Source organism: Nicotiana sylvestris, chromosome 2 (genome assembly GCF_000393655.2).
Source record: "Nicotiana sylvestris chromosome 2, ASM39365v2, whole genome shotgun sequence".
Lineage (NCBI taxonomy): Eukaryota > Viridiplantae > Streptophyta > Magnoliopsida > Solanales > Solanaceae > Nicotiana > Nicotiana sylvestris.
Genome location: NC_091058.1, coordinates 9,323,225 through 9,395,313, shown reverse-complemented (window position 1 = coordinate 9,395,313; position 72,089 = coordinate 9,323,225). Strand labels below are relative to the sequence as shown.

General features: G+C 37.4%; 4 protein-coding genes and 1 pseudogene across 7 annotated transcripts; 3 read left to right on the top strand and 2 right to left on the bottom strand.

Annotated features, from left to right (window-relative positions):
* Positions 1-10,713: 10,713 nt before the first annotated feature.
* On the bottom strand, positions 10,714-14,859 carry LOC104218567 (KH domain-containing protein At4g18375-like; annotated as a pseudogene).
* A 3,173-nt stretch (positions 14,860-18,032) lies between these two features.
* On the top strand, positions 18,033-19,709 carry LOC104213233 (kinesin-like protein KIN-5B; the record flags this gene model as incomplete). The annotated part of the gene is given in 6 exon segments (XM_070162979.1): positions 18,033-18,155; positions 18,243-18,580; positions 18,655-18,793; positions 19,064-19,132; positions 19,499-19,555; positions 19,647-19,709. Coding segments are annotated over 6 exon segments (789 nt in total), but the record flags the coding sequence as incomplete, so codon positions are not given.
* A 7,193-nt stretch (positions 19,710-26,902) lies between these two features.
* LOC138882330 (uncharacterized) lies at positions 26,903-27,430 on the bottom strand. Its single transcript, XM_070162974.1, has one exon. It carries the CDS (start codon positions 27,428-27,430, stop codon positions 26,903-26,905), a length of 528 nt encoding a protein of 175 aa, XP_070019075.1.
* Positions 27,431-38,523: 11,093 nt separating this feature from the next.
* On the top strand, positions 38,524-44,400 carry LOC104213232 (polypyrimidine tract-binding protein homolog 1). 4 transcript variants are annotated; one of them, XM_070167667.1, is made up of 10 exons: positions 38,524-38,800; positions 39,378-39,587; positions 40,296-40,358; positions 40,453-40,526; positions 40,622-40,717; positions 42,402-42,459; positions 42,531-42,635; positions 42,760-42,841; positions 43,451-43,516; positions 43,746-43,923. In XM_070167667.1, exons 1-10 carry the CDS (start codon positions 38,618-38,620, stop codon positions 43,757-43,759), a joined length of 951 nt encoding a protein of 316 aa, XP_070023768.1. In that variant the 5' UTR covers positions 38,524-38,617; the 3' UTR covers positions 43,760-43,923. The 4 variants fall into 4 exon arrangements, with proteins under 4 accessions (XP_070023768.1, XP_070023769.1, XP_009760987.1 ...); XM_070167668.1 differs by having other exon boundaries at positions 38,525-38,800; positions 43,749-44,400; XM_009762685.2 differs by having other exon boundaries at positions 38,525-38,800; positions 43,451-43,563; positions 43,749-44,400.
* Positions 44,401-61,859: 17,459 nt separating this feature from the next.
* Positions 61,860-64,252, top strand: LOC104213231 (expansin-A10-like). The gene is made up of 4 exons (XM_009762683.2): positions 61,860-62,166; positions 62,276-62,410; positions 62,514-62,802; positions 63,519-64,252. The coding sequence occupies exons 2-4, from the start codon at positions 62,284-62,286 to the stop codon at positions 63,823-63,825; spliced, it is 723 nt and encodes a 240-aa protein (XP_009760985.1). The 5' UTR covers positions 61,860-62,166; positions 62,276-62,283; the 3' UTR covers positions 63,826-64,252.
* Positions 64,253-72,089: the final 7,837 nt, after the last annotated feature.

Here is a 72,089-nt window from a genome sequence, read left to right as displayed (position 1 = left end):
CCACTTCCAAGAGGGGGTAAGCAACCTCCACTTCCAACCAAGAGGTTGTGAGTTCGAGTCTACCCAAGAGCAAGGTGGGAAGTTCTTGGAGGGAAGGACGTCGAGGGTCTATTTGGAAACAGCCTCTCTACCCCAGGGTAGGGGTAAGGTCTGCGTACACACTACCCTCCCCAGACCCCACTAAGTGGGATTATACTGGGTTGTTGTTGTTGTTGTTGTTGATCCCTTGTTCCTTACGCTTATAGGGAGAAGTTCACTAGTAACCACTTTTTACCTTTGCTATTTAAAAATATCCACAACTTACTATGTATTTAAAGTTTAGCTAATTCACCCAAATATCAGGACTAAGCATTTTCAATTTTAGTATCCTGAATTTTGTAACTGCTAATTTAAAATTTAGGACATAATATTTGAATTTCTAGATACAATTTTCAAACTTTAGGACGCAATGTCCCGAAATTTGAACTTTGAGGTTTAAACTTCAGTACGTCGTGTCCTGAAGTTTGAGCGAATGAACTACTCCTTAAATACATTATAAACTGTGGATATATTTCAAATCTCATGCTTAAAAGTGGGCTATCTAGTGTCATTTTCACTATGCTTATATCCCGGAAATTATCTTGCGCTTATATCTGTAATATTGAAAACTCTAAAAGCAATTTGTCAAATAGTCAACCAACTCTTGTGACTTGTTCTTTCTAAGCTTTTTTGCTATCAGTGTAATGGAGTCGGTTTGTGCCTAATTGTTTGTTGCATGTCTATTGATAATTTTGTTCGAGCACCGTGCCAGTCTGTTGGGCTGAAATTTCATAATCGCCTACTACTTTAATCAAAAAAAAAAGAAAATGTTGTGGCTGCTGTTTATTGCATACCAATGACCTCAATAAATTTAAAGATGAAGTCAAAAAGACAAATTTTGGGAACTAAAAAGGAAATGGTGTTTAAGTTTAGCAAACTAAAGGTATATGTTTTTTACAAAAACCTTTTACACTGTCAATATATTTTTAAGTTTGTATAGCAGGTAATATGACACATTTTATTAGTAATAATCTCACTATAATATGGACTAGTACCTATAGTTATGTTTTAGGTGACTAAATAATGTAATTTTCTTTTACACTTTCAATATATATAGGTTAAACTCCTTGGAGTAGCTGATTTGATAGTCTAGTAAAAAAGGTAGATTATTTATTTTAGAATTTTTCATAAAGCACTATCTTTTTGTGGTAATTAGCTATCTATAGATACCATTTGCTATATTACGGATTGTAGATATATTTTTTGTTATTATAAGATGTATTAAATGTATTTAAGCTATTGTATTGATGAATACAGTAGCAAAAATAGGCGTGAATCAGGGAAGTCCAGCTAATCAGTTGTTGTATTCGAGTATATTCGACTGTATTCATGGTGTGAAACATGGGATTACAGCTGGACAGATTATTGTATTCGACTGTATTCACGGCGTGAAACAGGGGATTACGCTGTTTTTAAACGGAAAGTGAATCAATTAACATAATAGACTCCTAATATAACACAACAAACTCAATTATAACACACAAATTTTGTATTTTCAGTTATAAAAAAAGATTCTCAACTGAAAAATACCCCAAAAACATAGCAATCTTTTAGAGAAATTATATAATACATCTGAATACATAAATTATATTAATTAAAAAACATATGAATACATTCATGGCATATAGCGAGATAGTGAATACAATGAAATACATAAATATAGCGGGATATATTGAAATACAATGAAAAAAAATAGTGAATACAATGAAATACATGGAATACAACGAGATACATTGAATTACAATAAAAAAAAGACAATGAATACAATGAAATACATGAAAATACTGCGTGATATATTGAAAATACATTGAAATATATTAACAGAAAATCAAGTTGCTCAGCCCCAAACTCCATCGTCTTTGTTCAAGAACAAACCCTAATTTCCAACGAATCCGTCGTGGAGCAAAAACCCTGAATCTCATTGTTCCCACGCATCCTGTACATAGTAGTTAGCCGCTGCAAGAACATAGTCATCATATCTGTCAAATCTAATCAAAATATGTCTTCTTGCAAGCCATCCATTAAGGAATTGTCGTTGAGTTCCAAACTGCAATGGACCTTGGCCCAAACCTAATAGCCCCTGGGGTGGAGCGGTGCTGCCAGTAGCCTTTTGTACACAACCAAAGGTATATGAAGGCACGACGTCAGTGGAGAGTGTCAAAGTGTCTTGTGAGAGACTTGCTTCTATGTTGGAGCCGCGATAGGTTAGGTTGAAGCCGCAACTGCTGCCACCACATGTGGGGTTAGGTACCTGAAAAACAATTTTAGTAAACTAATGGTAGGTGATGTGGGTGAGAGAAATTTTGAGATTGAGCATCGTGTTTTCAGGGAATGGGGGGAGAGAATAGCATGTATCAAAGTAGAGAGAGAAAGAAAATAGTGTAACTGAATAGTGCATTTAGTGGCTTAGGGGTCGGAGGTAACTAAAATTAGATATTTTGTTATAAACATTAAAAGATAACTATAGAGTATAATTTTTTAAAATTGTATTTATTTAAATAAATAATGTGTTAACCTTTACTACAGGAGGTAAAAATTCCTATTTATTTTAACTAGTTAAATTCCGGTGCTAACATTAAAATTTCTGTATGTAAAACGTAGACCCGGAAGGAAATAAGAAAAAAATAGGAAAACTGTCAGCTATGTCCATTATAAGTAGCTCGTTACAAAAATTGATCAATTCATAAAATATTACTAATATTAGCCAATTACATATTTATAGCAAAAAAGTCAAATTTTTTGCTTTCCTTTGAGTGAGTGTTATTACTATAAATTGGGTATATCTTAAGGAGCTTGAAGCTCAGTTTTGGGATGGTTTGGTGAAGTTTTGAGGTGGTTTGTATTGAAAATTCGATGTAAAAACTGAACATGAAAAAAAATGATATGTGTATCTCATTATGTATCATTTGTGTATCACATATGTATCATATTTGTATCAATTGTGTATCACATGTATATCCATGTATACCTGTGTGTGAGATACATGCGTAATACATGTGTCGCAGAAGAATTTTTTGAACTCAATTTTACATGTGTCGCAGAAGAATTTTTTGAACTCGATTTAATTACGAATTTTGATACAAAACCAATCCAAATCACCTCCAATCTTCCTCAAATTTTGTATATTAACTTATTTATATGTTTTCAATAAACTTTAACTATATCCATTGAAAAATTTCCTTTTTCGCTTAGATTTTTGGAATATATTTTTTTTTGTATTTTATCACCTTATTTGCTACCTCATTCATGAAATTTCATTTCCTTCTTGCATCTAATGTTGCCAATCACTCCTAAAAATATGGAAGGTGATTTTTGCATGTGATTCTTTGAGAGAAAGAACTTTATTTATTTGATTTTTTAATTTCTATATGTGTTTGACTAGTTCTAGTAAATCTATGACTAATGGGTAGAGATTGATAAGTTAAGGTGGGATAACAACACAGACAGCACATCAATAATAAACTAAAGCCGGGTGAGAAAAAAAAAACATTAAACAAGAGCGGACTCATCTCTCCAAGGTAGAGTTGACTTTGGCCTTTGAGAGAACTGGGTGGTTGTTTACTTATTGCTGCTATTAGCTGTCTCCTTTTATTCAACGAGAAATTGCAAAGAAATAGAGATTGGGATCAGAAATTCAACGATCGTTTCAGAAGCAGAAATTTCAAAAGAAGCAGAGAGAGTTAGATCAAGAAAAATGAATCAGAACATGAGCGCGTTCTTGATCGGAATGGTGGGCGCTGCCTTTACGTTGGGCGCTTATTCTCAACCATGGATGACTCCAACACAAAGCATCACTACGGGCCTTATAACTCTTATGTTTGGTCTCCTCGTCCGTGAAGGTTTCATCTCCCTTTAGAATTTCACCATTTCCCCTTATTATTATTATTTACAAATATCTCTTATCTTTATATTTTCATGTATGGTTACGACCATCATCTGTTACTGAGACTCTGAGGTCTTTCTTTCCAGTTCTGAGTTTGTATTTCCTTTTTTATAATACTAAAATCACTTTACACCATACTATATATGTTTGAATGATTACTATGTGTTGCTTGACGATTGGGATAGTTACTTGTACTTTGAGCCCTTTTTACAATAGATCAATAAAAGACAACATAGGAGATCGGTATATAATACTATATACTTCGGATAAGGGCTATTATTTTTACCTTCCGTTATACTATTCGTATAAAAATACCTCTATTGTTACCTAAATGGTTTAAATATATTCCTTATCAGTTAAGTGTATTCATATTCAAGGTGGATTCTCAATCCTATGTGACATTAATATTTTGATAAAATGGACAACACATAACATGCTACCTCATATTTCCCAACCCATTTTACCCCTCCCCTCTTCTTCCACTTGCAATTCACGATACTAAAGAAGCACGACGTTTTCTTTGCATATAGATCTTTCTAACTTTAACTGGCATAAACCTTTAGTACTAAGTTCAGGATAGTTCACTAAGTCCAACACTTTATCAAACATTCGGTAGTAGGAAGTTATATTGCGCTTGGGAGTGTTGGGAGTCGATGTAGAGTTTAATACACCAGCAGTGAAAGAAACAGAATTAGAAGGAAACTGAGTTCCAGCAGATACCTGCCTCTGCGTCTCATCAGACAAAAGAATACTGTAGACTATACCATCAGAAGGAAGAGGCTTCATCATTAAAATGTTACTCCTGGTCTGAACATAAGTTTTATTTAGACCCATAAGAAATTGATAAGCTCTTTGTTCCTCATCCTCAGCTGATTTGGCCCCACATGTACAAACCCTTGCCTTACCAGCAGAGATGGAGGCAATATCATCCCACAGCTATTTTATTATTGAAATAAGATGCTATATCAAGAGATCTTTGAGAGATTTAGGCCAGTTCCTTTTTCAACTCAAACCTTGGCACCATCGGCCTTACCGTATCTCTCTTCTAATTCATTCCATATGTCCTTAGCAAATTCAAAATACTCTACACTTCAAGCAATATCTTTAGACAAGGAATTAGCCAAAATATTATAAGATCATTGCACCTCTGGCATTGTCTGCGGTTGCCACAAAGCATAACACAAAGCAGAAAATGAAAATTGTTATTTGTTACAACCGGGTCCCTTTCTATATATACATGGCCCAATATCAGATAAGATTAAAGAGAAACTAGTGGACCTAAGCTAATATACATATATAAACAAGAAATGGGTTGCATCTGTTTGTTTCAGCCATATATTTCAGCCCATCTCTAGACTCCCAAACATATAGGCTGAAACAGATGCGACCCATTTATTGTTTATTTATGTATATTAGCTTAGGTCCACTAGTTTCTCTTTAATCTTACCTGATATTGGGCCATGTATATATAGAAAGGAACCCGGTTGTAACAAATAGTAACAATTTTCATTTTCTGCTTTGTTATATCAGAAATATCTCGAACTTTCTCTCTGTCTTTGCCTAACCCTAAATTCTTCCCCGTCCAATCTATGAGAATGATGGTTATTAACAGGGCGAAATGGGGTTCTTTATGAAGGACTAGTGTTCAATTGATAAGATCTACAGTTGAAGAATAAATTCATAATTTCAAACCACATTAAAACTTAAGCAATTGAAGAATATATAGTTTTTAAATTAATGCTCTACGCTTTTTACATGTCAACCAAAATGTATAAACAATTCCTGTGGCTGCAAAAGTGTTGATACTACATTAACATAATAATAGAATAAAGAACAGTGAAGTCATAGTAGATCATAGAAAAGCTAGCTAGAGTATTTAGCCCATAAAAAAGAGGCTAACTATAATATTTTTACATGCCATTCTTGGTAGAAGGTAGAACAACTATGCCACAACTAAAATAATTGGATTATTAAATTTTTTAAAGGAAGAAAAAGAATTTGATCAAGAAGTTGGAAACAGCAGGCCAGTGGGCGTCCTTAAAATCTGACCATCTTTGAACATTATATTGTTAAGCTTCTGTTGGCACCATTTTCAGATAAGAGGACGTGGAAGGGGGGAAGTGCTAGTGGTAGAAGAAGGGGAGGGGAGGGGGTAAATTGGGTAAGGCAAGGTGAGATGGCATTGCCACATGGTGTTCACCTCGTCAAAATATCAGTGCAACATGGAATTGGGTGTCCACCTTGGATAGATATAATAGATGAAGGGTATATTTGAGCTATCTAAGTAACTGTAGGGATATATTTGTGGTGATAGTATAAAGAAGCGTAAAAGTGATCCTTTAAGAAACCTTTGTGAAGTTATTTTCTACTACTCAAATTGTAACTAGTCATACGAGATTATTTACTCATTTATTCCGAATGACTGGTTTCGAGTCTGTGGGGAACAACATTGTGGAATTGAAAAAAAAAAAGGGCCAACATTTCAAAAAGCCTATTGGTACTTTTCCAACTAAACCCCAATTTGTAACCTGTGAAACACGTGGTGCCAAAAGAAATTAATAGCGTCATGGTTGTAGTCTACTAATGGGGTTCATTGCCAGGATGGTGGTGCCCGTATTAAAGGGTTAAAAATAAAAAGGCATGTAATATGGTTTATACTCTGATTGCAATTTCCCAAATCCAACACAAGGCGCGGTCATTTTAGTTGAAGAAAGTAATTGAAACCAAAAGAGGAAGTTGTAGCAAGTGATATGTGAGACACTTGAGAAAACTACTTGCAACCCTATGTTTCTTCTTCTCTTAACTTCCCCTCCCTCCCACCCCCAAAATATTTTCTTGCTTGTTGGCAGGCCAGAAGATGTTATAAAATTCTTGGAATCGCAATTTAAAAAAATGGAATCAAAACGAAACTACATTTCTTAATGGAAATCAACAATAATGAACTGTTTAGATAACAATATAATTGAGCACTGTTGACTAATTCTGGAAACCATCTTTTTTACAAATATACTAGTGGTTTAATTTTTTTGTTGAAACTTCGTAGGAGTACTTTTGTACAAATAATTGATCGCGCATCACATTTCTTAATCACCAAATTAACCTTTCATGGTCCATGACTACCTATTTCCAGATACCAGGCACACATGCTTTATTGTTAAAGCACAATAAGATTGCTAACGGATGCTTCAATTCATCTAAATAGTGTTCAAGACTTCCTCTTTTTTCTTCCACTAGTTACTGTAATATGTTACCATGATTGGGTTCATCCAACTGGGGAACGTGATGTCGGATGTTGATTACGGCCTCCATGATTTTACATGGTGACAAATCTGGTATCAGAGCAAGTTCATCACAACCATAGGGTCGTGATAACATCCGACATCATGTTTTCCCGTCGGATGAACCCTTAGACGTTCAACATTTGGTCTATGATAGAAAACATAAACCTTCACGAATCTACAGATAAATCCTGTTGAAATCCATGAGAGAGTCTTGCTACCCTGCATATTAAGTTAAAAGAACATGCACCATATGTCCGGTAATAATACGCTAGAAAACCTAATGCTAACTTATTTGCTTTAAATATAAACGTGCATCCATGAACGTCATAAATCAAAATGTGAGGAACGGGGTATTCAACTAGTGATTTCATAGATTCTTGGTGTTGTCCACAATCTGATTCACAATCCACGACAATAGTTCTATCATCAAAAATCTGGCATGAGAAAATGAGGCAGAAACGTAGCCAAAAATGACTTGCCAATCAAAATGATAATCTCCACTCTTCAGTTGAGAACTACAAAGTACTCGATCGAGCAGAATTGATCGATCTTGCCGGCAAGTCATCCTTGGCTGCATTTCGTAACCTTATTACCTCATGTAAGACTTAAAGATGAATGAAATAAAAAAAAATTGACTATCAAATCATTGAACTTTTGGGAAAATGAAGTTTCCCGAAGGAGAAATCTAACATTCCCTGTAGCAAAGAGAAAGAGAGCTTTCCTATTTCATCTAAGAAAAAGAAGTTAGGAGAAGCCCATTGGATGGAATAGAAAGAAAACTAACTTTGACAGTGCATGAAACGAATGAGGGTTGAAGCAAAGAGGGCAGCTTCTAGGAGTTGTTGATAAATAATGGATTCTTGTGTGGGAAAGGAAATCTACCTATAACATTAATGACTCTTTTAGATTCTTTACATAAAGATAGCTATGGATCAGTCAATTTCTATGTAATGTCCATTGGAGAAAAGGGGAAAAAGCAAGATAGTTTGGAGGGGTGGTTCTTAGGGTTTGGATGTGACTACCCACTGTCCCCATCACACCAGAACTTAAGAAAAAGACACAATCAATCCAAAAGCTCCTCCCCAAAATATGGTGTACGAACACTAAGGTTTAAGTTGTTATCAGAGGCAATAAACGAACTGCGCAAATCAGGCGCTTTAGTTTTACTTTCGTGACCTTTCTGTGTTGAGTTAGGTAGACGAATTTACTGCTCCATATTCTACCAAGCTGGCTTGTCGACATATGAATTAGCGAGTCCGGAACCAAAATGTGGTTTTTTTTTACTCAAAATACGCAAATAAGTGTTAAAAAAAAAGTTACCAAACTATATATAACGCCACAAAAAGTGGCGCTATACAGTAACGGTAACTGCATCGTTACTGTATAGCGCCACTTTTTGTGACGTTATATATAGTAAAACTGACACAGCCCACTATTAATGGTAACCTTTTTTTTAACACTTATTTGCGTATTTTGAGTAAAAAAAAACCACATTTTGGTTCCAGACTCATGAATTAGCCAACCCCTCCTTTACGGAATTTCGTTGATTCAGCTTTTGCAGTCTTTGGTCTGTTTGACACTTTGACCTAGCATCACATCTAGTCGTTTGTAAATTTTAGGTTTGCTTATGATGCACCATAAAAATTTAATACTGCATAAAATTATTCCTAACTAAAACAGAAGGGTAAACAGTAGCGGAGGTCCTTTAGGTCCTCATGTATAGACATAGGTGGATTTGAAGGTTATGGGTTCAAAATGCTAATCATTTTAAGTTACTGGGTTCTAAATTAACAATTAGTACATATTTAATGAATTTCATAAGATAAATACAGTGTTTGGACCAAAACTAATGGGTTCGGCTGAACCCGTAGCTGATGGGTCAGCTCCGCCCCTATGTGTAGATATTCAATTTTCTAGGATTTTATACTTCGAAAGTACCGTTGTGAGTCTAGTGAATATATGCGTTTCATAAAACAGAATTTAAAAAAAAAAAAAAAAAAACTGCATTTCATTAATGGCACCATGAATACAACATTATCACCAGCAAGTTTTGTCATATAGAAAAGTTAGAATCCTTGGTAACAGGTTAATTTGAAATCCAATTCGGATAGACAAGCATAGGGAGCTAATTATGCCATGCCATAATCAAACTAAAGGCGACATTTTTTTCAGATTTATAACCCTTAAGATGATGCACACATTTGTCAAAAACAGACATATTTAACTCCCAATGAACAAGTTAATTTATAAAGACAAAGCTACCACACTGAATGTCCATGTTTATTTCCCAGATAACGCACCATGCAATTGTTTGGTCACCAAGGGCCACAAAAAAACCTTGTTAGTAGTTCTATGAACCACCAAATGATGGCAATCATAAATTAGAGAATATAATCAATAGCAATTGAAAATAGTTTCTCAGAAAAAGTACCATAAGAGGTGAGCTGAGCTTAACATAATTTCAGCTCTTCACCAAGCAAGCCAGCTGCCTATACAATTTTAAATTCCCACCGGCTCCAAATTCCTGAGAGAAAATTGCTTACGGTAATCATACTATACACAGTTCATAGTATACTTGGCCATAAAAAGCATTTTCTTGCTTGGGTTCCCTAGCTGAGGCCATCTCCTACTTGGCATCAACTTGGTACAAGTACTTGCAGGAGAGCAATATCTAGCCTTCAGCTTCTACTTGTACACCATGATTGTGTTTGTGAAAAATAATTCTCTCAAAGCTTATAACCATCGGTGTTCTTCACATGATTCTTTAAATGGGGCATTATTTCCCAAAAGGGTTGCAATAGCAAAGGCATCAGAAGAAAAAACCACCAACCAGATTTGAGAATAGTAGGCAAGACAAAAGGAAATAAGCGCAAGCTGAAATTTAGATCCGAAAAGGCACACTCTTGAACTAAACAAGACCAGGTAATTGGAATGGTAATATTCACCTCTGAAATAAGTCAACCCTAAGAAAAAAGGGGGAAACGAAACCACATGCTTTTTGAAATTGAAAAAGGAAACATTCTTGTGAACTAAATGCATAGAAAGCGAAATACCTGTTATGTTCATAATATGAGCAAGGTCTGTTAACCTGATGATTGAAGCAAATTATATCTTAGCTAGCACACAAACTAAATCATAACCAAAAGAACATGTTGTAAGCATACCAAAAACTTACCGCCAAATTTACTGCTTACTGTAACTTATTCCTCCACGGGACAGGTCCACAGCGACTGGCAACACAAATCAGATAAGATAAATTATTTTTACTGGTATATAATACAGTATTCAATTACATTCAAAATCTATGTCGACAGAGAACTGCAGGCACACCTTTAGCTCAACCTGCATGCTCATGTATCCACGACATCCTCTTCAAAACAATCATCTAAATTTGGAAGATGCTTTTCCAATAAATTGATCATGGAACAAAATATGATTGAATATGATCACATCTTGAGCAAACATCCAGGCTTTGCAAAGCAAACAAGAAAAGATGAAATAAAATTCAAAATAAATGATACTGCACAATGGCTTATGTTCCAACATTGGGTCATAAACTATATTATCCACTAGAAAAAACTAAACAGAGCAGTATGGGGGATAACAGATCTAGCATCTGCTCCATCAAATAAGCAAATCACACTATAACTCATCCAAAAAAAAAATTAAACTAAAAATAAGACATCAGGACATGGCTGAGATTTTAGTGTTAATGCATCTGTAATACAATCACACAAAGGGAAGAAGGATAAAAGCATGCTGGCTATGCAGTTTTTTGGGACCGAAAGATTTTAAGCTTGGAAGTATATGGTGTCAGGACATGGCAAATTTCGATAGTAGGTAAAATCTTCAGATATGGTCCTCCCAAGAAAAAGCATCAAGGTAGGCCATAGTTCAGAAATCCTCATTCATCTGGTCTTCTGGTTTAGGCAGGAGGCTTCATTAGGCTGGCTTCAGGCTTCATATATCTCAGCTGTTTTGTTGCGAGGGAAAGGAAGAAAAGAATAGCATTAGTTTCAAATTCAAGGAGAGAGACTAGGTTATATCATACCAGAATCTCATAACTTTAGTATAGCTGAGCTATCTATGATATTTTGGCGCAATCAAATGAAAGAAGCAGTGCAAATATGCAATGCAAAGAGGGGATCCAGGAGCTACCTCCAGGTCCGGCTACACACTCTAGTAACCATAACTTTTTCTCCATGAAGCAGGGTCCTGTCCCGATGACCTGGCAGCAGTAGCTTAACATGTGAATAATAAGAACAAGAAATTGTAACTCTCGTTTTCCAAATTCGAAGCAATTATAGTTAGATAAGCTATAAAAAAGTCATGTGCAGCAGATGGAGAGAGATTGGTCAGAATCACAAGTGCTAATTGATGTCTAAAGGTCAGACATAAACATGCAAGATACAAACATGTGATCAATTAGCAGCTAAATAGGAATTAACAGTAAACAAAAATTTACCCGAATAGCTCATGCTGGTTTTCCTTTCAAGAGTTTTCCTTTTTAACTTTATTTTATATAATGTTGGACTGAAGCAAGCTTAAGTGGAGCGATATGGACTTTGAGGATTCCTATAGCCAACCCCAACTTGCTTGGGATTGAGGCATAGCTGTTGTTGTAGTATATTTAGCAGACAACATAACAACCAAATTCAGGACAAGGTGGAAAGCCCAGAAATCCTTACCTAGAACCACCAGAACGCCCAAGGGAATATCCTTCATAAGCTCCATATCCTATGCTGCTACTGCTGCTACTCTGCAGCTGGAATTAGAAATTAACAACAAACGATGCACAAAAATTCGAGAAAATATACATAGCAAGGGAAGTTAAGGAATCCCGCAAAAATTTCATAAATTATGTTCCTCTAAGCAATGAAACCATATGTTACCTGGACAGCACTGTAACTTCCATAACCATCAGCACGTGGAAGATCACCCATACCACCATAGCCAGCTGAGTAAGAATGTCCACGTTCATGTCTTCTCGTGTCTCTACTTTCATGTTTCAAGGTATCTGAATCTGTTGTCAATGGGAGGTAGGGAAGAACTGGCACAAAGGCAGATAGGGCACCCTCTCTCTCAAAAAGGTTTGCCCTCAAACGTGAAGTTACTTGCATGAGTGCATCCTTCACAACATCAAGATCTCCTGAGATCTGATAAATGTTTCAAGCATATAGATGAGGACAGATGAGCAAATAACAAGCATAATCACAAGTAAACCAGAGAACATAACAAAATACTTCTGCTAAATAAGAAAAAACAAGAAGGATAAGAATGCTAAGCATAAGGAAATGCTAATAAGACCTAACACGAGAAATAAAGACTAGCTTAAGAGAGTTTTACATCGGCAACCCCATCTTTTCATACTGTGCAACTGATCTTTCCTTTTCCTTTTCCTTTCTCCTTGCTGGGGGAGGTTGCTTTCATGAACAGAGGAGTTCAGCAGGAGAATACGAAAACAAAATAATTACTAAAGAATAATTGAATGATGCAAACAGTGGGACAAAGGTTATATTCACCGGACCCTTCCTAATTCTTTTTTAAAGACATCTTAATTCTATTAATTGACCTAAAGAAAAGATATATATGGCTCCTCAATATGTCTACATCCAAAATTAAAGACCCCTCATTCCTATGTCATACTCGTACTCCAAATGCTGAGTACAGAGAGAGACCACCAACTTCTTTTTATTTCAAAAAAAGAGTGGCAGATACTTTTGGTGTATATAAGCTTTTCAATTCTTATCAATATGCTTACCTGCACCATCTCATCATCTTCAGCTGCAACCTTGGGGAGATTTTCCTTGGAGAGTATACGAATATTAGCTTTCGTAATTTTCCGCAACTCATGATTATGGCTCCTCCCTTCCCAATAAGACAGCCTACTCGAGATGTTGGGACCAGCAATCTTGTGGCGAATGATATAAGACCAGAATCTTTTTCAACTTTCTCACTGCACCTTGGCTGCAAGCGCAATGCTGCTTCAACAGTTGGAGAAAATGTGTCCTTGAAAAACTAGAAAAATAAAGAAGGGAAGCACGAAAATAAATCTTCACAGGTGGACAAACATACTAAAATTCTGCACTCCCATCTAAAACATCAATAGAAATAGAAATTACCTCTTTCGTGGAGATTGAAATCACACAAGCATCACCTTCAGCAGCAGAACTATCAACTTTGATTGCTGCACCAGATTCTTGTCTAATTTGATTGATTATGACACCCCCTTTACCATTAACACCTCCAATATTTGCAGTAGGACACACCAAACGGAGAGAAAATTCCTTTGTAGATGACTCATCCATTGGAGCTGAGTAAAAAGACCTTGACCAGTCCCCAGTCTCCCCTTTGTAGCCCCCATAAGACCCCATCAATGGGTCCATTCCTACTATTGGAGCACCAGCAGTAGGACCTATAAGTGAACTCGAAGAGTAGACATTTTGTGCAGCTGAAGCAAGTAAGTGTTGAGAACGGGATGGATTCTTATGAAGACGAGTTGCTATATCATAAAGAGCCTTCTTCACTATAGTTGCTTCACCAGATATCTGAAACCCAATGAACCAACAAGTAATGAGGTCAGCCAGGAAAATGAATTTTCAGGTCCCCAATACTAATGCAAATAAGATTGTCATTGAAATCCTAGCATGAACACATGGCAATTACTGGTGAAGTGGTCAAATTTTTTATCAATAATGAAGCTTGCCACGAGAAAAAAGTTTCAAGAAGCAGAGTACAATTCGCCTACTCCTTCACATGACAAATCAGAAAAGGGACCGCCAAAAGAACACTAAAAGAAATAGGTTGAGATGAGAAAGCCTTCAATTTCATTCAGTTACCAATTAAAAAGAAAAAAATTGCAACTTCGTAAATGAACAATCAGCACTAGATCAAATTTAATTAGCAAGACAATTATTTGAAACATCCCAATGAAATAATGTAAAGAAGTACTTAACAGGGAGAACAACAGTGCTGTAAAGTCAAATAGGATATGATCCTCCATTACCTGCACAAGTTCATCCGAGCTCAGTGCACATGCAGGCAAATGGTTATCTTTCAATATACGAATTTGAGCACCAGTTTCACTATGAATGTTCTGTACTATCTGACCCCCTTTCCCAAGAATACATCCAATCTGATCTGAAGGTACTAGAAGCCTAACAGTAACCTGGGGAGTATCCTCAGAGTCCTTGTCAACTGTGTCGCTAACAATTTTCTCATGGACCATCAAAAGTGCATCCTGGGCAGGACAAACACGATCTTCAGAGCCATCAAAGTCGTTTGTTTCCTCACTTGAGCTGTAGATGGTGACAATACGTTCCTCACAGTCAGGCACTGTCTCACCAATCCTGATTTTAGACTTAGTGTCAACCCTTAATTGCTTAACAATCTCACCTCCCTTGCCGATAATACTGCCGATCTTCTTCCCAGGGCATAAGTACCAATACACTGTGTCGTCAGGACCAACAGAGAAAGGATCCTTATCGGAGCCAGTATTTCTCCTTTTGTTTCTCCCATTGTCAGCTTAATTAGACTGAGAATGAGAGCGCTTCACATAGCTATTACGTTGACCAGCCATCATAAAATCTTGACTAGGTTATGTTTATCAGTCACAGACTGCAACAGAGTCAAGAAATTACGATTAGAAAATCATTTTATCCCTATAAAATTAGAGTTTAAGTTCTATGCATTCATGGTGTTAAAAATGTTTATTACAGAATCAGGTCACTTAACAGGTAACTTCAGGTAATTCTATTTAATAGAATAATTGTTAAGCTAGAATAAATGGTAAGTAATTAGTAACCTGCTATAACAGATAGTACATAAAAAATAGCAAACTGTTTGTGTTTATAACTTTAATCCAAAAAATTATAGTAAACATTTAAATCTCAGAACAATTCAAAAGATCTATTGCCAATCCTTCCATCTAATTAAAAGAAACAATTAAGATTGCCTGAGACGGAATCTGAAGACATAACTCACTTACAATCACATCAGATATCACTCACATGCTCAGCATGTAGCTTTGCAACAATAACAAGTTCGAGCTATCTATTCTAGATTAGCAGGATTTCCTGTTAGAATCCTGATGGTAAATAAATCACTACAATTGCATGAAAAAACGAAACATGCATGCACGGACGACAAATCGTCCCTGAACATACACGCAACAGACCTGAAATTGAAATTTAGGTCCACGAAAATACTAGCGATTCCATATGATACATTGTCGATTGAAGGCACTACAAACTTATCGCATAAGAATGCAAATTCATAATTCGATCCACTAAAATATCTTAACAAAGCGAGTAAAATAATACTTGATCCGCGGAGAAGCAAGGATCTAAGATTCACTGTGAATGCTACAGATGTGTTTCGCAATGAATCTGAAGGCACGTAGTGGCCTACCAGTTGAATAATTCAAATACAAGTTCTAAGAATATGCTAAATTCAAATCATGGATGCTGCAGATTGAATTACCTGGAATAATGCTAAGGTATCTGCTAAAGTTGATTCCGATCCGGCAAATACAGCAAAGATTACGCAGCACTGGTTGATTAATAATAGCCTAGGGTTTTGACCGACCACGTCGTGCAGGGGTGAGCGCGCTCCTCTTCCGATCCCACCAGTGTCAAGTCGCGGTTAATTTTCCCTCGGAAACTAAATTAATACGCGTATGCAGGATTTCAAAAGGATGGCTGCACCGTTAAATTTTTATAGATATTGGTATGATATAGGAACAACAAGTATAAAGAAAAAATCAAAGAAAAATTTTAAACATTCAAATAATCAATAATATTTCAACCCAACTTAAGTACTTCACAAATCAAAGAAAAAAGATAAAGAAACAAAAGAAGCAGTAAAATTGATAAAGAAATTGGAAAAATATGTGACCTTAGTTTGCAAAAAAATTGGTATTTTGCTGTTGTAAAAGACTTGGGGCTAGAGAGTGTTTTCTAGAGAGTTGCTTTTGATTTAGGGATTTTGAAAAGTGACTAAAGGAAGGAGTTGTGCACTATTATTAGGTAATAAAAAGAGGAAAAGAAAAACAAAATCGTATCTGCCAAAGGAGCAGAAAACTTTACATGGTGGGTTAGGAGCATGGGATGTACCCAATTTATTAATTATTAAAAAGTAAAAGACTTGGGGCTAGAGTAGGGGTGGGCAAAAAATCCGAAAAATCGAATTCCGAACCGAACCAAATTAATTTGGTATTTCGGTTTCGGTTTTTTCGGTTTTTCGGTCTAATTCGGTAATGAATTTTAGGTATTTCGGTTCGATTTTCGGTTTTATAATTTTACAAATTTGGTAAACCGAAATACCGAAAATATCTAAGCGACTAAGCCCAATTACCTATTTTATAGGCCCATGCGGCCAGGTCATGCCCCATCCCCGCGTCCCACTCCCACCCAGGCCCAGCTCCCCCAACTCCCAACCCAAGCCCAATCTCAATCAATACCCAAGTACCCAACCCAAGACCCAAGTCGAGAATCAAATTAGGCATTTCATTAGGGCTTGCTTACTGCTTCAGAGTCTTCACTCTTTAGTGCTTAGCCATTTCATCGAGAAGAAGGAGACGAGAATCGACTGCGAGTCTAGGATATCACTTATCAGTCTGCGATTCTAGACGAGAATCGACTGCTTAGGATATCAGTCTACGTCTCTACGAGTTACGACTTACGAGTTACGATCAGTCGACATTCGAGCTCGAGTCTCATCTCATCTTCACCGGTTAACTTCACTACTTTTGTAAGTTTTGTAAGTCTCGTCTCATTCTCATGATCTCATCCCAGTACTCGACTACTCTCTGAGGTTTTATTTGAGTTTTTACATTTTTAAGTTTTGAACTTTTTGAGTTCAGAGTTCGCATAAATTTTTTAATTTCTGATTTTCTGCATCAAACTAATTTAGGGTTATAGGAGGCGATTTCCAGCTCGATTTGATTCCTCACTCCTCAATTTCAGAGGTTTGTTGTTTCGCTTTCTTTTGGTTGTACTGCTGATTGAATGAACTGTTGTTCCGAGCTTTTCCCTTTAGTAGGAAAATATCATCTGTATTCTGTATCACGTTCATGGCTTGATGCTGTTTAATTCATTTGCCTGTATAATAATAGTTGTGAGTACACGACTATGTGTTAGGCTTACCATATGATTACTTTGTTTATGTCTGATTTTTAGATCTTTACCATATGAGCAGAGCAACTAACAATAGCAGAATGCTCTCTTTGGTTGAACATTTTATTCTTTTAGTCGCCCCGGTTGAAATTTGCCTAACAACAGACACTTGAACTCTATTCTTTTGGTTGAAATCATATTTCAGGACATGATTTATATGCTGTAAACCTGCCTTTTTTTATTATCGTTATGTGCTTATAAAATTGAATATGGAAAAACACACCTCAATATGGACATCAATGGCTTAGGATTGGATGCATTGTTGCTGATTGATGTTCTTACACATTGGCTTCAAGAAAAACAAATGCTACAAATTTCATTTGACAAATTTTAGTGTTGTTGTTTCAGGACGTTGAATGATGATGAGCAAAGGATAAATGTTCCAAAGGCCATAACATGTAATGAAAGTAAAAGAGAAGTTTCTGTTTTACAAAATGTAGCTAACAAGCAAGTAGACAAAGTATTCACTTTTGACAAGGTATAATTCTTTGTTTTATAGTAGCATTTTGTTCATTAAATGGATGGATGGCATGTTAAGAATGTTAGCATTAGGAGCTGTCTTAAAGATATGCTATTTACCAGGTTTTTGGCCCAAAAGAACAACAGAGATCGGTATATGATCAAGCCATTTCGCCCATTGTTAAGGAAGTTCTTGACGGATTTAATTGCACTGTATTTGCATATGGGCAAACTGGTACAGGTAAAACATACACAATGGAAGGAGGAATGAGGAATAAGGTATTAACTGGTTCACACTATACACCATATCATCTTTCACATTGATCTACTCTTGTCCATAAGATTTGTTCTTTCCTTATGTTATAGGCTGGTGAATTACCAGCTGAAGCAGGTATTATTCCAAGGGCAGTTCGCTAAATTTTTGATACGCTTGAAGGTTAAAATGCATATTATAGCACGAAAGTGACTTTTTGGGAACTATACAACGAAGAAATCACTGACTTGCTAGCTTCAGAAGAGCCTTCAAAGTCTTTAGAAGAGAGACAAAAGAAGCATGTATCTCTCATGGAGGATGGAAAAGGTTGTGTTGTAGTGAGGGGTCTTGAGGAAGAAGCTGTGTACAGTGCAAACGACATTTATAACCTCCTGGAGCGAGAAGCAGCCAGGAGGCGCACAGCAGACACTCTATTGAACAAATGCAGCAGGTAGGACATGTTAGCTTTAATCGATTTAAAAAGTAAATGTTAAGCGACAAGTTAATGATACTCTTCTTCTGCAGTCGTTCTCACTCTGTTTTTAGCATAACTATTCATGTCAAAGAAATGACTGTTGGAGATGAGGAGCTCATTAAGTGTGGCAAGCTCAATCTTGTTGATTTAGTAGGATCAGAAAATATTTCTCGATCAGGTGCACGAGAGGTATGATATTAGCATCACAGATTTGTGCTTTAAAGCAAAATTAGAAAGCTTTTACATTTCTCTTATACTCGGTTATTCAAATAAATGTTAACTAAATGACAAATTAGCACTGGAAAAAAACAAAAAAGAATATGATAACAACTATGCTTTAATCCCAAACAAGCTGAGGTCGGTTATATGCATCTTCTGGAATGGTGGTAACAAGTCTTGTATGGATTAACCCTGATAAAGCGAATCCAACTTACAGCAACTATATCTGTTTGAATTCAGGCTCGTGCAAGAGAAGCGGGAGAAATCAATAAGAGTTTGCTTACTTTTGGTCGTGTTATAACAGCTTTGGTTGAACACTCTATTCACATAGCTTAGATTCAAGTGCAATCATGCCCCGTGCTACTGCTTAACGCCCCGTGAGGCCGTGCTACTGCTCAAGACTGTTTATTGAGGGATGCTCTCTATGTTTTTTGTTGCACTATGTTTAACTGTTTAAGTGTTAAGACCGTGCAGACTTGCAGTTGGCCAGTTGCAGTGTTGCACTGTGTTTAAGTGTTAATACTTAAGGGTTAAGACTGTTTTTGTTGGACTGTGTTTAACTTGTTTAACTGTGTTTAAGTTGTTGGACTTGTTGGACTGTGTTAAGTGATTAACTGTGTTTAAGACTTTAAGTTGTTTAATATAGTTGTGTAATCAGTAATGTGCATTGTGCAGTTGGCCTGCTTTTGCCAACTACAGTATACGCCAGATTCATTGCAAATTTGCCAGTTTGTATGACATACAATATTGACATTGAGTTCAGTATACTGGCGTGCAAGGTTGCCTTTGCAAGTTGCAACTGCAAATGTTATTCTTGTTTCAGGCTTTCAGCCATGTGCACATTGTGGTTGTGCAGTTGTGCACTGTTAGTGCTAATATGTTATAGTGTTATATATCGAAAAACATATTCTTTTAGAGTGAAAATTTCAATTGTCCATGTGCACTGTTAGCACTTAGCATTGATTGTTCATTGATTGTTAAACTGAAACCGTACCGAACCAAAATAAGAAATACCGAACCGTACCGAAATAATTTGGTACGGTATTTGGTATACACAATCGATAAATCGAATACCGAAATACCGAACCGAAATGCTTAAATACCGAACCGAAATACCGAACGCCCGCCCCTAGGCTAGAGAGTGTTTTCTGGAGAGTTGCTTTTGATTTAGGGATTTTGAAAAGTGACTAAAGAAGAAGTTGTGCACTACTATTAGGTAATAAAAAGAGGAAAAGAAAAAAATCGTCTCTGCTAAAGGAGCAGAAAACTTTACATGGTGGGTTAGGAGCATGGGATGTACCCAATTTATTAATTATTAAAAAGTGAAATAATGGATAATTTTAAAAGAGGAAACGTGGGGAATCAAACTACTAACCTAGTAAATGGAAGGTGCACTCCTCTACCAGTACACTACAATGCTCACTTGAGGGTGGGTTCACCCATACAAATTTAAGTATTTTATGTTGAAATTTACTGTTGCTATACACAGTTTAGGGAGAGGAGGATGGGTTCACGTGACCCGCCCCCTCCCAAGTAAATCCACCCATGGTAGTAGTAACAAACGACCGTTTCAGAGGAAGCGGTTGAACTTTAGAGTAAATTTTACTTAAGCCCTTGAGCTTTTCGGTTTGCAAAGTAATACCCAATTCAATTTTTAAATTTGATGATACGCGCCTTTGATCTCAAACTACGGTAGGCTGATGACGTTGAGATGGATGAGTGGGTGTACTAGGAGAGATAAGATTGTGGCCTCGGTAAATGACAAGATGGGGGAGTCGAGGCTGAGATGGTTCGTGTATGTTAAGAGGAACAACATTAATACTTGTATGAGTCACAATCTGCCAGATAATATTCGAAATAAGATTACTCTAAAGGAAGAATCTCGAATCATCACTAGTCGAGGTGAGCCAGAAAGCAGAAATACTCGTAGCCGAAGAGTCGATGAGAGACGTGGTCGAGATGTCGATAATGGTCGGGGTCGAACATCGCTGATGAAGTTGTAACGACTAGTTTTCGAAATAGGATATTAAAGGGAATATTCTAATGAATATTCTCTGCATTACTATTAAGGTTTATCATAAATATGTCTCATATAAATAGAAAGAGGGGCCAATGTTGTGAGGCACGTGAGATTATTTGTAAGAACAAACTTTTGGCTAAATATTCTCTCTTACTAAGAAACAAGCATGACCTTTTCATCAAGATTCTTGTTCGAATTATTCTTTACTTTTCATCATATCCGAGAATAATTCGAACAATCAAGGATTTGTTTATCACTCATCATTGTCAGGAGGAACAACCACCTAGTTCCTCCTTTATTGAGTGAATTTCTCATTTTATTTACTCAAATGTCATTTATTGCTATTCATTGTTATTAAATGCTCTATTATTGCTCACGCTATTTGGAACAATTATTGCATACCAATGTTATATCTCTACCAGATTTGTCTAACGTTGGTCACACTTTCGGAACTCGCATCCAGAAATATTATTGTTAACTAGATTTAACTCCTTATCACATAAATTCAATTATTTGAACCAATGATTATACTTTTTGGTCAAACAATGCTCATGTTAGGAGGTTGGCCATGACGGGTTTGAGAAGAGGTCGAGGTAAATGATTAGGTAGGACATGGCGCTGCTTCAGATTACTGAGGGTATGACCCTTGATAGGAGGGCGTGAAGGTAGAGAACTAGGGTATAAGGAAGGTTTATCTCTTTCTTACCAGTAGTATAAGTAACACTCATGTACCTTAATATTCTTATCACGTTATTTAGTTCATTTCAATTATCGTATTTCCCTTTTAGTACTACTTATTCTTTTCTTTCTTTTTTTCTTCCTTATTCCTTTTCTTTCTTCTTCTTCTTCTCGCCTTTTCCGAGCCGAGAGTCTGTTGGAAACAACATCTCTACCTTCACTAGGTAGGTGTAAGATATACATACACGCTATCCTCTCTAGATCCCACTTGTAAATAAATTGTCATTGCATAATTTGTAAAATGTAAAAAATGACCGTCGATTAACGTGTACTTTCCATACTACATAATTTAAGCAATAGTATCTTATAGAAATTAAAATTCATACGTTTTTTCTTTAAAATTTTCAAAATATGATTTTATTGACTATTTAGATGCGGAGTTTAAATTTTAATAATATTTGATCTATTTTGTTACTATTGCTATTACTAAAAAATGACTTCAAATAGTGTGCCTAACTTCTTAATATGCAGTATGTTTAAAACAAAAATAAGCTTTAAAAAGAACGAGTAACTTATTATTTTTAATTTCGGAATCAACTTCCAAAAGATACATGTGATTGTTTGATTTATAATGCAAATTTTGTTCAAATGTTAAGTTCAACTGATATGAATATTTAACAAATAACTATAATTGTTTTTTTTTTCCATCCGCTAGGCAAGCGCCTAGGGCTAGTTTTTTTATTAATAACAGAAAAGAAAAATACAACAATTAGGAAATTGTCATTGTCTTCCTTCAATGAAAGGAAATAGACTTTGCACTCTAATGTAACGTACTATCAAAATTGAGCATAATACTCAAATTGATATCACATTATGCGTACTAAAACTTTGTAATTGTAAAAACAGCCCAAATGAGTCCAAGTCGACGTTCTATCTCCAGTCCAAAGCGTCCCAGTGTGAAATTTGATTTGCGTAAATAGCCCCTTTTCAGCAACTTCACGTAGACTCCACCAATTTGGTAGCTCGGCACTGTAGCATACGGTTACTGTAGCATACGGTAACTGTAGCATACAGTACTGTAGCCATCCGGTACTGTAGCACGTGATCATGTGATGTCCCCTTGAGATTCCCACACTATTGAGGGGTCCAAGGTCCTTGGCATTTGCACCCAAAGTAATGCACATGCCTACAATGATTCTCATGCATTGTCCCTTTCTTTAATGATCCATGTTTCCAAAATATTCTATCATGTGCACTTCATGTGTGCCTTATTTTTTCTAGTTTGTCTGTTTAAGATTGTATATCCTCTTTCCATTTGTTGAAGCATGTTGTCAATTTGAAAAAGCATATGTCCAGCTTTTCATGCAAAGCTCCACATGCAATGTTTGAAAGCATTCGGTCAATAATATCCCAAAGATTCCATTTGTACCTTTTTTCTTGGCATGTAGCCAGGCGTGAATAGCCTATGCACTTGCCAGTAATAAAAAAATCCCAAAGTAACAGCTGCACTCTTCTGCCAATAAAAAATCGTTTGAATGTGGAATCCCAACGCCTTTTCTTTTTGATGTATGCAGCAAGAGTGGTCCAATTTTTTGGGCCAATTTTTGGTTTTGTCGAAGATTACGCCCAGTGGTGTTATCCCAATGCGTATGCCTTCATATTCTATCAAGCTGTTGGACGTATGCTTACAAAAAAGCTCGAATTTTGCTTCTAACGATGACTCCTCGATCCCATGCATTTGTATTAAATTAAAACTCCAGGCGTGCCTGCCTTTGTCGTTCCTTTTGTCTTGATGGAAAACAAGACATTCCCAAGTCATGGCCCATATATACGTTTTAATTCTTGGCTTTTTGAAAGCATAGGATAATATACTCGTAGTGGCACCTGCACGAGAGAAAAGATAGTTAGAAATACCAACCATTATATCCTCCTCCCTTAGGATTTGAATATATTGGTCGATTAAGTTGACATGCCTCCTGCTCTTCCTTTTCTCTTTGCTTCTTATCTCCTGTCCACCTTCACCCTTAGACTTGGACATTGCAGCTTATCTTCATTAACTAACCTCCTTCCCTGTGCATCTAGATGCCAGAATTGTTGGCATTCTATTTCTCCATGATCTAAAGTATAATTAGCAAGTGATCTGCCAGCTTGTTGCCCTCCATATGAATATAAGTAACTGTGTAATTGCCCCCATTCATTAGTTGCATCATTTCCTCTACCTGCTCAGATATGATCCATGGTGGTTTCCAGATCCCATCCGTTATCTTTTTTAATAACATTGAGTCAGTTTGAAGCCATACATGAGAGTATTATTGAAATCTGCAGAACCTTAGTGCTTCTACTATGGCCTTCGCTTCAGCTACTGTGTTTGTTGTCTCTTAAATCTCCTTCCCTACTGACTTGACTATGTCACCATTTTAATTTTTTATACAAAAACCTATTGAGCTCCTGCCTGGATTTCCCCTCGATGCACCATCTGTGTTAACTTTTAGCCATCCTGCACTTGGAAATTCCCACATGACTTTGGTAACCTTAAGTTTAGGAGTGAAATTTTCCATCATAGCTAATAGATCTTGCCATTTGTGAGGTACCATGTCCATCCCAGGGTTTCTCACTTTCATCAATGCCTGCAGATTTGATGAAACTTGATAAATCACCCTGCTAGTTGTCACAGCATCACCATACTTCATACTATTTCTTCTTTTCTAGAGTTCCCAGACTACACATGAGGGGAGTGCTTGCATTACTGGGTTGAGCCTTAAGCACACATTTGCAGTCCAACATTTTGTGATTGCTTGGTGCAATGTTAATCCCTCCACAGTTATTCCCGCCCTCGATAGAAAATACTTCCAAGTTGTCTTTGTAGTTTCTGATCTAAAAAACAAGTGCTGAAGAGATTCATCATCTGGCTGTACACAACACCAACATTTTGATGGCATGCAGTAGCCTAACCTTTTCATGAAATCATCTAAAGGTAACTTTGCTTTCCATACTTTCCATATGAAAAAAGCTATTTTAAAAGGCAGACCCTTTACCCAAATCATCCTATAAGCTGTTCTTGGTTCGTCTCTTCTTCTCGTATAATCCCATGCTAACTTAACACTGAAATATCCTCTTGTTTCCAGCATCCAACAAGGCATGTCAAGAACCTGCTGAGGTGAAGATGGTTTGATTTTCTCCAGAATGTGTACTGCTAAGTCTTCAGGAAGCAGTTCAAATAGCCTGTCCACATCCCACTCACCATCTAAGGTAACATCATATACATTATGTACAGTTTTATCAATGCCAAATTCCTGAGGAACTAAAAAATATAGTACCCCAAGACCTGTCCAGTTTTCAAACCAAAATAGTGAGGATCCCCTTTTTGTTTGCCAAAAGATTTGATGTTCAATCAGATCTCTGCATTCCAACATTTTTCTCCAAATGTGAGACCCCTTTTTCCATGGAACAATTACAAAATTCAATTTCTTACAGTATTTTTGACATACAAAAAAGCTCTATAGGCTTGGTTTTGTTATGAAATTCCACCACAACTTGCTGAATAATGCCTTTGCTACATCATGTAGTGACCTGAAACCTATTCCTCCTTCCTCAACTGGCATGCATAGTGTATTCCATGAAGCCCAATGCCTACTAGTTCCTCCTACAGAGCTGCTCCAGAAAAATTGAGCAAACAATTTGTGCAGCCTATTTATCACATAATTTGGAGGGTTTACAGCTGATAATAGATGCATAGGCATGCTTTGCAGTACATGGGTTATGAGAACTGCCCTGCCCCTACTGATAATAACTTACCCTGCCATGATTGCAGTTTGTCCATTACCTTAGTAATTAGGGGCTGATAGTATTCCAGCTTTCTCCTTGCATAAAATATAGGACAACCTAGATATATAATAGGAAAATCATTCCTATGAATGCCTGTGATCCTTTCCACCTTGCTGACTACTTCCATGTCTGTTAAATAATGCAGGTACACAGCTGATTTGGTCTTGTTAACAAGCTGCCCAGATGCAACTTCATATGCATTCAGCACTTGCATAATCAGCATTAGAGATGTTTCATCTGAGGATGAGAAAATAATCATGTCATATGCATACGCCAAATGATTGATCTTTGGACTCCACTTTGGCATCCCAAATCCACAAAAATATAGGTTAGTATGTAGTGCATTTAGACCCCTAGATAATGCTTCTGCTGCCAAGATAAACAAAGTTGGAGATACAGGATCACCTTGTTTTACTCCCCTTGAGGACTTAAAGAACCCATGAGCTTGACCATTGATTAGAATAGAATACCAATTGTTTGAAACTAATCCAAAGACAATCCCTATCAACCTTTCTGTGAATCCCATCTTTCTCAGTACCTTGGTTAGGAATAGCCAAGATAATCTATCATAAGCTTTGGTCATATCTAGCTTCAGGATGACATTAGGTCCAGCCTTAGTTCTAAGCCTAATGTTAGTCACTATCTCCTGAGTTAGAAGGATGTTTTCTACTATATTCCTGCCCTTGACAAAACCTGATTGTTCCTCCGATATCAGACTTGGGAGAAATTTCACTAGCCTTTCATGTACCACCCTCGATATAACCTTATTTGAAAAATTACTGAGGCTTATTGGTCTTAAATCAGAAAAATTGGTAACTTCTTTTTTCTTTGGTAGCAGAACTAGGTTGGTGTGTGTTACACACTTGGGTAGCTCATGACCATTGAAAAAAGCCCTCACCATGTCGTACAGGTCATCCCCTATTATGTCCCAACAAGAATGATAGAATTTACCTGTCATACCATCTGGCCCCCAGCACTATCACCATTAAGTCCAAGTACTGCCACTTTAACCTCCTCTTTTGTTGGCTGCTTAATCAATTCTACATTTTGCTCAGTGTTAATCAGATTAGGAACATGCTCTATGATATCAAATGATGAAGGAGTAGCTGCTTCTGTGAACTGTTTCTCGTAGAATTTGATAGCCTCTTCTGCAATTTCTTGTTCTTCTTCAATCCAGGTTCCTCCACTATTTTGAATTCTGTTAAGCTGAAGTCTCTTCCTCCTACCTCTCACTTGTGCTTGGAAGAACTTAGTGTTCCTATCCCCTTTATTGAACCAAGTCATGCATGCCTTTTGTTGCCAATATTTCTCCTCTAGTGCAAGACATTTGATCAATTTTACCTGAACCTTTTGTAGCATTTCCTTGTTCATCCCTATAGGATTTGCTTCAAATTCTGCTTCATGAACCATCACTACCTCCTCCATGCTTGCTATCTTTTGGAAAATATCTCCAAATGTAGCCTTACTCCACAATGAAAGGGCCTTCTTTAATTTTTTTAACTTGTGATTAAAAAGAATATAAGGATTTGCACTGAAATCAGCTATCCAATTCTCTTTCACCACATCTTTAAAGTCGCATGTTCCACCCAAAAATTCAAGAACTTAAAAGGCTTTTTTATTGGTGGAGTCTCAATATCACACTTCAGATACATTGGACTATGATCAGAACCAGTCTTTGACAAATGTTGTACCTTTATTCCTGGAAATGTTTGTTGGAACTCAACATTGGCCAAGCATATGTCTAGCCTTTTGAATATACAGTCTTCCTCTGCTTTCCCATTCCACCATGTAAATATGTTGCCTTTAAATCCAAGGTCGAAGAGATTGCAAGTGTTGACGCAGTGTAGAAAATCATCAATTTCATTCAGTGACACTAGTAACCCACCAAACTTCTCTTCTTCGTCCCATATTATATTGAAATCACTTCCTACAAGCCATGGTGCATCCATATCCCTTGCCATTGCATATAATGAATCCCATAATTCTATCCTCTCAATTGTATCACATTTAGCATATATCAATGTTAGGATAAACTCCACATGCGATTCAGTATGAAACAATCGTAGTGTTAATTGTTGCACCATATTGCACCATATTCAGTATGAAACAATCATAGTGTTAATTGATTTTTGTTACGTAGTCTTAAAGTTTTTTTTATTTTTATTTTAGGCCATAGTTTGTGTGAGCAGAAGTGAGTGTACAATATGGCTCTCCTCCCTCTCTCTCTTTTTTAGCCAATATCATCAACCCTATTTTTCACTAGATCAAAAATACTTGGAAACATACTATGTTCACATGGTTTCAAGTATTTAATTAATAAATTGGTTGTTTGCCAAGCTTTGTTTTAGCAAGTCTCTTGTCCATCGTTGTTCATGGATCCCCCTCTGATCAAACCACCACTCCCAGCGGAACCCCCAGATAAGCATAGCCAAATGGAGGTAGAATTACCTCATCACTCCTATAAGGAAATGCTTTTGGACAAACCAGCGAGCAACCAAACTGATTACTATGAGATCGACCATCAACCAAATCCAGATCTTGACAAAGGGAAGCACATTGAGGTTTCAATTCCCCTTTCACAAGATGACAAAAAATGCCTTTACCTTCCATGGCGTTACTCTGTAATCATCAAAGTTTTCAAGAGAAAGATGACTCACCATCTCAAATGATATAAACTAAACGAGCTATGGAAACCATTCGAACAATTAATCTTTATTGACCTAGGGTGGGACTTCTACATAGTTAAATTTAGTTTAGAAGAAAGTATGGTTAAGGCTCTCCACCTTGGCCCCTGGTTCATCTCTGGAAATTTTCTATTTGTACGAAAATGGGAACCAAAATTTGTCCCTCAAAAAGCCACTCTTACTTCAACTGCCATATGGATCTGGCTCCCTCAATTACCAACAGAATTCTATGATCAGGACATCCTAGAGAAAATTGGTAGGAAACTGGGCAAACTTCTCAAGATAGACCAATGTACATCCTTTACTCTAAGGGGAAGATATGCTCGTATTTGTATTCAAGTACCACTGGAAACCCCACTAGAAACATCGGTAATAATAGGGGACCATAAGCAGGTTGTGATCTACGAAGGAGAGGGGACTCTATGCACCATTTGCGGTAGAATCAGGCACACTGCATAAATTTACAATTACAGGGCACCCACACCCACAGCAACCCATGAACCACAGAAAGCTCATCAAAGGAAAGCAGTCATATCAGAGGAAAGCGAGTGGAAAATTGTTACCTTCCCAAGAAGACGCAAGCAAATATTAGCAAAAATAACAAACAAAAATGATAATAGAATAAACAAACTACAACATGTTCCACAAACGGACGAGATACAGGTAAATCTCTCCAAACTCAAACTCAGCGTTACAATTCAAAAAAGTCAACCCCGCCCAGAATACCCAAAAAGGCCCAATGACCCAATGTATAATGCAAGACCCACTAACCCACAAGGTCTGACCCAACAAGGTCAAAGAATAGGCACACGGGCCCAGCCCAGTACAAGTGCCAAAAGAAAAGCGGGGCCAACTACTGATGACCCTACCGACCTCAATCATGAACCCATCATTCAAGGGTCTTCTAGCCCAACTCCCAAGACCACACTTCTCAAGAGTGGCGAAATACCCAATGGGGCCGATCCCTTTTCCCCAAACGGGTACTTTAACAAGGGCACAACTATTAGCCCAATTCCCCACCCAAACATACTCACCTACACTTCCCCTACCAGCACTCCTGAAACGACCTCTAATGGAGAAATATCAACAGTCATCAACAACAATCAAGTGCCCTATCTGGTACCCCCTATTTCCAGATGAAAAGACTACAACCGTCACCTCCATTAGATCCATAATTAATGACCATCCCACCCCTAGTTCCGATATCCAGTAACCCTTTCACTGACCAAGATTTGACACCAAAAGGGGTTCTGATGGAACGGAAGTCCCTTAAGTTCACCCCACTTGTTACCTAAAGTAGTAAGGCAAAGAAACATAAAAATGGCAAACGAAATGCAACCAACCATCATCACCTCCCGGCAACCACCACCGGACCACCAACCGGCCTCCTGGTTGGAGGTTGCTTTACAAGGCTAGGGACTCTCCTACAATTTCACCTTGGGCAATCAGAAGGTCACCCTAGTAGTGCAAAACCTAGCCCACCTGGCCAGAGTCACGGTGGAAGCACTAAGCTAAGCACTTGCAGTCTTTGGACCTCTCCTATGGCAATCGATGGTCAACAATGACAACAACTCCCCATTAACGGACCCTCAAGCTCTCAACAACTACATTCTACAGAGCTTCCAAACCCTACCTTTCTTCCCAGATCTGATGAAAGAGGATCCATCAGCGAGCCGGTCTTCGTTATGATCGACCAGCCAACTCAAAACAAACTGTCATCTTCTGCTCCAAAAGGGAAGACCAATTCCCCACCTCTCCAGAACATCAAAAAAGGAATCTCCAAAGCGCTGGAGATCCTCAAGAAGAAGAATGCCTCGGAGGAAGAGGAAATACCTTATGTTATACCATGAACGGACTCACTACTTCTGGACTCAGTGAGAGCGATAGAGTTCAGCACATAAACCAGCGAGATTATAGTTATACTATGCCCCAGAACAATGACCAAGTGTGGAATGAGCCTAGTCTCAACCCAAACACATGGTCCGATGAAACCCCTTCTCAACCTAACTCTAGTGCTGAGTCTCAAGAGGAAGTCCCCCCCACCTCAAATGACGGGTCTGCAAAGACCAAAGAGCCCTCAAGAGGGACCTCACCCACCACCCCAACTCCAATGATGAACTACATCATGTGGAATGTTGGGGGTAGAAATAATGACGAGTTCAAGCGGCATTGTTTAGAAATTATGAAAATGCACAAGCCTGCCATGCTTGTCCTGCTTGAAATGAAGATGGAAGACCACCAGAATCTGGCTCAACAACTTCAGTTCGATATGATCATTTAGTCTCCGACAGTAGGGCTATCTGGAGGTATAGTGTTTATGTGGAAAGAGGAGTTTGTGGCAGTTGAAAAAGTGGCAACTACCCCTCAAGGCATCCATGCAATGGTTCAGGTAAGTCCCAACCACCCTCCATGGCTCTTCTCTGCTATTTATGCTAGTAATTTCTTAGCAAATAGGAAATTCCTATGGGAGAACTTAATCACAATATAAAAAACCTAAAAACCAACTGGTTTATAGGAGGATACTTCAATGAAGTCTTAAAGGCCCGGGACAAATTTGGGGGCAATCACATAAACCTGAGCTGCAACAACCTATTTTGGAAACTTAAGTCTAGGAATAACTGGCTAAATGAGGGTGATGCCAGCACCAGATTCTTTCACATATTCACCCTCAATAGAAGAAGGAGGAACAGAATCCTCTCTCTTAAAGAGGAGAATGGAAACTAGCTTCATGACCAGAATGACATTCATACAACAATTGTGGGCTTCTTCACTGATCTATACACAACATCCCGCACTAAAGCCCCTTGGGCTTTCACAAGCCACTTCATCATGTCACCTATTCTATCTGAAAGCCAAAGAGCTTTTATGGACAAACCTGTTCATGTGAGTGAGATTAAAAGGGCAGTCTTCTCCCATAAACCCTTCAAATCTCCTGGCCCTGATTGCCTCCACCCCTTCTTCTACCAAAAGTATTGGGACATAGTAGGGGACTCTGTCACAAACTTCTGTAAAAAATGCTTCTCTACAAGCTCTATGGATAGCACCATGAACCAAACTCTCTTGTGCCTAATCCCTAAATGCCCCCAAGCTTCAATGCTAAAAATTTTAGGCCCATAGGATTTTGTAACACTATTTACAAGTCAGTCACAAAAATTATTGTGAACAGGATAAATCCTATTCTGCCCCATATCATTGGGCCAGGCCAAGCAAGCTTCCTTTCTAATAGGAGAGCTTGTGATAATTCCATCATTGTCCAAGAATATATCACACACTACATAAAAATGAGGAGGAAAAGTGACAACATGATCCTAAAAATAGACCTAGAGAAGGCCTTTGATAGGCTAGAATGGTCATTTATTAGAGACACTCTAGCTGCTTTCAATTTTCCCCAAAGCTTATCCAAGCTCATCATGTCCTGCATCAGCACATCATCCATTTCTATTCTTGTCAATAGGGGAAAAATAGAGTCTTTCAAACCTTTAAGAGGCATTAGACAGGGAGACCCTATGTCTCCCTACCTATTCATTATGTGCATGAAAGACTATCAAGATCTATTGATAAGGCAGTCCTACATGACCAATGGCATCCCATAAGTATAAGTAGGTCTGGACCAAAAATATCCCACCTCTTCTTTGCGGATGACCTAACCTCTTTGCTAAAGCCAATGACAGGAATTGCGATACCATTCTTTTAATATTGCAGAACTTCAATGAGCAGTCAGGACAGAAAATCAACCTCACCAAATCAAGAGTCCTGTTTTCTTTAAACATTCAACATGATGCCATACAAAACCTCTCCAATTATTTGTCCATCAAGCACACAACATCCTTTGGGAAATACCTTGGATTCCCATTCTTCATAAAAACAAATATCTGCAGACTTTCAATTCATCATTGATAACATTCAATCCAAGCTGGTTGGTTGGAAAACCAAATGCTCAACATGGCTGGGAGAACAATCTTGGCCAAAACTTCTTTGAACATCATTTAAAGCCATGTTATGCAATACATAAAACTACCCACTAGAATTATCAATCAGATTAATAAAATGCAAAGAAACTTTCTTTGGGGCACCACCCCTGAAAGGAAGAAGTTACATCTGATCAAGTGGGAGGTGGTCACTAAGACCAAGGTGGGGGGGGGGGCTAGGGCTCCAAAAGGCTAGTATCAAGAACAAAGCTCCCCTCACAAATCTTGCATAGACGACCTATAAGAATACCAATAGTCTATGTGCTAGAGTTCTAATTCACAAACATTGCAACATGTCTAATAATGCTAGACCAGTTAGGGCATTTAGACACCTTAGACACCCAAAATCTCCAATCTGGCAGGGCATCCTATAGTGCTAGGAGATATGCAACAAAACAAGTATATGAGTAGTCCATAAAGGAAATATGGTCAGTTTCTTAAATGATACACGGATCCCTAATTAGCCAGCAATCAGACAGGTGATTGAGGGCCCATTAATCCAAAATGACCTAGATGCCAAGGTTAGATCAATCCACAACCTGGGCAATTGAGACACATCAACTTTGTCCATTACCCTTCCTCTAAGAATTATGAGCCTGTTGAACTTTGTGTCCATCCCCCATGTTACAACTAAGGATGACAATCTTATATGAGATTTGACTCCTAATGGCCAGTTCTCAAATAGTTATACTTTCTCATTCCTAAGCAGGACTGACACCAACCTCCATTGTGGTGGGGAAGGCTCCTTCAAATGGATCTAGAAGCTACAAGCCCCCAACAAAATCAAGTACTTCATCTGGCTCCTAACCCATAAGAGACTCCCAACTAGGAGCTTCCTCCACTCTATTGGAATCAACTGTATCCCACAATGTCCTTATTATAACAATGGACAGGAAACCATTGCCCATATTTTCTTTGAATGCCCTAATGCTGTCCATTTCTGGAATGAAATTCTATCAAAATTTTCAAGGAATAGTTCACATAATGCTCCAGTTTTCAATGGCCATCAGTGGCAATCAACATGGAATTTTATCAAAAATGTCCCCTTCAACAACTATATCTTTTGGGACAATCTCATTCCCTTTTGTTTGTGGTACATTTGGTTAACCATAAACAACAATTTATTCAATAATAAGAACGAACACATCAATGCCACAAACACAGTCTCAAAAGCAACTGAATACCTTATGTTTACAAAGAATGACTCAACAAAGGTAACTCACCAGATCTTGTTAAAATGGGAACCACCAACTAGGGGATTTTACAAACTAAATACAGATAGAGCAGCAAGAGGGGGCCTAGGAATATGAGGATCAGGAGAAGTATTCAGGAACCACAATGACAACTGGATATTGGGTTACATGGACAATATACCTCACACAACAGACACTAGGGCAGAAGTACAAGCTCTCATACAGGGTCTGCAACTAGCGGAGCAAAACAATTTAGTTCCATTGGAAATAAACACTCATTCAGTTGAAACAATCAATATGCTTTTGAATGGAAATCTGATTTATGACTCTCTAATTTGTGAATGTAGGTCAATCATCTAAAGGATGGACAACGTGGTAGTGAGGCACATATACCGGAAGCGTAGAGTAGTTGATGCATTGGCCAAGGAAGCAGCAAATGAAATATTTTTGAACAAGTCTATGACATTATCAATTCCTCTAATGTTTGTCAATGATGTATTTTGGGCAGACATCCTAGGAACTGAATTAGTTAGATCTTTTATGGGTTGTAACTTAAACACAGTCGTGCATAACATTACAACTACGAGGTTTCTTCGATACTTTATAAATGCCCCTGATGTAGTTCCTTTTGTTAATTAGCATATAAATACTATATCCCTTTAACCAAAAAAAAATGACTTCTTTTTTTTGAAACAATTATGATGTATCTAAGTTTTTCCTTTTTAAAATTTAAAAATCGATTTAACAAAGGAATGCACAAGGACTAATTTGAAATTTAGAAAAAACTTGAAGTCTTTCATTATACTGTGTCATTCTGAATAGTTAAGAATAACTAAATAATACGAATGAAAAACTTTTCTGTTCATAAAAGCTTTTATCAAATTTGTCTATGTATATGAACAAATTTCTTTTGAGGAAAAAAAATATGTAAGTAAGTATTTTATAAACTAGAAGAAAAAAGTTGTAACAACGCCAAAAAACTTTAAGTAGAGGCCAAATATATATACAACCCATTTAGCTTGGTCTCATTTTTTTTATTTTGGCACTCTATCTCAATCTTGTTTCATTTTGGTCCTCTAACTCTATTTCTTATGTTTCACTTTAACACAAAAGCTGAAACCAGTGCAAAAAATATAGCGCATATGTATATACAAATATGAGGTGTAATAAATATCCAATTAAATGTTGCCACCTGATTTTTTTATCTATATCAAAAGGGTCAATACTAAAATACCTGAACCCGACCGTATTTAGGTAAAATTACGTCCACTTCTTATTTACACAAGAAAATGACAACACTGAAAATGAAATTCGAAAATGATTCACTTACTTTGTCAAATTTACACCCATAAAAGCGATGACCTTCTTGGTGTCCATGATACTTTCAGTTCAACTTGAAATCCATAAGAATAAATATCCATTCATGAGACATAGATGCACTTCAAACTTCAAGTTTAGGTGAAATAAACCCCCCCCCCCCCAAAAAAAATAGAATAAATAAACGAACAATAAAATTGCAAAAGTTTGAAGTTTTCTGGATGGTCACGTATGAAATCGGCAGATGAAAACTTTGGAATTTTGATAATGAAGATGGGGCTACAGTGAATGAGGAAGGAAATAATGTAGATGAAATAAAGGGGAAGGGAGTTGGGGATTAAATGTAGGGCAACATTTATTTTGTTACTGTTGGGGACGGAATTTTGCCAAAAAGAATCCGCCTCAGGCGCCTATCAGGTGAGTCAATTCACACTATGTGACTAGTCAGTTTTTGTGTTAAAATAAAACATAAGAAATAAAGTTGGAGGGTCAAATAGAACAAAGTTGAAATAGAGTGCCAAAGTGAAAAATGGGGCCAAGTTGAATGAGTTATATATGTATTTGGCCTAAAGTAGATAAAGCATCCCTAAAAATCAATATACAGTATTAATAACGTACACAGACAGAGTAGGGGTGGGCAAAAAATCCGAAAAATCGAATTCCGAACCGAACCAAATTAATTTGGTATTTCGGTTTCGGTTTTTTCGGTTTTTCGGTCTAATTCGGTAATGAATTTTCGGTATTTCGGTATTTCAGTTCGGTTTTCGGTTTTATAATTTTACAAATTTGGTAAACCGAAATACCGAAATAATCTAAACGACTAAGCCCAATTACCTATTTTATAGGCCCATGCGGCCAGGCCATGCCCATTGCCCCATCCCCAGCGTCCCACTCCCACCCAGGCCCAGCTCCCCCAACTCCCAACCCAAGCCCAATCCCAATCAATAACCTAAGTACCCAACCGGCCAACCCAAGACCCAAGTCTTGAATCAAATTAGGCATTTCATTAGGGTTTGCTTACTACTTCAGAGTTCAGAGTCTTCACTCTTGTCTTCAGTGCTTAGCCATTTCATCGAGAAGTAGACGAGAATCGACTACGAGTCTAGGATATCACTTATCAGTCTGCGATTCTAGATGAGAATCGACTGCTTAGGATATTAGTCTACGTCTCTACGAGTTACGACCAGTCGACATTCGAGCTCGAGTCTCATCTCATCTTCACCGGTTAACTCCACTACTTTTGTAAGTTTTGTAAGTCTCATCTCATTCTCATGATCTCATCCCAGTACTCGACTACTCTCTGAGGTTTTGTTTGAGTTTTTACATTTTTATGTTTTGAACTTTTTGAGTTCAGAGTTCAGACGCATAATTTTTTTAATTTCTGATTTTCCGCATCAAACTAATTTAGGGTTATAGGAGGCGATTTCCAGCTCGATTCGATTCCTCACTCCTCAATTTCAGAGGTTTGTTGTTTCGCTTTCTTTTGGTTGTACTGCTGATTGAATGAACTGCTGTTCCGAGCTTTTCCCTTTAGTAGGAAAATATCATCTGTATTCTGTAATCTGTATCACGTTCATGGCTTCATGCTGTTTAATTCATTTGCTTGTATAATAATAGTTGTGAGTACACGACTATGTGTTAGGCTTACCATATGATTACTTTGTTTATGTCTGATTTTTAGATCTTTACCATATGAGCAGAGCAACTAACAATAGCAGAATGCTCTCTTTGGTTGAACACTCTATTCTTTTAGTCGCCCCGGTTGAAATTTGCCTAACAACAGACACTTGGACTCTATTCTTTTGGTTGAAATCATATTTCAGGACATGATTTATATGCTGTAAACCTGCCTTTTTTTATTATCGTTATGTGCTTATAAAATTGAATGTGGAAAAACACACCTCAATATGGACATCAATGGCTTAGGATTGGATGCATTGTTGCTGATTGATGTTCTTACACATTGGCTTCAAGAAAAATAAATGCTACAAATTTCATTTGACAAGTCTTAGTGTTGTTATTGTTGTTTCAGGCCATTGAATGATGATGAGCAAAGGATTAATGTTCCAAAGGCCATAACATGTAATGAAAGTAAAAGAGAAGTTTCTGTTTTACAAAATGTAGCTAACAAGCAAGTAGACAAAGTATTCACTTTTGACAAGGTATAATTCTTTGTTTTATAGTAGCATTTTGTTCATTAAATGGATGGATGACATGTTAAGAATGTTAGCATTAGGAGCTGTCTTAAAGATATGCTATTTACCAGGTTTTTGGCCCAAAAGCACAACAGAGATTAACCCTGGAATGGTTTATATGCATCTTCTGAAATGGTGGTAACAAGTCTTGTATGGATTAACCCTGATAAAGCGAATCCAACTTACAACAACTATATCTGTTTGAATTCAGGCTCGTGCAAGAGAAGCGGGGGAAATCAATAAGAGTTTGCTTACTCTTGGTCGTGTTATAACAGTTTTGGTTGAACACTCTATTCACATAGCTTAGGTTCAAGTGCAATCATGCCCCGTGCTACTGCTCAACGCCCCGTGCTACTGCTCAAGACTGTTTGTTGAGGGATGCCCTCTCTGTTTTTTGTTGCACTATGTTTAACTGTTTAAGTGTTAAGAATGTGCAGACTTGCAGTTGGCCAGTTGCAGTGTTGCACTGTGTTTAAGTGTTAATACTTAAGGGTTAAGACTGTTTTTGTTGGACTGTGTTTAACTTGTTTAACTGTGTTTAAGTTGTTGGACTGTGTTAAGTATTTAACCGTGTTTAAGACTTTAAGTTGTTTAATATAGTTGTGTAATCAGTAATGTGCATTGTGTAGTTGGCCAGCTTTTGCCAACTACAGTATACGCCAGATTCATTGCAAATTTGCCAGTTTGTATGACATACAATATTGACATTGAGTTCAGTATACTGGCGTGCAAGGTTGCCTTTGCAAGTTGCAACTGCAAATGTTATTCTTGTTTCAGGCTTTCAGCCATGTGCACATTGTGGTTGTTCAGTTGTGCACTGTTAGTGTTAATATGTTATAGTGTTATATATCGAAAAACATATTCTTTTAGAGTGAAAATTTCAATTGTCCATGTGCACTGTTAGCACTTAGCATTGATTGTTAAACCGAAACCGTACTGAAACGTACCGAACCAAAATAAGAAATACCGAACCGTACCGAAATAGTTTGGTACGGTATTTGGTATACACAATCGATAAACCAAATACCGAAATACCGAACCGAAATTCTTAAATACCGGACCGAAATACCGAACGCCCACCCCTAAGACAGAGGGAAAGAAAACAATAAGGGGTCGTTTGGTAGGATGCATTAGATAAGCTAATGCATGCATTAGCTTTGTTTATTAATAATACATTATTTGGTAGACATTTTGAACCTATGCATTAGTTATGCAAGTATTAGTTATACATCCTATTTGGTATTATCCTATGCATAATTAATGCATAGAAAACAATGGTATTAGCAATGCAATTGGTTTTAATGCATGCATTAGCTTAGTTAAAGATAAAATTATCGTTCAAAATTTATGCTTGATTAAAATATGCTAGTTAGTATATTAATGCAAGTTCAAAATAATCCAAATAGTGAGAAATAAAATTATATCCCTAGTAAATAAATAAATACTTAGCATATTTCCTTTTTTATAAATAAATATTTTATTTTATTTTACAATATAGGTAGACAAATAAAATAATTTTTTAAAACTTTTTCATATAAAAACATTTCTCAATATGTTTCTTTTAAAAAGTTAGAGTGTGGACTAGTTTTGATGGTATTTTTGTAAACAAACAATTCTTTTAGAAATTATACAATGCTTTAATACATCAAACCAGATAAAAAATATGTTAGTATAACTAATACATGCATAACTAATACCAACATAACTAATGCAATCATAACTAATACCATCATAACTAATGCAATCATAACTAATACCAGCATAACTAATACAAACATTACTAATACACCCTATTCGCATCCTACCAAACGAACCGTAAAGGTTATTTTTCTTGGAATCGTAAAGAAAAGAACCAGTTGCTCAAAGTAGGTAAAAAGGACCCCGACGGTGGGAATCGCAACCCTAAATCGGCCGATGTCATCATCCGGGCAACAGCAGTTCCGATACACACAGACGCCGTCGAAAGTTCTTCACCTTCGGAATTTGCCATGGGATTGCAGCGATGAAGAGCTTGTAGAGCTTTGCAAGCCCTTTGGTAAAATTGTCAACACCAAGTGCAACGTCGGGGCCAACCGCAACCAAGCCTTTGTCGAATTCGTAAGTTGTTCGAGTTCATTTCGATTATCGTGATTGTCTGTTTTAGATCGTTGTAAATTCGCCCAAAGGTTTTTTAGATTTTCGTCTTTGAAATGTGAGTGATTAGAGTTCGATTATTAAATACATCCACGGTTCAAAAGGGCTCTCAGTTTCCATTGCCGTTCATGGCAGGGTACGTTTCATGTTTAACTCATTAAGAATGATTAGGAGATGGCTTAGTTGTTGAGGTTAGGCTATTTCAGTTCAAACCCTAAACATTGGCTGTGAGCCAATCTTCTATATTAGCTATTAGGATTTAGAGACTGCTCCCTGGCCACTGGATTAGTTGAGGTGTGCTCAAACTGGCTTTGTAATGGTCTGAAGATGTCATAATGAAATTTTAAATTATAGAATCACTAAGAGCTTCCAAAATGACTTTGTAAATTGTAATAGTAGAATAAGTAACTGCTGAAATGGGTTAATTACGTTCCTGGATTCCTTTTCCTAAAGCAATTTTTTGGTGTATCCACTTTCCCTAATGACAGTGTTAGCATGACTTTTGTTATTAGCATCTAATATGCACATTTTGCAACTGCAGGCAGACCTTAATCAGGCAATTAATATGGTTTCATATTATGCCTCGTCTTCAGAGCCTGCTCAAGTTCGTGGCAAGACTGTATACATCCAGTATTCTAACAGGAATGAGATTGTCAATAATAAGAGTCCTGGAGATGTTCCAGGAAATGTTTTGCTGGTAACTATTGAGGGTGTTGAAGCTGGTGATGTCAGCATCGATGTGATTCATTTGGTAAGAGTCTTGTTGCTTTCTCTCCTCTTTATAAAGGAAGTTTTTTCAAGAAAGCTAGCTTTATAGACTGTTGGAAAGTCGTGCCTTATGAAGGGTTGATTATTCATTCAATATCATTAATAAAATTTTGAACATGCCATGATCCCCAAGAATTATGTATTAACTAGTGGAACTTCCATATCTCCAAAAAAGAAAGGAACTGCAACTAGTGGACCTCTATGAAGAGTATTGTTACGTTGCTTTGTGTTGGCTTAGGTAATGGAATTTATGGTATTTCTTTTCATGCTTTAGAACTTATTTTCTCTAGTATTGCAGATTATTCTTGGGACATTCTTTCAATTTCTTTAATCCTTATTCTTTTCTCTAGCCCAGAACTCTGGTTATGGTTCAGATTTTAGAAGAGCTCAATTATTACTTACTATTGAACTTTCTTCCAATATAGTAACATTTAAATGATGGCAGTGTTAACTAAAGTTGATTGAATCACAGATGGTCATTATTTAAGATCTTTTGTTGGAGATTCTGGATATGTAATCATGTCGGTCATAAACCTTTCTATGGCTTGCATATACAGGTGTTACTCTGCACTCAGAATCTAGTTCCTTTGTGTTTCTTCTTCAGTGTGTTTTGGGAAACATATTACTGGTTGATATTTTTCTATTACTTTTCTAGACTGATTTACTTTTAATGGGCCAAAACCCGTCTCAGGTGTTTTCAGCCTTTGGTTTTGTGCAAAAGATTGCTACTTTTGAAAAGGCAGCAGGTTTTCAGGTCGGTATATCTGTGCACCAATGAGTTTGGCTTTTTCTAATTTTGGGTGGATGGATTGGTAGAGTATTAATGGGTTTCTATTACACCTTGGCAGGCATTGATTCAATTTAGTGATGTTGGGACAGCATCTGCTGCTAGAGAGGCACTGGATGGGAGAAGTATACCAAAGTATGTGTACTTAGTTGATTGAACATACTTGGATCTATTCAACCTGCCTCTCACTTTACTCTTGATCAATTTAATCCTTAACATTTTTATCATAGGTACCTGCTTCCGGAACATGTTAATCATTGTCACTTGCGCATCTCATACTCTGCACACACGGACCTTAATATCAAATTTCAATCTCATCGGAGCAGGTAGTACAGATTTACCTGGACAAATTTTGTGTTTATGACTTTGTTACTTTATATTCTTATTGTTATTGCTATTTGTGCTCGCATTATTCTTTGCCACATTTATCATTATCTGCTTTTGATTTACAGTTGAGGTATTTTCTAATTTCTTATGCTTCTTGTCATCTAGGGTTTAGTGAAGCTCGGCAGCTAAAACAAAGATGTGTTTGACATGGCTTCGTAGTAATTTTCTTTATCTCAAAATAGTGGCTAACTGCATTCCTCTCATTTCTCATTTTAGATGACCATGTGAAGATTTTTGTTTTTCTACTGAGTTCGTGGTTTGGATAATGCTTTTCAATTGTTTGGGATCACAAACTGTGTATTCATTTCAAATATTTGCTTGAAAGCTACTTCTTGTTGTAACTTGGGGTAAATTTTATTGACATTATTGCTGAGTTGTCTGTTAGTCCTTAATGTGTATATGCGGAAGTCAAGTTGATATAAGATTTTATCTTGTTTCAATTGTATTTTTGATGAAGTCTTGTTTCATTTTTATTTGTTCCGATCCTCTCATTTTCCCTTTATATTTTATTGGATGAATGGCTGAATGTTGATTTTTATTTGTATCTGAAGTCACTTATCATGGGTGGCTAGTTGGCAGACGAAAAACCTGGGACATTAGTTAGATGTATATATTTGTCTTTATAAGAACATATGGAGAGTATGTTTAAGTGTGCCCTTGGTGACTCTCATAGTATCTAACCCAAGTTTTCTATTTGTAGATTTATTTAGCTCTCCGATCTTGGATATTTCCCTGTAGGGTTGTGAGGCTAAAATTGTTAGCTATGGTATTTTGTAGGTTATGTTGTACAAAGGGACATTGCAAGACGTTTCTTTAGACAATCTGTCCTTGTAAATTCAACTGCAATACTGCTTTAGCATTGGATTCTAATATTTTAGGCTATACTGATTGTAAGCTGAGATTTCATTCCGGGAACCATGACCTGTTAGTTTATTTGGTTCTCTGTTGCTAGTTTTCGGGCTGCACTAAATCTCTGCTTGTATTCTTTTCTTGTATTATTTTTCTTTTAAGTTTAAAAGGATCACTAGACCGGATGTACATGTAGTAACAACTAAGCTTCAATACCAACTAATTGTATTGCTAATTTGAATATTAAACTTTGGTGTGACATCATATCTGTCAAACTATCACTAATATAATATATGTGTCTATTTGACATTGTAAACTCCATTCCAAGTCAAACATCATCATATAAGAAGGTATGGAGGGAGTATTGTGGCGTATTGGAATGAAATTGGTCCAATGAAGCGGATAGATGATTCATGAACTAGTTTAAAATTGATGCATAGTTGATTGATTGGTCGATTTTGAGTTTTTCATCTCAATAGTCAGCAGTTAGGGTATGAAATGAGTTTTTTAGGATGGTGGGGTGGGTGAGGTTCTTCTTTATGTAGTAATTCGGGGTATAGGTGTGTTAGCTCCTTAAATATGGGCTTTGGTTAACAGCAGTGTTTTTGCACTTACCGTTGCTTTTGAGGTATCTAATGCTTCTAAACTTATAACTTCTTCTGGGAAATATCTCGGAGTTTTTGTTGTTACAGAGCTGTATAAGTTAGTTGATCTGATATTCGTAAATGCTTATATCAGCTTGATTCACATTTAGTTCTGTATTTCATCTTATAGGGACTATACAAACCCTTATCTCCCAGTAAATCCTACTGCAATGGAGGGGCTTCTTCAGGTATGTTTCATTGCTCATCATTTTTGTTGTCATCCTTGTATGGGGGAAGTCCTCACAAGGTCTGTATTCAGCCTGTTGTAGGTCCAGATGGAAAGAAAAAGGAACCCGAGAGTAATGTGCTTTTTGCCTCTCTAGAAAATATGCAGTATGCTGTTACTATTGATGTCCTTCACACGGTATTCTTTTCTCTTTTGTTATTTCATTGATGTCCATAATGGTAATTGTGTTATTCATTTACCTTCCTTAAAAAAATGGTGTTATTCATTTATATTCTGCTGTTACTTTTCTTCCCCAAAATAGGTATTCTCTGCATTTGGCGCTGTCCAAAAGATTGCTATATTTGAGAAGAATGGTCAAACCCAGGCATTAATTCAGTATCCTGGTATGTTTGGACTGTAGTTGCTGTTCTTTACTATTTTACGACCTGTGTTTACTTTGTCTAGCCTTTGAAGTTTTGTGGTGGCTTCTTTATTTTCTTATCTCTTCTTTCCCCCACTCCCTTTGGCAATTGTGGCTATTGATTTGGTCTTGGAAATGTGTGGTTACACTTGGAACCATTTGCTAGTTTCAGAAAAGAATTCTGTTAGCATTCCCATATAGATTACATGTACGTCCATACAGGATGAAGAAAGATTGAAAGACTAACTTTGCTGACTAGTATAAGTGAGACTGAAAACACTATCTATAATTCATCACAACCATTTTTGTGAACAGAATCAGCCGATACTTACGGGTGATAGTAGGTACACGGTGAAATAGTCGAGACGCTCGCAAGTGCTCGAATACCATAGTTATTAAAAAGGAGTAATGCGATCCACTAGGGAAATTTAATGTCACCCCAAACATCAATTCTATTACACTAGGGCGTTAGCAGATGGGCGTGTAATCATGGTAGCCTGGTAGTAATCTCCAATCACACACCCTGCCATCTTTTTTCCCTTTTTGTCCCGTGTTGTCCTTTTTTGTGGTTGATGTATCATTTTTAATGCAGATGTAACAACTGCAGCTGCTGCAAAGGACGCTTTAGAGGGACACTGCATATATGATGGTGGCTATTGTAAGCTTCATCTATCATACTCTCGTCATACTGATCTGAATATACAGGTATACATATGTGCTTTTGAGTTGGTTTCAAAGGGAAAAAATGATTACTAAATAAATAAAGATTCGGCACCAAATTTAAGATTCGGTTACTGAAACTCTGAAAGTATGCTTCTTCACACTTGGTCCTTTTTGTATCTTTCTGTCATACTTCTCAGCTTGAATTAATTTTTCAATCCTGGAAGCAGGCATACAGTGACAAAAGTAGAGATTACACAGTTCCAGAATCAAGTTTGCTTGCAATGCAACAAGTATCAGCAGTCCATGCCACACCACCAGTTTGGCATAACCCTCAGTCTGGTCCACAGTCATTTGGCTATGCCGCTGCTGGTGCTGTTCCTGGCCAAGCATCTACATCCCAAATGTCCTCATGGAATCCAAATTTGCAGGGTGGCGGATCAACCTTTCCGTCTACTCCTACCAGATTTCCTGGGCAATCATATGCTTCACCGGTTTCTGCTTATGCAACAGCAGTAAATCCTCCTGGATCGTCACAGCAGACCAATCACATTGTTAGTAGTGATCGATCTTATAGTGTAAGTCAGCCTCCTCATCCATCAACCATGCCACCTCCTGGTCATGCACCTTATCACGGTTAATAGCACTCGTGGGAACATCAGAGCTGCTAATGATTCAGAAGACCAAGATTCTTATTCACTGATGGAGGTGATGTCAGCTGTATACAATCCCATTTTCTTTTTCTCGAAGTTCACTGCTAAATTTAAGTTTTGGCTTTCTTGATAAATCGAACTAAATGTTTGGTCTGCGAGTGGAAGAATCATCTGTGATCACATTATGAGCTGTATTTCTTAATAGTAATGATGGTTTTTCTTATTGGCATATTATTATTGTTGTTCCTGTTATGTTGTAAGCATTTAGTCGTCTTTAGAAATTCTGCAATGGTAATGGGTCAATGAAGTGTTTAAGGTGATTCAACGGCTTATATCCCTCGTTGTTCAGGATCATACAAAGATTTTACTTTTTATTGCAGGTATTTTGTATAACTACCAAATTGGTGATGTTCGTGGAAAAATGTTCCGTACACATGTTAATTCCTTCCATCAGCCAGCTTTTTGCTACGAAGCTCGTTAGCTGGCCTTTAATCTCTTTGCTTTGTTTAGTGTTGGCATTATTACTGCGTGCTTGTTTCTTAGTAAATTTCAAGGTGAATGTGGTTACGATTCCATTTTGATACATGTTTAATCTTCTGTCTTATTTTTGAGTTTTGTTGTTAATTTGAAACCCCAACCCTAAGGTGAAGGGTGCTTAACACGTGAGCATCCCTCTCTTGTTACAAATCTAATATTAGGGTGTGGATTTGATGAATTTTTGATTTTTTTTTTGAATTAAAATCTACGCGTTTTGATAACTTCATAAAAGCACTATAAATTATAAATTTTCATACAGCAAAAGATTTTAATATATTTGAAAATGTCTAAAAAAATGTTTAACTTCCCATATCATTCTTAGAATAGAGGGGAACATTTTGTTAAGTACCTGAGGCAAAGTGTGAATTTGTGTGGGTGCTTTTGCAAGATAAGTATACGGAATGAAACTGTACGGCTCACTCCTATTCACCACCAGTGGATCATTGAAGAAGTGCATTTTAGAAGGCGTAACACTAACAATGTCACTTTTCTATTCAATACAAGAAATCACTTGTATGTAACGACTACTGGAGAAATTGAGTATTGAATTATTAAACAATAACAATGTCTCATATTGCTGAATTTCTTATATACATTTTGCTTCATTTGTTTTGGGTTATCAACGTGTTATTTGATCCTTTCATATAATCTTATATTAATCGGCTTGACTACAAAACCTGGATAGGTAACTAGGCCGATTAATATAGATTATGTTATGGAGGAATTCGTGATTTCTTAAAGTTGAAAATGTTAACCCAAAAAGAAAATGGAAAGTAAGTCGTTTATTTCTTGGAAGTTGGATGGCGATGCCATCATGTCAAGCGGGACATATTGCATCGGAAGTGGACACCTCCTAGTGGTATAATAGCTGGATGCTTGCTACCCAGAAATGAACAAATTCTAAATTTTTACGTCTTATTTTGTTTCGCCATTTTGTTGTTTTACATCCTCATTTCCGATAATTTAGCCATTGTTATACAAAAACCCCTGGAAAGAAAGTCAATAATTACAAACTTACTCCAACTCATTCCCTTTTTCAAAATAATAATAATAAACTACTGTTTCATTTCTTCCTTCCTCCTTCGATCATTAATAAAACATGTAATACAAACGTTACCTTTAGCTTCCATTTAACCTTAAGGAGAAGGGCAGAGGTGAGTGCGGCTTATATTTACTCGGTTAATCCAGTATTTTCGACATGTCATACACACACATAAGTATAATGTGTTCAGTACAAAAGTTAAAATCATAAAATTTAAATTATGAATCCGCCCCTGGCAGCCGAGTGCATGTATGCTCGCTTCAACTGACATCGAAACCACAGCCGAGTGCATGTAGCCATTTGATTTGTGCTTATATATCGTAGTTAGATAGTGTTGGCTAAGATCATATCTGTAGGTTCTTAATTAATTCTTAGTTCCCAGGGGCTGGACATGTGAATCTATATTGAGATTTTCTACCTATCAATTGTCATAAGACTCATAACTCCTCATGTGCGTATGTAACTATGTGGGAGTGTGTCGCTTTAGGTAGTTGTCAATTTTAATAGTGTAATGGACCACCCTTTTGTCAGCCACTGCCCACACCACCAGAAAGGACTTGCTCTTTCAACAAAATAAAATTTGCCTGTACAGCTTGTGATATAACTCTGCAACTAACTTATACATGTCGTTGGTTCACATAGTGTTTCTACATGCTGGTTGTTGCCTTAACCCCATTTAGTATTCTGGACCCTAACTCTCCGTATTTCTTAGGCTCATATCTGCCGGGCGGATGCAACTTTACGTTACCGAGTTCATCTGAACCCAGTCTTTTCGACGCGATACATAAGTTTATGTATTGTAAAATTCATCAAAACTGCAACAAATAGTAGATATTACCCAATAAATTTTAAAATATGATGGGTTCATGCTAAGAACCTTGAAGGCTTGAATCAACACAAATTAAATCCTGAAATTCGCCTATGCACGTCTATATATGCGCATAATACATGCCTATTCACTAGCAGCTCTATGCAGTTACATGACCATTGCTTTTACTCCACTCTATCAGCCGACATTTTCTTTCCATTTTTGTTCGGGAGAAGAGTAAAAAAGACGTCTTCCTATCGTACAAATATCTTGGTTTTACCTTGGCTCCTATTATACTTTAGGGTTATTTATACTCTTATCTTGCTAATTAGCAAATCGTCTTGTTTTTGGATTTAGCGTCAATAAAGCCCCAACTTTAAATAATGGAGAGTAATTTTTAACCATAGTCAAAAGAAGAGAGGTAAATTTAAAATTTTTTCCCGAAGTATTTTGAAATATTGAGTCCACCCAATCTACGCTAGATCTGCATTAAAAATAAGAGCAAACATGAGAGTGTTTGTAAACGGCAAGAGTAATAAATGACCTCAAAAACCAGATATAATTTGATTAGTATGAACAAATCCAAAATCGTTATAGATAAAGCCAATCATTAATTTCCACCCGCTGGGTGAATGACATCCGATACATAAATCGGTTAAAAAAATAGAAAAAGTTAATATAAGCATGTAACCGAGCGTGAAATATAATTAAGATATTTTATGAGAAATAAATTTGGATCAATTCTTTTTGGTTTCTTCAGAAATCTTCAACAAGGAGTACTAAACTTTTCTCATTTATATGACTTTGTTTTTTGTTTTTTTATTCTCCAATAATACCTTCTTTTCTTGGTAAAGAAAATGTCGGTCTTAGGATGTGAGAGAAAAAGGATGCTTTTTTCAAGTTGCTAATACCATGGTGAAGTTCAAGCATTGCGTTCGAAGTTTGATCATAAATGTGATATTAATGGCATCATTAATTAAAATTATAATGGATTACAACTCTGAAAGTGGAGCCTCAAAACTACGTCAAAACATGCACAGGAAATTTCTCAAGTACGATAGAGAATTAAGAGCCAGTTGTACGAAAGCAGTGGGACGATATGACATTCTAACTTCCTGAAATCACGTTTTTAAAAAAAAAATAATTTTTAGTGAACAAGACAGTTGTGAGGGATAAAACAGTCCTAAATTCTCTCTTTTTTTTTTTTTTTTGTTAAGCGGATGCATATTATAATTAAAACAAACTATCCGTGGGCGTTTACAAAAGAGTGTTTGTGGGTGGGTATGTGATACCCCCTCTAGCATGCTACTGATATCACTATTACAGTGTTTTCCTTTCAAACGCAGGTCCTGCGATGTTTGCCCAAAAGACATGATTGACAAACATCGGAGGAACTGTTGTTACAAATACATCTTCAATTTTTTTTTCCTTGCCCCTTCCTTCGCCAGCATGTCAACAACTTTGTTGGTCTCTCTGTAACTGTGCTTCACCACCACGGCGCCTAGCATTTGGACGATTGACCTGCATTCATGAATAAGTAAGTCAAAATAGAGGTTCCCCTTAATTAGCATTCTAATTACCTCTGTTGAGTGAGTGTTTATTTCCAAGGGAGTGAATTGTCTTTCTTCTACGATTTGCAGACCTTTAAGGAGAGCTAGTAGTTCTGTTTGGGTGTTAGTGGTGTGTTGGATTGAGCCCATATAGCCCAATATCCAGTTTTCATTTGCATTTCTGAAGACTCCCCCTAGTCCTCCCTTTCCCGGATTCCCTGTTGCAGCTCCATCAGTGTTAAGCTTGTAGGAGTTGTTGTTTGGCGGCTCCCATTTTACCCAGATATTTTTCATATTTTTGGGTTCTTTATCCAGCATCATTATAGCATATTCAGTGGCCTTTGCTATTGCACATTTTGAGTCTGCCCTATCTTTTCTGTTATTGAAGAGGTTATTATTCCTTGTTAGCCATATTTGCCAAAAACAGAAAGGGATGAGCTCTTCCCAAGTAATGATGCTGTTGTAGGCTTTTTTCTTTAGAGATGCCCAAGTGGTTGGCCAATCTGTGTATGTGAACATAGGGATAAAAGTATTTGTTTCCGTATTGCTTTGGGAGATGATGTTTTGCCAGAAAGTATGTGAAATGGTACATTCAAAGAAGATGTGTACTGATGTTTCATTGGCCTGACTGCATTGGTGGCAACTGGGGTTTGATTGTACCCCAACATAATATAGGTAGGCTCCAGTGGGGAGCCTTTCATGGAAAAGCAACCAGAAGAAGGATTGGATTTTTTGGGTACTTTTAATTTCCAAATCCATGTGTAATTGTGGGTCATGGTTTCCTGTCCTTGGTCCAATATTGAATAGGCAGATTTTGTGGAGTAGAGACCATTTGGTGTGGCTCCCAATATCATTCTATCTTCGTTGACTGGGTTGGATGGAATGAAAGTGTTGTGGATGGAGTTTTGGATATTTTGGGGGATGGTGAGAGAGAGAGAGAGAGAGAGAGTAGAGAGGTCCCAAACTCCATTTTGATGGACATTTGCAACTGTTTTGGACATGTCTTCTCTTGTCAGAGGACCTTGAATTAGGGACCTTATAGCAGGGAGGTTATTTATCCAAGGGTCATTAAAGAAACTAACTCTGTTTCCTGTATGAACTACCCATCTTTTTGCTTGCATGCATGTTTCCCATTCTTTTAGGATGCATTTCTAGGTGTGGGACTTTGCTTTTTTTGGGAGGGTTCCTCCAATTGCAGTGTTTAGCAATAAGAGTTTTTGCCCAAAGGATTGTGGGGTTTTTAGTATAGCCTCCAAGCAAGGCCTGAGTGCTGAGCTTTATTTTTTAATTCAGCTTTCTGAATCCCCAGTACCCCATTATCCTTAGACTTTGTAACTGTGTCCCAAGATATCAGGTGCATTTTCTTCTTAGTAGCAGTGGTGCTCCAGATGAAGTTCCTCTGAACTTTATCATTTTTTTGTTTGTTTTTTATGGCAGTTTGATGTATTGCATGACATGATTAGGGATTGAGTTTAGTGATGCTTTTGCCAGAGTGGTCCTTCCAGACATGTTAAGCATGCTTGTTTTCTAACCAGCCATTTTTGAGTGGAGATGATCAATAATGAATTGAAAATCACTGTGAGTGGGTCTTTTGTGGAAAATAGGGAACCCCATGTAATTCCCAAAGTTTGTTGATGCTTTTATGGAGAGAGTGTTTGAGATGAGCTCCATTTGATGAGGTTGGCAGTTAGCACTGAAGCATACTTTGGACTTGTTGAGAATGATCTTTTGCCCGGATGCTAGATTGAAGGAATTAAGGGTATTCATGATTGTGTTGCAACTTGAGAGGTTTGCAGTTGCAAAGAGAGTTAAGTCATCAGCAAAGAAGAGATGGGATATTTAGGGCCACTTCTGCTAATGCTGATTGGGTGTCATTCCCTTTGGGTGACATTATTGTCAATGGCTCTTGAAAGCCTTTCCATACACATGATGCACATGTATAGGGGAGGAGGTCACCCTGCCTAATGACCCTGGTGGGCATGAAAGGGGTAGTTTGCTCTCCATTGACAATTATATAGATGGTGGAGGAACTAATTCATGACATGATGAGATTGATGATTGTGTTCGGGAATTTGAAACCATGGATGGTTTGCTTAATGAAAGACCATTCAAGTCTATCAAAAGCCTTCTCCAGGTCAATTTTAAAGATCATGTTACTGGATTTTCCCTTCATTTTCCCAAAGTGGGAGATGTACTCTTGGACTATAATGGCATTATTTGAAGCTTTCCTATTGGAGAGGAAGCTGGCCTGGCTAAGCCCAATGATGTAGGGGAGGTAAGCCTTGATCCTATTGACAATGATTTTTGTTACTGTCTTGTAGACAGTGTTGCATAAGCCTATGAGTCTGAAGTTTTTGATCATTATGGCTTGAGGGCATTTTGGAATGAGGCATATAAGGGTTTCATTCATGACTAGGTCCATAGTTGATGTGGAAAAACAATTTTTGTAGAAAAGAGTGACATCTTTACCCACTATGTCCTAGTATTTTTGGTAGAAGAAAGGGTGAAGGCTATCTGGCCCAGGAGCTTTGAATGGTTTGAAGGAGAAGATGGCATTCTTAATTTCACTATCCCTTAGAGGCATTCCAATTGTTGTTTGCTGAGTCTGGGAGAGGCAGTGCCCTTGGATTTTAGTGGAAGATAAACAATTCTGAGAATATGGGAGGGATGAGGTATAGAGTTCTTGGAAGAACTTTGAGATTGCCTGCTTGATATCCCCTTCCTCAAACATCCACTGACCAAAGTCATTTTGGAGGGAAATGATTTTGTTCCTCCTTCTTCTATTTAGGGTGGATGTATGGAAAAATTTAATGTTGGCATCTCCATCAGAGAGCCATTGGATTCTGGACTTCATCTTCCAAAAATCTTCTTCAATTTTTAAGATTGAGTTAAGCTCCTCAATGAGGTTATTTTCCAGGATTTATAAAGGGGTGCTGGTGGGATATATGATAGATTTCTGGATTCCTGCTATCATTGCTAGCAACCTTTTTTTTGTGGAAGATGTTTTCAAATATATGCCCATTCCAATTGAGAGCATTAACCTTGAATAAAGAGGTGGAAAGGATTAGCGTAGAGTCAGGCTTGAAAGAGTCCCTCACTAGGTTTTGAAACATAGGGTGGCTGCACCACATTGATTCAAACCTGGAAGGTTTATTGGTGGGACTAGGATTGGTATTACTTAGATTGACAAGCATAGGGCAGTGATCAGACTGGGTCCTAGGAAGATGAGTGATGTTTGCTTCAAGTTACTCTTTTAACCAGTGGTTATTAGCCAAACATCTGTCAATTCTTTCAAGTATTAGATAGGTTGTGTTTTTGTACCTCTTATTGGACCAAGTATACTTGCTACCTTTAAACCCTAGGTCTATAAGATGACAGTTGTTAATGCAATTCTAGAAGGAGTTGCTTCTGTGGGTGTTTATAGGGTTGCCCCCAAATTTTTCTTCTGCTTTAAGGACTTCATTAAAGTCCCCACCCACAAACCAACTTCCTTTGTGTGTTTTTGAGATGTCAACAAGACTATCCTAGAGTCCTTTTCTATCCTCAAAGTGGTTACTGGCATAAATTGCAGAAAAACAACCAGGTGGGTTTGAGGGTAATACCTTGACCATGGCAAGGATACCCTGAGAGTTGACAGCTACCTCATCAACTTGGAGGGAATTTTCCCTCCACATAATCACTATGCCTCCAGAGTGGCCAATAGTAGGGAACTGAATGTGCATGTCGAATTGAAGCTCCTCAGTAAGCTTTTTGTGGTCTGCCATTTTGGTCTCTAAGAGAACCAACATCATAGGCTTGTGCATCTTGACCATTTCAGAGCAGTGCCGCTTAAACTCCACACTGTTTGCTCCTCTAACATTCCATATTATGAAATTCATAAGAGGGTTCAACGTTGGAGGGCTAGTGCTCGTTGATGCTTTCTCCCTGCCCTAGGGTAGCATCGCATCTCGTCCCCTGTGTTGAGATTGTTGGGATCTCATCATTGGGGTTAGGGTTAGTAGAAGTTTGAGAGTACCTTGGTTCAGGTGAGATGAGAAGTCCAATCAGTAACGAACTAGATTCTTTGGGCACAGTAAGATCATTGTCTCGCTGTGGTCCACACTAAATTCCACCGCCCTTACTGCTTCCAGCCACAGTGAGTCCACTCTCACTAGATTGTCGATTGGTATTGCTTCGTGGTCCATTGGCGCCTCGTTGTTCCTCAGTATCTCCATTTTGGAGGGAAAGGATTTTGTTCCTCCTTTTTCTATTTAGGGTGGATGCATGAAAGAATTTAATGTTGGAATCTCCATCAGAGAGCCATTGGATTCTAGACTTCATCTTCCAAAAATCTTCTTCATTTTTTAAGAGTGAGTTAAGCTCTTCAATGAGGTTGTTTTCCAAGATTTGTAAAGGGGTGCTAGTGGGATAGATGATGGATTTCTGGATTCCTGCTATCCTTGCTAGCAACCTTTTTTTTGTGGAAGATGTTTTCAAAGATATGCCTATTCCAATTGAGAGCATTAACCTTGAACAAGGAGGTGGAGGGGATTAGAGTAGAGTCAGGCTTGAAAGAGTCCCTCACTAGGTTTTGAAACATGGGGTGGATGCACCATATTGATTCAAACCTGAAAGGTTTATTGGTGGGACTAGGATTGGTATTACTTAGATTGACAAGCATAGGGCAGTGATCAGACTGGGTCCTAGGAAGATGAGTGATGTTTGCTTCAGGGTACTCTTTTAACCAGTGGTTATTAGCCAAACATCTGTCAATTCTTTCAAGTATTAGATATGTTGTGTTTTTGTACCTCTTATTGGACCAACTACCTTTAAACCCTAGGTCTATAAGATGACAGTTGTTAATGCAATTCCAGAAGGAGTTGCTTCTGTGGGTGTTTATAGGGTTGCCCCCAAATATTTCTTCTACTTTAAGGACTTCATTAAAGTCCCCACCCACAAACCAACTTCCTTTATGTGTTTTTGAGATATCAACAAGACTATCCCAGAGTCCTCTTCTATCCTCAAAGTGGTTACTGGCATAAATTGCAGAAAAACAACCAGGGTGGGTTTGAGGGTAATACCTTGATCATGGCATGCATACCCTGAGAGTTGACAGCTACCTCATCAACTTGGAGGGAATTTCCCCTCCACATAATCACTATGCCTCCAGAGTGGCCAATAGTAGGGAACTGAATGTGCATGTCGAATTGAAGATCCTCAACAAGCTTTTTATGGTCTGCCATTTTGGTCTCTAAGAGAACCAACATCATAGGCTTATGCATCTTGACCATTTCAGAGCAGTGCCGCTTAAACTCCACACTGTTTTCTCCTCTAACATTCCATATTATGAAATTTATAAGAGGGTTCAGCGTTGGAGGGCTGGTGCTCGTTGATACTTTCTCCCTGCCCTGGGGTTGCATCGCATCTCATCCCTTGTGTTGAGATTGTTGGGATCTCATCACTGGGGTTAGGGTTAGTAGAAGTTTGAGAGTACCTTGGTTCAGGTGATATGAGAAGTCTAATCCGTAACGAACTAGATTTTTTGGAAACAATAAGATCAATGTCTTGCTGTGGTCCACACTGAATTCCACCGCCCTTACTACTTCCAGCCACAGTGAGTCAACTCTCACTAGATTGTCGATTGGTGTTGCTTCGTGGTCCATTAGCGCCTCGTTGTTCCTCAGTATCTCCATTTTGGAGGGAAAGGATTTTGTTCCTCCTTCTTCTATTTAGGGTGGATGTATGGAAGAATTTAATGTTGGCATCTCCATCAGAGAGCCATTGGATTCTGGATTTCATCTTCCAAAAATCTTCTTCATTTTTTAAGATTGAGTTAAGCTCCTCAATGAGGTTGTTTTCCAGGTTTTGTAAAGGGGTACTGGTGGGATAGATGATGGATTTCTAGATTCATACTATCCCCGCCAACAACCTTTTTTTTGTGGAAGATGTTTTCAAAGATATGCCTATTCCAATTGAGAGCATTAACCTTGAACAAGGAGGTGGAAGGGATTAGAGTAGAGTCAGGCTTAAAAGAGTCCCTCACTAGGTTTTGAAACATGGGGTGGCTGCACCATATTGATTCAAACCTGAAAGGTTTATTGGTGGGACTAGGATTGGTATTACTTAGATTGACAAGCATAGGGCAGTGATTAGACTGGGTCTTAGGAAGGTGAGTGATGTTTGCTTCAGGGTACTCTTTTAACCAGTGGTTATTAGCCAAACATCTGTCAATTCTTTAAAGTATTAGATAGGTTGTGTTTTTGTACCTCTTATTGGACCAACTACCTTTAAACCCTAGGTTTATAAGATGACAGTTGTTAATGCAATTCCAGAAGGAGTTGCTTCTGTGGGTGTTTATAGGGTTGCCCCCAAATTTTTCTTCTGCTTTAAGGACTTCATTAAAGTCCCCACCCACAAACCAACTTCCTTTGTGTGTTTTTGAGATGTCAACAAGACTATCCCAGAGTCCTCTTCTATCCTCAAAGTGGTTACTGGCATAAATTGCAGAAAAACAACCAGGGTGAGTTTGAGGGTAATACCTTGATCATGACATGGATATCATGAGAGTTGACAGCTACCTCATCAACTTGGAGGGAATTTCCCCTCCATATAATCACTATGCCTCCAGAGTGGCCAATAGTAGGGAACTGAATGTGCATGTCGAATTGAAGCTCCTCTGTAAGCTTTTTGTGGTCTGCCATTTTGGTCTCTAAGAGAACCAACATCATAGGCTTGTGCATCTTGACCATTTCAGAGCAGTGCCGCTTAAACTCCACACTGTTTTCTCCTCTAACATTCCATATTATGAAATTCATTAGAGGGTTCAACGTTGGAGGGTTGGTGCTCGTTGATGCTTTCTCCCTGCCCTGGGGTTGCATCACATCTCGTCCCCTGTGTTGAGATTGTTGGAATTTCATCACTGGGGTTAGGGTTAGTAGAAGTTTGAGAGTACCTTGGTTCAGGTGAGATGAGAAGTCCAATCCGTAACGAACTAGATTCTTTGGGCACAGTAAGATCAATGTCTCGCTGTGGTCCACACTGAATTCCACCGCCCTTACTGCTTCCATCCACAGTGAGTCCACTTTCACTAGATTGCCGATTGGTGTTGCTTCGTGGTCCATTGGCGCCTCGTTGTTCCTCAGTATCTCCATTTTGGAGAGAAAGGATTTTGTTCCTCCTCCTTCTATTTAGGGTGGATGTATGGAAGAATTTAATGTTGGCATCTCCATCAGAGAGCCATTGGATTCTGGACTTCATCTTCCAAAAAATCTTCTTCATTTTTTAAGATTGAGTTAAACTCCTCAATAAGGTTGTTTTCTAGGATTTGTAAAGGGGTGTTGGTGGGATAGATGATGGATTTCTGGATTCTTGCTATCTTTGCTAGCAACCCTTTTTTTGTGGAAGATGTTTTCAAAGATATGCCTATTCCAATTGAGAGCATTAACCTTGAACAATAAGGTGGAAGGGATTAGAGTAGAGTCAGGCTTGAAAGAGTCCCTCACTAGGTTTTGAAACATGGGGTGGCTGCACCACATTGATTCAAACTTGAAAGGTTTATTGGTGGGACTACGATTGGTATTACTTAGATTGACAAGCATATGGTAGTGATCAGACTGGGTCCTAGGAAGGTGAGTGATGTTTGCTTTAGGGTACTCTTTTAACCAATGGTTATTAGCCAAACATCTGTCAATTCTTTCAAGTATAAGATAGGTTTTGTTTTTGTACCTCTTATTGGACCAAGTATACTTGCTACCTTTAAACCCTAGGTCTATAAGATGACAATTGTTAATGCATTTCCAGAAGGAGTTGCTTCTGTGGGTGTTTATAGGGTTGCCCCCAAATTTTTCTTCTGCTTTAAGGACTTCATTAAAGTCCCCACCCACAAACCAACTTCCTTTGTGTGTTTTTGAGATGTCAACAAGACTATCCTAGAGTCCTCTTCTATCCTCAAAGTGGTTACTGGCATAAATTGCAGAAAAACAACCAGGGTGGGTTTGAGGATAATACCTTGACCATGGCAAGGATACCCTAAGAGTTGACAACTACCTCATCAACTTGGAGGGAATTTTCCCTCCACATAATCACTATACCTCCAGAGTGGCCAATAGTAGGGAACTGATTGTGCATGTCGAATTGAAGCTCCTCAGTAAGCTTTTTGTGGTTTGCCATTTTGGTCTCTAAGAGAACCAACATCATAGGCTTGTGCATCTTGACCATTTCAGAGCAGTGCCACTTAAACTCCACACTGTTTGCTTATCTAACATTCCATATTATGAAATTCATTAGAGGGTTCAGCGTTGGAGAGCTGGTGCTCGTTGATGCTCTCTCGCTGCCCTGGGGTTGCATCGCATCTCGTCCCCTGTGTTGAGATTGTTGGGATCTCATCACTGGGGTTAGGGTTAGTAGAAGTTTGAGAGTACCTTGGTTTAGGTGAGATGAGAAGTCCAATCTGTAACGAACTAGATTCTTTGGGCACAGTAAGATCAATGTCTCGCTGTGGTCCACACTGAATTTCACCGCCCTTACTGCTTCCAGCCACAGTGAGTCCACTCTCACTAGATTGTCGATTGGTGTTGCTTTGTGGTCCATTGGCGCCTCGTTGTTCCTCAGTATCTCCAGGGCTATTGAAATTCCTTTGGAGATGTTCCTCAAAGGCGATTGAGGTGTTTGTTGCTGGGGTGGTTGTGGCCGCTTCTCCTGCTTTGAAGGTGAAGTTTTCTGGGTTGATTCCGGCATGAATATTTTGAACTGAGGTATTGCATAGAGATCCTCTACTGTGAGATCTAGGAAGAATGGGATACTGTTGAAGATCTGTTGAATCTTGTCTTGATAGACAAGTCGCTGTTGATGTTCATGTTGGCTGGGTGGGTCTGCTCCATGACTGACTGCCACATTTGAGCTCCAAGCATCCCCAAGCCCCTGCTGGGTTCTGAATGATTAGGGAGATTTGTTGCTCGCCTAATTGAGAATCGTTGCTTAGGGCTTGTCCATGGAGTGCCAACTCTAGCCATGATGTTGGTAGGTGGTCCGGTGGTGGTAGGGTGGAGGTTAGGAAGGTTGGGGGTGGGGGTGGGGATTTGGTTCTAATTTTGGGTTTCTTGTTCCTATCCGTTTTTGGGTTGGTAATACATGATGGAATATTGGGGTAATCAAGCGTTTCTGACGATTGTGAATTGGGATCAATAATCATGTTTATTATATTGGGGTTTGTGTCTAACACGCTGGGAATGGGGTTAATTTGATATCCGGTTGAGTTGATGGGTTCTGTCAAATCACTGGAGATTTCTTGATTATACTGCTTTGGCTCTTGATCTTTCATGGAGGGATTTTCTCCAGTTGGTGTTGGTAGGGGAGATGTAGTGTTGTAGTGGTTATCATCGTGGTCTACCATGGGGTTTATTTTCCCCGAGGTGTATGGTGGCCCAGTCTACCATTTTTGGCTTTCCTCTTAGTTTTTGGGCTGTGTTGACTTTGGTTGTAGGGTAGTGTCCATTTGGTTTGGGTTAGTGGTCATGGGGGCCGTCTTTGCTTTTGTTTGAGTCATGGCCCCGGATTGTAGTTTGTGTGCATTTGGGCATTCCCTGGGTTCGCTTTCCGTTTAACACTTGTGTTGGGCCGTTTTCTTCTGGGCTGCCCAGTTGTATTTTGTTGTTTAACTTGTGGTCCTCTTGTGAAAGTGGGTTGGATCCGGTCCGTTTCGTGTAACGTATTAGATTTATTGGTGTAATGGAAAGTTTGTGTTTCAAGAAACTTACTGGATGTAGCATCGAACATTTTCACTTTGATGCCTTCTGGCTTTGTTGATGGTTTATCCTTTTTAGTCCTGTCCTTAGCTTTATTTTGCTTTGTGTTGAACTCTTTCTTACGCCTTCTGGGGTAGGAGACCACTTTCCATTCCTCTTCTTTCTCCTTGTTTGGTGTATGGCCTGGAACATCATTTTGCTTAGTATTTGAGCACTCTGGGCTGTCTTGGTTTTGTGGTTGTTGTTGTCTTTGTCTGTGTAGACATTCTTTCAAGATGTGCCCTATCCTTTTACAACCAGTGCATAGAACATTTTCTCCTTCATAGAGTACCAACTATTTGTGGTCCTCTATTGTGACTGAGGTAGCAACTGGTGTTTCCAAGGGTACCTGTATGCATATCCTTGCATATCTTCCTCTGAGAGTGACTGAGGTGCATATATCAATTTTTAGGAGTTTTTCTAGTTCCCTGCCCACTTTTTCTAGGACTTCCTTGTCATAAAACTCGGTGGGTAGTTGTGGTAGTCTTACCCAAATTGCAGTGAAGGATAGAGTTGCTTCCTGTGGGACAAATTTGGGTTCCCATCTTCTTACTGAGAGGAAATTCCCTGATATGAACCATGGTCCTTTTTGTATAGATTTCACTAGATTCTCCTCTTTACTAAATTTGACTATGAAAAAATCCCATCCTAGGTCAATCAAGATTAACTGTTCGGATGAGTTCCATAAATCAATTAGTTTAGATCGGAGAAGGTAGTGTGATATTTTTTTCCCAAACAGCTTTATGATAAATGAGTAACGCCATGGTTCATAGAGCCTGCTTTTATCCTCTTGAGAGAGTATTATAGGACCTAGTTTCCTTGCCTTTTTCTTGTGTTAAGGTGGATTGAATTTCTATAGTGTAGTAGTTCGCTTGTGTAGTGCTTTGCTTATCAAGTAGCATTTCCTTGCAGGAGTGAGATTGGGTTGCTTCTTCTTCTTCCATGACAGTGTCGTCCGGTGGTTCCGGTGGTATGTTGGATGATTTGAGTGGGTTTTCCGTTGGTTGTTTGTAGTGATGGATGAGAGTTTCTCTCACTTGTTGTAGACGGAATTATATATTTTAGTCCTAAATTCTCGACTATTGGTACTAGTATTGTCATTATTATTATTAAAGAAATTAAGGATTAGTAGTGAATGATCATGCGATGAATGACTTTATGTCACTTTCTTTTAAAACCCCAGTTTGCACATGAAAAAGGCACAATCATGTGCCATTACTTTCGCCTTGAACTAATCCACTAATACTCTTATCATTAGGAATTCAGCATTATCTTTTGTTCAGCTACTTATGTTAATTAGTCAAGATCAACATGTATTGCTGGACGTCTGTTTGCAGTAAAACTGGTAATTAATCATTAACACAATAATTAACTTTGGAATCCCTCTAGGATCTATCTTACGGGGGAGTTTAACGTTGCCCAAAGCTTTTACTCTCATTATTATGCTCTCTAATTACAGGAAAAATAATTATTATAAAAATGCCAGATGTTGGAATTTTTAAACTATCAGAAATTAAAAAAAAAAAGTGATTTCCTACTAGTAGTAAGTGAAAACAGCTTCATAGATGTGTTAACATCGGAGAGTTCCAGAACAAAACAAGAAGAAGGAAAACACCAAACAAAATAATACAACGTCTGACAATCAGGTGAAAATTGCAAGAGTTCTTCCAGTTAAAGTACTTTTTGTTCAGAGGCGGATTAAGATTTAAGCTCTATGAGTTCAATTTTCAAGATTTTTGGTATTGAACCTATTGTTTTTTTAAAGTTATGAGTTCACATCTATTATTTATAGCAATTTTAGTTATTTTTACTGGTAAATTTATATTCCGCGTCGAAAATACTGTGTTCAGTTGAACCTGGTAACTTTAAGCTCCATCCGCCCCAGCTGTTACTTCCTTTCATCACCAGGAAAGATTTGATCAGAAAGTATGTATATATCACAGGGCATCAGATCTTGAGATGATCTCAGCGAGTTCAACTGAACCAATTACTTTTGGCGCAAACGAATGTATACAAATGAAATATATATATATAAAAAAAATGTATGGATTACTCGTTTTGAACCAACTAACTCTTGATTCTAAATTCGCTTCAATCCTGTGTGTACACTAGACTTAGGTCAACATTGTGAATGCAGTGTTGCCACAAATTTCTAGTAGATAATGTGCCACAAATTTCTAGTAGATAATGTGGCTCAAATTTTGAATTTATTTGTCATTAATAACATCTCTCTTAACTAAATTTGTATGACCAGATGACTATATTAAATGTGAAGTAATAAATTTTCACTTACAAATATTTAGAGCAGTGATGTTCATTAGTCAACAATATGGTCTGAGCTGGTTGCCCAGTGTAGATGTGGAAAAGTGAAAACCTCAATGTCAAAGTTTCTTTTCTGGCTGTTTGAGACTTTGATAGATGTGGACTCACTTTATTACATCAAAATCTCCACTTTTTTTAAAAAAAATAATAAATATATAAATGAACCCTATCTTGTCTTAGGTTTCTCATTTGCCTGGATAAAAAGATTTTCATTTTCTAGCAAATCCGTAATCAGTGGAAGACTTTCTGGGAAAATGATGGATAAGACCTCAAAATCTCCTAAGTTAGATATGCTGGGTTCTCATGTCTGATTCTTATACTAGTCTACTCTGTTTTGTTTATATTTTCTTAGTCAACACTATTTACTTAACCCAACCACCTCACAGAAAAATTAGAACTCCGATTACTTTAGATTTTGAGTACAACAACGCAGTATAATTTCACAAGCGGAGTTTACGGAGGGTAATGTATGCAAAGACCTTACCCCTACCCTCGACACAAGAAGATGAAAAGGACAATAGAACAGTAACAACAACAAACGCCAGAAAGATAGTATTAACAACTTAAAAATCAGAAAATAAATGAAAAAAGCAACATCAATATCAGTACAATAGCAAGGTACTAGGAAATCGAAGTAAAAAAAATAGTGTGAACTCAATATGTACCACTAGCATACTAAAACAAGACACTTACAGACTTGCATCCGGAACGAAGTACATTTTCCAATTATTATTATTTTGTTAGGTGCAATTTTCTATTTTAAGATTGGAAATTTAGAAAATTTTGCGCGAATTAACTTGTGTTGTTAGATAATTAGATTATATTCTTTATTCCCCTCAACATTCTGAAGATAGTAAAAGTATCTTGCTCCGACATTAGCGGAAGGATTGCAGTTACGTGTGTCCTGCGTATATTAATTATACCAAACTAATATATTATATGAAATCAATCAAAAGGAAATGAGGAATAATCTTGTTATCTTGAAGACATGGTTGTCTAAGCTGCACCACTCTTTTCTTGAAAATGGAATCCTATATTAAGCTTTTTTTACTTTAAAATAGACAACTCAAGCTCTTAACAATCCGGTAAGATCTTTTTTCTTGTCGTGTTTAGGTCAGTTTTCGTACACTTCAACTATTTCATCGGACACGCTTTTAGCAGCACAAATAACAAGTACCACTATCCATCAATACTTAATTAATCAGATAAAATGAAATTATCTACTTCCTCCCGTTCACTTTAATTGATTTTTTTGATTATTTTCACACATATTAAGGAATCCGACCATGTTAACAATATTCCTAAGCCCTTTACTCAAAGAGCAACTTTAAAAAGAAAATTAGTTAATTCCTTCTTAATATCTAAAAATATCAAATATTATGAAAAAATATCAAAAAATGAAATAAAATGGATTGGAGATATTTTTAGTCCAATATTGGAATTTGAACCCTCGTATCTATCTCATGATTTTCACCAAATTTATTACTCCTGATAACTCACACAATTAAATGCAAAAATCTGGTAAATAACGAATCTGATAAGAAATGGATCGGATTTTGATGGTTCCCAGTTGTTTTCCATCTTCTTTAAAAGTTAGTAATACTACTACGTAGCCCTACTCTACAGAAAGCAATTAGCCATAACCAATCACAATTGTACTAGTCTACTGTCGACCTCATTCTTGAATGGACTACTACTATACCACGCGGCTTTCCTTTCCAGAGAAAACAAAAGTTCTATATTTTCAATTTTAATTACCATATATATAGTATTAAAATAGTACTGGTCAGTATTTACAATTTTATGGTCCCAAACTACAGTAAGAAATTTGGCAGTTGGTCAGCTTAATTTAATATTGGACCTTTGATTTTAAGTCCCAAAACCACCCGTTTAGTTCTTCTATTTATTCTCCACGAGTGCAGATATCTTCCCTTCATTACCTCACTTTTCTTTTCAGTCAAGCAAACACATACTCGTGAGTCATTTTTCCATCTTCTTGTTTTATTTCTCTCCAACTTTTCTAGCATGTAATTAAGTACATCACTAATTTTAATAGGACTAAACTTTAATTTTCTCCCCTGCAGGTTAAAAAATGGCAATTTTAGTACTTCTTTTTATGGGAATTTCTCTCATGTTTCAATCTGTTCATGGCTATTATGGAGGTTGGATCAATGCACACGCAACTTTTTACGGTGGAGGCGATGCTTCTGGAACTATGGGTACAATAATAAAAGAATTTTTACACTATCAGATTTAAGCGTAAGTTTTTTATCCTTAGTCATATAATAGGTATATTTCTAAAATGCTCCGGAATTTTCACAGGTGGGGCTTGTGGATATGGAAATCTATATAGCACAGGCTATGGGACGAACACTGCTGCGTTGAGCACGGCGTTGTTCAACAATGGTTTGAGTTGTGGAGCATGTTTTCAGCTAAGGTGTGTGAATGCTCGACAGTACTGCTTGCCTGGCACCATTACTGTCACAGCCACAAATTTCTGCCCACCAGGTGGTTGGTGTGATCCTCCAAATCACCATTTTGATCTCTCTCAGCCTGTCTACTTGCGCATTGCTCAATATAGATCTGGCATTGTTCCTGTTGCCTACCGAAGGTAATTCAATAGTACTATGTATACTGAGTAGATGTCATTGTTGATCGGGAAAAAGTCCAAACTTACCCTTTTCACCATACGAATTATCATTTTTTAATGACAATCATATGACGTAGTCAAAGTATAACCTTCAGGTGTAATTTTTGGTCTTTTTAATTTGGTTCAAAATAGATGTCCTTTTTACATAATCAAGAATGAATTAACTATTGTTTTTCCAAGTTAACAATATGAAAAGTTTAATTAATAGTAATTTAGTCAAAAGTATTTGTTTTCTAGGAGTTTGTATTTTATTAAGGGGTGTGCTATAGACAAAATAGTCACTTATTATAGATCCGAGGGGTATCTGGTAAACTAGAAAGATGGTATTTTTACCCTTTCCCTTGCTATTATATTGGGGGTAACAATTTTATCTTCGTCCCATTTTATGTGATGCATATATGCATGAAATTTAAGGAAAAAAAAATATATTTTTTTTAAATTTATGGTCTAAAACAAGTCATAGATATTGTGTAGTTGCAAGTCATCTCATTACAGGTAAAATGATAAGTTTAAAGCTAAATATTTTTAAATAAAAATATATTATTCTTTTTAGGTCAAATTAAAAAGGAAAGTGCATAACATAAATTAAGTTAGAGGGAGTAACTAAACTTTAATTTATTGTACATCTTTTACAGGGACGAACTAAACTGAATTTTCTTGAACGTGTAAATTTACAGGGTACCTTGCAGAAGAAGGGGAGGAATTAGATTTACAATCAATGGGCACTCTTACTTCAACTTGGTTCTTGTGACCAATGTTGGAGGTGCAGGAGATGTAAGATCATTGTACATCAAGGGTTCAAGAACTCAGTGGCAACCAATGTCAAGAAATTGGGGCCAAAATTGGCAAAATAACGCTTACCTCAATGGCCAAAGCTTATCTTTCAAAGTCACCACAAGTGATGGTCGCACTGTTGTTTCTTATAATGCAGCTCCTCATTCCTGGTCCTTTGGCCAGACTTTTACTGGAGGACAGTTCCGTTAATATCAATTTTTTTAAAGTATAGCGCTTACGATATATTTAATTTAAATATTATTTTTAGAGTTGGCCTTAAATTAATGGCTTTTACTCACCATAATTTAAGAAAGAAAAAAAAAATCTGAGAAAAGCGCAATTTGGCACTTTTTGCTTGGCCCTTCAATTGTGGAAGAAAAGGAATTGATTTGGCCTACCTTTTTTTTTGGGTGGTTATTGACGTTTAGGGAGAGGCAGTTGTGAGCTTTTACTGCCCAACTTTATAGTAATAGCATTACAAAATTGTGTGCATAGAAGAAAAATATCTACCTTTTGTACTATAAAAGAGCTAAAGCACTAATTATGCTGAGTATATGTAATGTACCAATTGTCTAGACTATTTGTTTGTAAGGAAAAATGCTTGTACTATAATAAAAGGAAACTCTAAGTTGTATTACGTGTAATGTCTTGTAAAGGGCAATCTCTCCACCTTACAATTTCTTAAAGGTTATGGCGTATTTTTCTTTCTTTCTTTTTTGGTTATTTTGGTATGAGAAAGTTTTATTATAACTATAACAATAATTACACATCAACCTCAAAAAAATATAATAACAACTATTCTCTAGTCTTGGCATATTTAAGTCAGATATATGAATTCTCACTGTTCACTTTTCTTTATTTATGTCTATCACTTCTCACAATTTTTGAATAGGAAGAAGTTCAGCAAAGAGATGCTAGTTGAACTATATGTCATAGCTCGTAGTGTTTGAAGAGGTCACACCCGGCGCAGATAATTTTTGATATTGACAATTTGGAATGAGAAACATAAGGTTAAGGTTAGATGTCTATGCTCCTTCGCTAATGAGTTAACAAAAAAAGTTCTAAAAGAAAGTTAATTAATTAAACTGATTTTTAAAAACATATACTAATTGTATTTGCAGCGGGCAAGCGGCTGATCTAGTTACTTACAGTGGGGTTTAAACTTTTTTCTTTTTCTCCAACGAGGGTGAGGGTGAGAAATGTAGAGGAAGTTGACATAGAAGAAAACAAATTAATAATAATGGTCCTCTAACTATTCCAAGTTGAACAAAGTGGGCACTGTTCTCAGCCTGTCATAATAACAAAACAAAACTCACCCACCAAAAACATTTACCTTATTCCTACAACAGAATATAGACCTCAGTACAAGAGGAAATTGGATTAACTCAATCAAGTCTTTTAACGTTACGAAATGTAGTTGGATTCACAAACTTACTGTATAAGAAAACAGTTTGAGAGAGGCGGCAACATACAAATATACAAACCTTTGGAACTAAAGCGTATCTAGGATTTTAAGAGTATGAGTGCGTTATACTACCGTCTAGCTTTACTCCATCAAAATTTGCTATGACAATAACTTACCGAACAAACCATGGTTAATACTATTATCACAAAGAAATATTATTCCGTTTACACTTGTTCTTAACAAATTTTATACCTTAAAAATGATTAATAATAGAGTCGTTATTTGATGAAAATTCACTTCACAAATCAAAGAAAAATTTGAAGGAAAATATAAATGATAGAAAAATTAGTTGGATTCACAAACTTACTGTATAAGAAAACAATTTTGAGAGAGGCGGCAACATACAAATATACAAACCTTTGGAACTAAGGCGTATCTAGGATTTTAAGAGTGTGAGCTTATACTATCGTCAAGCTTGACTCCATCAAAATTTGCTATGTCAATAACTTACCGAACAAACCATGGTTAATACTATTATCACAAAGAAATATTATTCCGTTTACACTTATTCTTAACAAATTTTATACCTTAAAATTTTAAAATTCACAAATCAAAGAAAAATTTGAAGGAAAATATAAATGATATAAATGATAAAGAAATTAGTTAGAGGATGAGTGTTGTTCGTAAAAAAGTTGAGATAGAAAGATAAGGTAAGGGGGAGATGTGAATTTTAATTTTTTAGGAATTTTAAAACTCAAGAATGAAAAGAAAAAGGGAGAAAAGAATAAACATAAATAAAGAAAATATAAAACAATAAAAGAAGAACAACAAAATGAAACCAAAAAAGAAAAGAAGGAAAAGGAAGATAAGAAACAGAAAAAGAAAAGACAAAAAATATAAAGGGGAGAGGGCAATCGAACGCCTAGCCTGGAGGATATCAAAGGGGCACTTAGCTACCAACGGACCAAAGATGCATCTCGTGCGTGGGTTCATCAAGATATAAATAAGTATAATATCAGAAAAATTACAATGCTATATTCCGGAGGGGAGCATGGGTTCACGTGAACTCATACTTCTACATTTAAATCCGCCCCCGCCTTGGAAGACTCAATGTCAATGCTTTTTTAACACATATCATCTCTTATAAGGTGGTTAGGGCCGCAATCTAACCGAGGCTAGAATACTTATCTTGGCTTAATTTGATTTTTATAATCAAGTAAACTAAAAATGAGCGATCTCAATATCATAGAAAATTCTTAGGAATATTCCTTCCTTTCTAGACGAAGCAGCCAAAAAGGATATGATGTTTGTATAATATGTAGAACATGTAATAAGTAAGACAACAATGATTTAATCTTGGTTATAAATTATAACTTCATGTTACTATTTCAATTTACGTGTCTATGCTCTATACTCGTAATACTAGATTTCTAGTTCATCATCATATATGTTTCAAACTACGTGAAACATACTTTTAAATTCTTCTTTAAGTGATTATCTAATTTAATATTTATTTACCTTGCATTCTATATTATTTTACATAACGATTTAGTATTATATATTAATAGCAAACGTTTTAAATGATGTATCTAGTGATGATATAGCAATACATTTCTCACCTTCTAAAAATCATAAAATCGCTATAAAAATAGAGTTCCTCACTTGATCTGTTATCATTAACATAAGTATCAATCTTCTTATTTTTATAGTGAGAATATAATAAAATTTATTAGTATGATATATTTGTTATTTTTATGTGATAGACAAAAGTAAGAAACGACGTTGATGGCAAACAAAGAGAAGACACTTTCGCAGAAGTCGACTGCAGAAAAATTCAATCTTACCTATATTGTGACAAAAAAAACAAAGAATATTGAAGACAGCTATGCACCTACGGCTATGGTATTTGATGGTTGCCCGACTCATCTTATTTAATTCTAACTTATGATGCTGTTTATTTTTTCCTGAAAGTTATAATGTTCGGGACAATAGTTTGCCAAGTTGTTGAGAGCCGGTGAGAAGAATCACTTGATGCATGGTACTAAAGCATTTTGTACCGTGGTGATCAATCATAAAAAAGTAGAGGATGATTATGCATATTTTTTGGTCACCTTAATGTTTTACATTTACAAGTAAAGGAATGTGTCACTTTCTTTTAAGTTATTTCAAACAAGTTAACCTTTAGAATCAGTTGATCTTTGTTAGATATTTACGTCTATTTGGCTTCGACATTTCATCTTTATTTGGTATTTAAGAACTTTTCTTCTGCATATGAAATATTAGTATTTCACTGACCTCCCTGTAGCCTTGGTATGATTGAGAAGATGGTGGCATTCTTGTGTTTACTAAGTAGGAGTTTCTGATGTCTTTTTTTTTTTTTTTCCTATTTATATGTGTTTGGCTAAATTGATTTGTTTGGTGATGGCTAGAAAGGAATGCAACATTTTCTTCAAATTTTGGTTATGTGAATTTTTTTTCTCTTTATTGTCACGTGAAATTCCATGTTGATTTTTTAAGTGGACTAAAAACTTTTTTGTCCCTTTATAACTGCAATATTAGCAAAGCCACATGTAAGTGAGTTTCTTAAAATTATTAACTATAGAAAGTGTATACGGTAAAACTGAACTTGGAGATCAAACTTACTCGACGCTCGGGTAAGGTCGATACTCGAACGAGCACGAGGATCGGCCGAGCCTGGTATCTTATCGAGCTCAGTATCTGATTCGACTTGGTCTCGAAGATCGATCGAAACAACATACGAATAAATATCGAATACAAAGGCAAGATCGATCCCGATCAAGTTGTACCAAAATTTCGGAGAACTATCGACATCGATCGAAAGCACCAAACCCACCCTTGACAGTCATAGAGGGCATGCTCGGCCCTGCCTCTGAGAACCTCGGGAAAGCGTTGCCAGCTCAGCTGACAAGGGACCATAATTTTCTCCACTAACCAATGATTACAGCGCAAATCATGGCATTAGTGGAAACAGTCCCCAACGGTCAGCAAGACCCATAATTTTCTATAGAATAATGCAAAAAGAAGAAGGTTTTCACCTATAAATAAGGGGAGGTGAGTCAGTGAAAGACACATGGTAACGTTCAAAAAAACTATAAGTATTATTTATTCTAAGCTTGGTTCGTTTATGCTCTATCTCGTACTTTTCCATTACTTCCATTGATAAAGAAAACCCAATCTCAGAAGCTAAGATTGGCTCCATTCGCGAAAGTTGTTTCTATATTTCCATTGTTATTTCCCTTATTAACCTATTTCCTCGTATTTGTATCGACTTGTGTTACGTGTCCTTAGAACCACAGACAAGTTCAATTGTTATCCAATTTTAAAGGTAAACCGTTGGGTGCCCACCATAGGATTAAAGATAATAGTAATCATTTGATACGAATCTGCATAACACACTGCTTTACGCTTGTCTTGGGAGTATCTTTTGATTTCAGGTCTAGCCACCAAGGTGAAAATAACAACGTATCACCTAGTAACGAGGGGCCACCTGATGAAGCCCTCGGAATCGGGGCGGTAGCTCCAAATGATATAAAATCTCATATGGCCGTCGACGCCAACTTGAACACTGATCCCAAAAACAACATTCGTAGGGGAACTCGATCTGTGGCTCGAAGTGCGCAGAACGCCGAAGGAGACGAAATCAGCCTATGCAAGATTTTCAAAACGCTTCAAGCTCAATAGGTAACAATTGCTCAATTACAAAGTCAAAGTCAGATCCCGAGCAGGAACGAGCCCGACCCACCTAAAGAAACTACCCATGGGACAGAAACGGCCGTGATAAGATCAAATGAACAAGAGTCGGGCACCAACCCCGAAGTCATGAGGATGCTCGAAGAACTGACGAAGTAGATCGAGATGGGGAAAAGAAAATCGAAGCTAACTACAAGAAAGTAGAGATCTACAACTCTAGGGTGGATTAAATTCTGGGAGCACCCGCAGTATTGAAAGGGTTAGACGCCAAAAAGTTCGTACAGAAACCTTTTCCTCCAAGCGCGGCCCCGAAACCAATTCCCAAAAGTTTCGTATGCTCGAAATACCCAAATATAATGGAACGACCGACCCCAACGAGCATGTGACCTCTTACACTTGTGCCATTAAAGGAAAACGACTTGGAGGATGACGAGATTGAATCAGTCCTATTAAAGAAATTCGGGGAAACCTTGTGTAAGGGAGTCATGATATGGTCTCACAGTTTACTTCCTAATTCTATTGACTCTTTTGCTATGCTTGCAGACTCTCTTGCTATGCTTGCAGACTCTTTTGTAAAAGTACATGGGGGCTATGAAGGTTGAAACCAGAAAATCGAACCTGTTCAAAGTGAGGAAAAAGGATAACAAAACACTCTGGTAGTTCGTATCCCATTTTCAAATGGAATGGATGGACCTACCGCCGGTCACCTACGATTGGGCTGTCCAAACCTTCACTCGAGGATTGAATAATTGGAGTTCTACTGCTTCACGTCAGTTGAAACAAAATTTGATGGAATACCCTGCCACTACATGCGCCGATGTACACAATTAGTACCAATCAAAGATTAGGGTGGATGACGGCCAGTTCGAGGCCCATTCAGAGTCTTACCCTAGCAGGAGCCTCGAGAGAACCAAGAGAGACACCAACCGAGAGCCGGGGTCTAGTAGATATCGATACCGACCATACAATGATGATAGGAGGAATGGTGGATTTGCATGTAACCACACACAAAGTGAAAGAAAAAATGATCGGGGGCTCATGAACAAAAACAGTTTCGACAGGTTGGTCAGGCCAATAGAGGCACCGAGATTATCAGAATATAACTTCAGCATCGATGCATCCACCATTGTATTGGCCATTGGGCAAATCGGAGATACTAAATGTCCTCGACCCCTACAATCCGACCCATCTCAAAGGAACCCCCGCTTAGTATGCAGATACCATGGAACCCATGGTCAAGTAACCAAAGATTGTTAACAGTTTAGAGAAGAGGTGGCCCTATTATTCAATGAAGGGCATCTTCTTGAATTCTTGAGCGATTGAGCCAAGACACACTTCGGTAACAAGGACTCCAATAAGCGAATAGAACAAGAAGAAGTCGAACCTCAACAAGTCATTAGCATGATCATTGGTGGGGTCGATACATCACAAGAACCAACATCAAAGCGCACCGAGATGCCCATCCCTAGGGAAAAATGAGTTCGAGAGCGCAGACCAGAAGAAGTCATATCTTTCAGCAATGAGGATGCTAAAGGTATCATTCAATCTCACAATGATGCCCTGGTAATATCTGTACTAGTAAATAAAACTAGAATTAAACGTGTGTTAATTGATCCAGGTAGTTCTATCAACATTATCCAATCGAGGGTTTTAGAGCAGCTCGGGCTGTCAGATAAGATCATTCCCAAATCCCGAATCCTAAATGAGTTCAACATAGCATGCGAAACCACTAAAGAGGAGATCACATTGCTAGTAAAATCTGCAGGGGTCATGTGCAGAACCAGGTTTTACGTGATCGAAGGGGACATGAGGTATAACGCTCTTCTCGGGAGGCTGTGGATCCATCATATGAGGGCGGTACCCTCGACCCTCCACCAGACATTAAAATTCTGAGTCCCGGAAGGGATCAAAACAATCTATGGAGAACAACCTGCAACAAAAGAAATGTTTGCCGTCGAGGAAGTGATCCCAATTTCGACCCCCACGACTCCAACGAAATCCAGTTCGACCTTCGACCTCAAGGCCAAATAGCAATCACCAATTCCAGCCTCGACACAATCGAATGAGCGAGAAATGATCGAGGATGATGATCAGGAAATACCCCGATCATTCGTGGCGCCATATGACTCCGATGCTACTAAATTAACAATCGAAGAGCTAGAACAGGTTATATTAATCAAGCATATGCCTGATCGCAAGGTATATTTAGGCATAGGATTAACCCCCGATCTCAGGAAATTTTTTTATTCATTTTCTTTTGGTTAACATCGATTGTTTTGCTTGGTCCCACCTTGACATGACAGGGATCCCACCGGAGGTGACCACTCACAAATTAAGCCTGAATCCGAAGTTTATTCTGGTCAGGCAAAAAAAGAGGCCCCAGTCCGAGATATAACATGTTTTCATTAAGGACGATGTGACGACCAAAAATCCAACTAGTCATGATGGAACTTAACCAATTCTGCTAGGTAAGCCAACTCATCAAGTCTATTACAATATAACTTACTAAGGTTACATAAATGATCTCTTATACACCTCCCTAGGACTGATAGTACAAATCACGAGCTTCTAAGAATAGAGTTTACAATTCTAGCATGAAATAAATACATCATCTATTTGAAATATATCATCTATTTGAAATATACGTAAAAAGAGTTTTATATATCTAAGGCTACCATGAACAAGAGGAAGCTATAACAGAAATGCAGGTACATCTTCAAATCCAGCTTCCGCCATGGAAAACAACATCGTCATCCGAAATCTGCACGCAATGTGCTGGAAGTGTAGTATGAGTACAACCGACCCCATGTACTCAAAAAGTAACAAACCTAACCTCAGGTTGAAAGTAGTGACAAGCTTGTACCAAGGTCAGAGTCCACACCAATATCCAGTAACATCTCATAACAATATAATTAAAGCATCACAAGGAATAACTCAATAATAAATTGTTCGGCTCGTTCACAATTTCAAATATATATATATATATATATATATATATATATATATATATATATATATATATATATATTTTCTTTTCAAGTATAATAGTAAAACTCAATTCTTTTTACCGAAATCACTAAAATATGAGTAAGTCTGAAAACTATGATTTTTTCCATAAACTTTCTTCCATAATAGAAGATTTTCTTTTTCAAATAGCATGAGGAAAGTACATCTCTATGTCTATATGTCAATGTGCATGCCAATGCAATGGAAAATAGTGATAAAACCATATGCATACTCTCAGAGTATCAATTCACTCAGTCCTTCATGTCACTCAATCCTCCCAGTCACTCAGTCCTCCCAGTCACTCATGCCTCACAGTCACCCAATCCTTCCAAGTCACATGACACTCCGCTTG

Excerpts from the sequence above, each read along its gene's own strand:
- LOC138882330 (XM_070162974.1), bottom strand. The coding sequence starts at position 27,430 with ATGGTGCAACAATTAACACTACGATTGTTTCATACTGAATCGCATGTG.
- LOC104213232 (XM_009762684.2), top strand. The coding sequence starts at position 38,618 with ATGTCATCATCCGGGCAACAGCAGTTCCGATACACACAGACGCCGTCG. Across the intron at positions 38,801-39,377 it reads ACCAAGCCTTTGTCGAATTC|GCAGACCTTAATCAGGCAAT; the intron begins GTAAGTTGTTCG and ends TTGCAACTGCAG. Across the intron at positions 39,588-40,295 it reads GCATCGATGTGATTCATTTG|GTGTTTTCAGCCTTTGGTTT; the intron begins GTAAGAGTCTTG and ends AACCCGTCTCAG.
- LOC104213231 (XM_009762683.2), top strand. The coding sequence starts at position 62,284 with ATGGCAATTTTAGTACTTCTTTTTATGGGAATTTCTCTCATGTTTCAA. Across the intron at positions 62,411-62,513 it reads CGATGCTTCTGGAACTATGG|GTGGGGCTTGTGGATATGGA; the intron begins GTACAATAATAA and ends GAATTTTCACAG. Across the intron at positions 62,803-63,518 it reads GTTCCTGTTGCCTACCGAAG|GGTACCTTGCAGAAGAAGGG; the intron begins GTAATTCAATAG and ends GTAAATTTACAG.